We start from the raw sequence: 72089 nt of genomic DNA, 5'->3' as shown, positions 1-72089 counted from the left end.
CGCTGTCGGCCAGGAGATACGATCGGCAAGGGTTCGAGCCTTGGGCTTGCCTTAGGTGAAAATTCTCTTCCCTCTCAAAAAGTTCCTGTATGGTCGGGAACTGCTTAGCACGTGCAGATATAGGTAGTGTATGTTCGACATCCGTGATTCGGAAGTCACGTGAAGCCCTTGGTCCCGTGTATAGCAAACCATACGCTGGCGAAGTTACGTAATAAATCGGATTAACTACCATAGCAATAGGTGAAAACAATTTTGAACATATCGCGCTTCACTACAAGCAGGTTACACTCATCACCTGTGTATGTCTGCAATCATAGATTGAACACAATACTGGTCTTTTCAAAGATACTAATCTTACAGGTGCAAGTAACCAGCATGATATGGTTCAATGCATAAGTAAATGCGTGAACGTATCAGTGCAGCGCGGTATATTCAAAAATTGTTTTCACCTATTGCTATGGTAGTTAATCCGATTATTACGTAACTTCGCCAGCGTATTGGGCCCATTACGTATTGCGGCAACGCGTTGCTTTCAATAAGCAACGCGTTGTTAAGTCGGCCAATAGAAAGGGAGTTTTTGGCAACGCGTTGCCTTCGAAAACAACGCGTTGCTTCCAAAGCAATGCGTTGTTTACATTGCTCAACTCACTAGGTCGGCAACGCGTTGTTTAGGTTGGCCAATCATCTCAACGCTTTCCACTGTTGACTTCGATGTTTCTGATGATTAATAGTTGTGTGTAACATACATCGATCTGCATCATTTATCTGTAAGGCGACGAAAAAAAGAAAACATGTTCTACGGGCGGACGGACCTTCCAAATAGGGTCGGTCGGTCGTTTTTGTTTTTGTTTTTGTTTTTGGAAATAACCCAAAAAATCACCAAAATCTGTATATATTTATATTTGCAATTTGGGAAAATAGAAGAAAAAATGTTCTTAAAATTGTCGAAATTTTGGTCGGTATTCATTTGTACAGGAATTTTTTTTCCCAATTTGTTCAAAATCTTTCTACGGTCGGGCCCGTAGAAAAGGGTTTTCTGTTTTCGTCGCCTAAGCGGAGAGACTCTTTTAGGATCACTGCCTTCACTTTAATAACGGACATTTAATAAGTATACATGTTCAGTACGTGTGAAAAAATAAAGCCATAGTGCACATACGTCCACGGCAAATTCACCGTGACCTTTCCAGCCATAAACCCGCTTATTGAAGATATATGTAGGCCTAGTACTAAACCATTATATAGTAATCTATTGTCCAATGCAAATTTATTACCTCCTGATAATATTAATCCAATGAGCGACCGAATTGTCCGCTACGGACGACTAATCCAATCGATAATGACGCTATTGACATGTACGAGCGTAGCTCCACTGATCGAGTTTTGGGGTATTTTTCACTGAAAGGCAGCTGTTGCTTTGGCAAGCAACGCGTTGCCCAAAGCTATGTTCCTATTGACTGGTTTAACAACGCGTTGTTTATTGGAAGCAACGCGTTGTCGCAATACGTAATGGGCCCAATGGCTTGCTATACTAGTGTTCAGGAGGATTCATCCCTGCACAGTGTCATCGCCCCGATATCTTCATGGCAGAAATCGCCATGGTAGATTGAATCCACCGCCACACATGGCCATTATACATATCGACCTGTTAAATATAATAGGCCGAAGGACATCTGACTAAGGCTACTGACAATAGCCCCGATTAGCTCGGTGACTCACCTCGCTGTGTGTCAGTCAAGCATGGTATGCCATAGGTCATATTCTTTTAGAATGCCTTCACGATTTGCCTATACACTGCGCTGTATAATTCGGCACATATAAATCAGAATTATTGCGGAATTATTGTCAGTTTTTGACTCAAGACGCAAGCTACTGTCTCAAAGCGCAAGCTAACGACTATCATATCTGTTCAATATATATATATTCATGTGCATGGAACCACATCTGGTTTCTTTATACGAAATCATTTACGAAAGATATTCATCATTTTCTAACCCGGTATCCGAAGATTTTCGTCTGATATCAAAATCGTGCATAGCAATTCACGTACATCGATCCCGTGTGTTCATTTTAGTGTCTCTGCTGCACCAAATAATTGTTAGCCAGGTGATGTCGGTGTGCCCTGTACATGTTAAAGTGTCAGAGCTAGAAGAGGAACATCCCCGGTTCTGATATCTGCACTCAATCAACCCTCTAGGTTCATGAGGACAAGATGGGCGCGATACAACGTAAGTTGTCTACCCATAAATCCAGTAGAACTAGAACTAGAAGACGGACAGCGGTGCAATGGTGCAAAAAGTAGAAATTCAAACAAATTGAGGGCGTTGCTGTGGAGCAAATAACACATTATGGCCTTATGTGCTGATCGCCGTACGTAGTGCCCCGGCATAGTGCAGGTGAAATATTGATGCGCTGTTGTGATTGAGACATTGGGGGTTATAGTGGGCAGTATTTTATGTTGTTGGGATTTAAGCCTGGAAATAAGCAGACTGGAACCAAGAGCAATTTGTTCTTGAACATTGCTCCTGGTTCACTGGGACTTTTACAAGCACCAGGAGCAATATTTGAAGAAACAGGCTGCAATTTTCAAATAGTAAATCTTTTTCCACATATACAATAATATAGCATTACTGCATCAAGTGCAAAAATTCAAAAATAAATTGCTCCTTAATGTGAATTTTACAAGAATTAGGAGCAAAATTTGCTCCCTGTGCCTGCTTATTTCAAGGCTTGTTTGGGTTGTTTATTCAGTCTCAAGGAATCAATTTTATTGATCGTTTTGAATATATTCATTGACATTGTTGTTTTATATGTTTGTTTTTAGATGAAGGCGTTGTGGATAATATGTTTACTTTGTGGTGTGCAATACGCCTCGCCATTCTATGTACCAGGGGTGGCCCCAATAGTTGATATCAAGGTAAGCATGTTTAACCCCCTGAGCACTACCTGCCGATCTAACATTGCCTCTGATTGGTCAATTAGGTTAAAGTGGGGACCACCATTTTTAGTTTTCATCATACCTGACTTTTATTTAATACTTGTTTCTGTTTTTAATGGTTTCATTTGATAGACCTGTTATTCAGCTATGTACCGCAGGAAAATAAAATAAATTCCACAAGGGTCTATAGTAGGTCCTTTATTATAAATGATCTGCCTGATAGTGTTATATGTAAAACAGTAATGTATGCTGATGATACTTCATTGCTTGTTAGCTCATCAGATCCTTTATGTCTTCAAAACAGTCTCAATTTTAACATGTGTAAAATTGCCAGCTGGTTTAAAAAGAACCACCTCACTTTGAATATATCAGCAAAACTAAATTGATGCTGTTTGGTACCCCTCAAAATCTTAGTAAGTACCAAAACATTTCTTTAATTTATGAGGGTGATACTATTGAGAGAGTTGACAACTTCAAATATCTTGGAATTATTTTTGATAGTCACATGACTTGGTCACATTGTCACAGCAGAGTTTAGAATTTTTCCAGTGATTTTTAATTTAGAGATTTTCCCTGATCATGGGTTGCCAGTTCAAGTCTGTATTTCACACCTTTCCATATCCACAGAACTTTCTTGATTTTAATTACAATGGGATTCCCCCAGGGAGCCTATGTCAGTCCATTTAGTTCAAGTATATGGACTGTTCCATTTTCATTGTATTGCAGTTTTTCAACTTTGTGTAATAATAATAAAACATGCATAATTATTTAGGACTCTTGGTGCTACTAAGCAACCAAGATGCATTTTATTTTACTTGCATTTATGAGATCTTGGAGTGAAGGTGGAATTGAGTCCATCTCCAAAAAGCAATTCAATTTTTGCGATGCGTCAAATTTGTTTGTAGTTTAAATGATAGAAAGTATTGAGACTTTTATCTAGTTTTGCTTGTGAAGCAAATTGGCCAAAATTTTATTCTACAACACACCATCTGTGAGATGATCCAGAAGAGCTAGTGTAGCCTGGAGTTTGTGCAATGACGTCATCTGCAATTGCTGCAAGTCAACTGAGACATAATATGAAGTGAGTAAATTTATCTATATTTATTGAAGTGTTTATGCATGCTCTGTTTTAAGTAATTATTCATCCAAACATGATAGCTGGTGATTAAAAGTGAATATTTAACTTTATCTTGTGATAGTTATGCATAGTTGTGCACCTAAAATATTATCACATTTTCTATAAGAAATCATTTGAAGAAATGTTTGTTTTAATTTCACCTGAGAAATGAGAAATTTATTATAGAGACAATATTAAAAGTTGTTTGCGCTTATTCACATTATACAGGGTGAGTCAAAAAAATGCAATAGAGAAAAGAATCCATTTTTATTTAAGAACCGAGTTGAACCTTTTATGTTTTAAATCATTTCATAAATAACATATTCATTAGTGATCTTGTGTGAACAAATCAAGGAATTAGCATTTACCGTTTTGTTTTTATGACACATTTTATAGCGATACCCAATTTTAATGTTTGTCCAAGAGATACCTAAAATTTGAATGTCAGCCCACTCTGTGTAAGGTAGATTTGGAACAACTGCCAGTTTCTTAACCTCATTGGCATTGAAATAAAATGGAGCACCCAATGTGTTATTGCCCTTGGTCTGGTTTAAGGAGAAGAAACGTTATTTGTTGTTATTTTCATTTTCCCTTTATTTTAAAGATGTTTATTCTCTATCAAAACCATATAAATTTGTAGGCGGGTTTTTCAAATATCGAAATAAAATGCGCGCAAATTGGAGTGGAGTGAATTACAAAACATCCAGTAAGTTGGATACATTGGCATTAAAAAAACTGGAGTTGGAGTCTAGTGAGGTATGAAGGACTTGTAATGATAGAAAGTGTGTTTGAACAGAAAAAAAGAAATGAAAATAACGCAAAAATCAACCTTATTTAAGTTAAAGTCAGTTTCAGAGCTGGTGCATTTATCATGCATTGTATGCTCCCATTCAAAATACATGGTACCTCGTGGACAAATAATGAAACTGGGTATCGCAGCAAAATGACTCATAAAAATTAAACGGTAGAAGCGCGTCACTTCATTTTTTCACAGAAGGTGACTATTGAGTGTGGCATTTATAGTAACTTTCAATAATGGGAAAGTTCAACTTGGTTCTTACATAAATATCAATTCTTTGCTCTATTGCACTTTTTTTGACTCACCCTGTATAATCAGTACAAGAGAACTGTATGCTTGTACCAAATTTTATGATATAAATGTGAGTAATATTGTTTGAACATGTTGAGTTGAGAACTTATAGAAAACGTTTGTCAATCCCAAAATTGATATTCAACTTGATCAGAAAAGATGTTTCTGAATTTAAGTAATTTTGGACATTTTGTTTAATTTTGTGAAAGACAGTCACGTTTCCTTTTTATTTTTCATAAATGTATTTTGGACATTGCAAATTACAAACTTTTGGTTATTTTGTGAAATCTTTTTGCAGTTCTCGACCTTTTCGTCTTGGTTAAAGTAACACCACTATTGCGTGCATGTATACAATACTGATGTATCCATGGTAGTCCAGAGAGATGGTGGTTTTTCAAACTCATCCAAGAACATCCAGCTGAACCCGTTTAAAGACTGGAATGAAGAATACACACATTATATGAACTGAATTTGTGATGAATTTCATCCACCGCCAAACATTGTCGGTATCAACTTTATTGTACTTTGAAATTTAGAATTGTAAAGAATCATATAAATATACAAGAATTCAATATTATTTTGTTGGTTTGTGAAATTATATACTTGTGTTGAATATTAGTTATTCACTTATGAGATAACTGACTTGTGGAACCTTATTGAAACAATTTCATTCAAAGGAACGTCATGATTTACATATTTGTGAAATATTGTCAGTGAATCTGATAGCAAATCAATTTGTTCTTTGAACTTGTTCCAAAGATATAATTTTTGTATTTTATAATTCTTGAATCTTACATTTAATTGTGAGTATCACAATGAGGTTGTGATAACAAAACAATGTTGTTTTGATCTAGGTTTGAAAACTTATTTTTGGTATTTGGATAATCCTGCAATTAACTTTGTGTATTGTAATAATTTATGCTTGAATTCCAAATACACCAAAAAGGGTAATTTTGATTCAAATATTTATATTTGAGTATATATGACTTGATAGCATATTACTGGCAAGATTGAAGCCTACAATCATTAATTTTGTGTATTTAATTATTGATTTCTTTTGTTGAAACTTTTGTTTATTTAATGTGGACTAGTGCACGTCGAAAGTTCGTGTTACTAGTTAACATTAATAGTTTAAAACTTGATACAATTTGTACATGTTTTGAACATTTGTGGTTATTAAACATGTGATGTATTATTGACAATTCATGTTTTTGAACATTTGAGATTATTAAACATGTGATGTATTATTAGCAATTTGTACAGCAATTGAGCAATTGAATAATATATTGACGTTTTTCAAAGTTGAAAATCTTTTAAAAACCAGATTGTCTCAGCATCAGGGAAACTTGGGCATTCATGTGCAGCCAAATCTGGACAATTATCCTATCAGTTCCACTTGAGCCATATCAAGTCCTCTTGAAAGTTTATGATATTGATTTGGGTCATGGTATTGGAATGATGTAGGAGTTGTTGTGTTGTTATAGCAACAATCCCAGATTCTTGGCCATTCAGATGGCACTTTAGTGGGTGCAGCCAATCAGGTCTCTGCTTTAATTCCATTTCTTTTGTTGTGTTCACACCTTTCTTAGTAAGCCACTTGCATTTGCTCCTCCGATCAAACTGGAACAAAAAATCCCACCCACCCTCCCAGTAGCTGGAAGGGTAATTCAGTTATCTCATTTGTCCAAGATGCTTCAATAAAAGTATGTCAAATTATGCTACTCTCCGCTTTGTCTGGAGTTTTCTTCAAATCCTGAAGAATCTCGTCAGTAGATTGTCTCCACTTTCTACTACGCTTTGTGATGGCTTTATGAATGCTTTGTACGGAGTTCTTCAAATCCTGAAGAATCTCGTCTGTAGATTGTCTCCACTTTCTACTACGCTTTGTGTTGGCTTAATAAATGCTTTGTATGGAGTTTCTTCAAATCCTGAAGAATCTCGTCAGTAGATTGTCTCCACTTTCTACTACGCTTTGTGATGGCTTTATGAATGCTTTGTATGGAGTTCTTCAAATCCTGAAGAATCTTGTCTGTAGATTGTCTCCACTTTCTACTACGCTTTGTATGGAGTCTCGTCAATACCTGATGAAACTCGTCTGTAGATTGTCTCCACTTTCTACTACGCTTTGTATGGAGTCTCGTCAATACCTGATGAGACTCGTCTGTAGATTGTCTCCACTTTCTACTACGCTTTGTATGGAGTCTCGTCAATACCTGATGAAACTTGTCTGTAGATTGTCTCCACTTTCTACTACGCTATGTATGGAGTCTCGTCAATACCTGATGAGACTCGTCTGTAGATTGTCTCCACTTTCTACTACGCTTTGTATGGAGTCTCGTCAATACCTGATGAAACTTGTCTGTAGATTGTCTCCACTTTCTACTACGTTTTTAATGGGAAACGTATGCTTTTATGGATTTTCGTCAAATCCTGAAGAATCTCGTCTGTAGATTGTCTCCACTTTCTACTGCGCTTTGTATGGAATCTCGTCAATACCTGATGAGACTCGTCTGTAGATTGTCTCCACTTTCTACTACGCTTTGTATGGAGTCTCGTCAATACCTGATGAAACTTGTCTGTAGATTGTCTCCACTTTCTACTACGCTTTGTATGGAGTCTCGTCAATACCTGATGAGACTCGTCTGTAGATTGTCTCCACTTTCTACTACGCTTTGTATGGAGTCTCGTCAATACCTGATGAAACTTGTCTGTAGATTGTCTCCACTTTCTACTACGCTTTTAAAGGGAAATGTATGCTTTTTATGGATTTTCTTCAAATCCTGAAGAATCTCGTCTGTAGATTGTCTCCACTTTCTACTGCGCTTTGTATGGAGTCTCGTCAATACCTGATGAAACTTGTCTGTATATTGTCTCCACTTTCTACTACGCTTTGTATGGAGTCTCGTCAATACCTGATGAAACTTGTCTGTAGATTGTCTCCACTTTCTACTACGCTTTATGTAGAGTAATTTATGCTTATTTGAAGTATCTTTTTGGCTTGATTGTTTTTGTCAGTGGATTATTTCATTTATTAATATATTTTTTATAGTAAATTTTGGCGGACTTTTCAATAATTACCAGCTTATATAGGGATTTAAAGATTTAATTCATTGATAGAGTTGGCATTGTTTCTTCTTTTGGAGATTTCTGTTTATTTAATAATTGCGTTATAAATATTGTTTTCCAATTCAATCCTCTGTTTGATCCAAAGAGGTATCTGTATTTGCTTAAGATGAAATTTGGTTAAATGTGATACAGAAGTCAATTCTTGCATGTCCAGCCTATGTGGTTGGCTTGTTGTACACATTTTTCCAATAATTCTTGTATTGTGTTATTAATAATATTTATTGGAAGATAAATAACTATTTATATTATGTCTTAACTGCTATGAAAGTGCTATGATTATTATATTATTATTATATTATGAAATCTATCATTATTTATCATTATTTATCTCAATTATATTTATGTATATGAATATAAAATTGTTGAATGGTCATAAATAGCTTAATAAATGGTCCTCATGATCGGGAGGGCAATGCAGAGTCTAATTATTGCTTTGGTGTTGTGTTTTCCTGATGTCTCGAGACAATGAGTTTAAAGATATAATCTTATTTAATTGGATATTGATTATTATTTGTGGGATTGAAATATGAAGGTGAATATGGAATGTGAATAAGAATATAGAATGTAAATATTAAATTATTATTTGAATATATTTCATCATAGTAGAGTGTATCATTTTGTGTCTAGTATTCTACTGTTTCATTATATTGTGTTCTGAAGAACACTCTTAGTCCGTTTTGCACCCCGTGTATGTGACACACATCATATAAACTTTAGATTTAATTGCTTCCAACGTCTCTAAACGTTGTGGTGTTATTCGTCGCGTGAAATATTATCTTCCAAATTATTTTCTCAAAAAACTGATTCTCTTGTCATGCCACATTTTGATTATTGCAGTCATGTTTGGTCCAACTGTTCACTTACTCTGTCAAGTAAGTTACAAATTCTCTTGAACAACTTTGCCAGAATTATTCTTTCTGCTGATATCAGAACTAATATTGATTCAATGATGTCTTCTCTCAAGTGGATTAAACTAGATAAAAGGTGGAATAATCATATTCTTATTATGTTATTTAAATGCCTTACTGGCAGAGCTCCTGATTATCTTTGTTCCAAATTTTCATTTACCAAATCCACACATGATTATGACACAAGAGGTACTTCCTCCAATTCACTTGTTGTTCCTCAATTTAACAATAACTCTGGTAAGAGATTGTTTCAGGCGAGAGCAGCAAATCTGTGGAATAGTTCTGTTGATGTTGACACTCGCACTAATTATATTTCCTTGAGCCTCAAGCTAGCTTCAGACTCCGAGTATTGTACGTACAATATTGTATGTACAATATGTACGTTATTTAATCTATTGCCATTCTATTTCACTAATGTTTAAGTTCTAACGAATGTTTGATGACGAAAAATCGATAATATGTTACATACAATATCTAGCAGAAATATATTATCGATTTTACGTCATCAAACATTCGTTAGAACTTAAACATTACTGGAAATAGAATGGCAATAGATTAAATAACGTACATATTGTACATACAATATTGTACGTACAATAAAAAGTCTGTATACTGCTTAAGTGAATTTAAATCCAAGAGCTCTCACAATCCACACTGTTCATTGATTTTCATATTTTTCATGATTCTTGAAATTTCTTTATAATATGGTATTGCATATTTTTCTTTTAATATTTGTGTAATAAATTACACCTGTACATGACTGTATGTCACAGGGCCTCCAAGAATAGCAGTGCTTTTACACTGAAGGAGCTACCCTGTATAAAGAAAGTTGAAATAATAAATAACCTGCCGAAAATGCGTTAATTTTCAAACACCATTATTTACAGTGATGTCAAGTGGTCCTTATTGCCCCAATGATGGGGCATAATTAGGTACCATCAACTAGCACCATGTTTGTCAACCATTTTGAGACCTTTAATCGTTCTTACGAGTTTCTTATATCAGTATGGTGTTTATTTTATGTGAGTCCTGGTCTTTCCAGTCCTCTTCCGAGCCCACATCTTCTCCATGCCAAATGCCAGAAAAGTTTACAAAACATGCACTGGAGTCAACCACAACCAACATGACCAATGTCAGGCCCTATGTCACTTGATCGATAACGCAAAGTATCCTTAAAAAAGCAAATTATTTTAGAATATCTCCTGAAATTCAGTGTTACCTTAGAATATCTACTGATATTTTCCGTTGTTTTACAGAATGTTGTGAATATTTGTGGTTTTTTTACAATATTCTTGTCTTTTCTTAGGTTTTATTAAAATGTTTCGTTATTTTGCGTTATCGATCGTGTGACATAGGGCCTCATGTCCTCCAGTCCCCAATCAGGACATATTTTGTTAGGATCATCTTCATTGTCCACTTTTTGTTTATTTGTCTTCTTTTACTGGCTTGGTTTTAAGGTTCTTGTTATTTTTGTAGGTTGGTTTTGACTTCTTGTTCAGCTGCTGCTTCTTCTGGAGTGCAGCAGCATATTGTACACACGGAGCATTAAGGACTACTTCTAACTTCATTATATGGCTATGATTTGACCCTAAAATGTCATAGTTGGGTAATTTAACTTTCGACAAACCCATTATGACATAAAATAAGCACACATTTTAAAAGTTGTTGTTGGACAACCGATTCATAGATGGGGAAACCACCGATATTTCACTGAAAACGTAGTATGGGGCATTAGCATGATTAGGGACCACCAGATATCGCAAAAATCATAAAATTGCACAATTTTCGTTAAAAGTACATATAGGGTATATTTTCTGTTAATTATCTATTTTTACACTACTAATAAGCAAAATTAATGCAATTCATTATACAATTGTGGTCTTAGTGCAATCTAAAACAAACACACCATAATCTGTAATTTACTAAAGAGGCCTAGCAAAAGTGGTGACATCAGTCGGAAGTCTACTTTCAAAATGACATTTTTTCGCTTCAAATCATTTAATGAGACAAGTAAATCTTGATATATGCTTGCTAGTGTCTCCTCTTTCAGATGAAACTATCAAAAGTTGTTGATCTAATACCTCATGTGGGGAAAAAAGGATGTTAAATGATGTATTTTATTTAGTCCGAGATACTAAAAAGTTCAGCGTGTACTTTGAAGATGTCTGCCAAGATGATGATTGGGTCAAACTGTGATGAGCAACTATCATTTTAATGAGAAGCTATTACAAACAACTCTTGCAAGGCATATTTAAAATAATGGTCAGGATTCCCTAATATGCATAATAATTACTTGTTTATTGGGTGCAGGGCTTCAACCGGCCCAATATTTCCTATATCTCTGTCTCAAAAAATATTGTTCAGGTGAAAAGCGCCTTCTCTGGCAATTAGAAAACACCGTTGTGACATGATGCTTACATCAACGTCAAGGGCGTAATCTTAGCTCTCAAATGCCGTTTGTTCTGTTCAATTTGCTTGTTTTAATCTCGAGATATGTTTAGTTAAGGGGGTATTACACCCCTCGATAAATTTGTGTCTATTTTTGCATTTTTCTCAAGAACTAATAACACACTGGTAACAAAAGTTATGTATATTATTGGGGCAAGGAATCCAATTAATACACTGTGTGTTCGTAGTTTTTGAGAAAAATGCAAAAATAGTCACAAATTTACCACAGGGGTGTATAGTACCCCCTTAACAATGAAAGGGTAAAATCACAATTGTGCCACTTTTAGAGAAAGGCGCTATAACTGACAATAGCAATAATAGCACTCTTATTAACATATCTTGCGATAGGCTAAGTAACAAAGTTTTCCAAACAAGGATGCCAAATGAGGGGACTATTTAAGGCCTAATAAATGTGACAAAACCCCCGGGGGGGCACTTCCATAGTGGATACGCATCATGTGCCTCGGGAATGACCCCCTTTTTCAAACCGGCTTGTACCCAATGACCCCCTTTTTTGTGTTATGGTCCTACCTATTACCCAATGACCCCCTTTAAAAAAATTCATGTACTCAATGACCACCTTTTTCTATTTCCTGCTATACCCAATGACACCCCTTTTAATTCCCAAATTTAGGTGGTATTTGTGTTCTCCTCCAGAAATAATGAGATTTTTCACATTTCCAAGGTGGCCAAGTTGTTTTTACGCAGTTTGGCACTTATTTATGTGTACTTAATGATACTCTTTTGGCAATCCTGTACTCAATGACTCCCATTTTACTTTTTGTTACCCCAATGACCATCCTTTTTAAAGTTTCATACCGAATGACCCCATTTTTATTCAGGTTGTGTACTGAATGACCCCATATTTTTGTAATTGTACATTTGACCTGAATGCCCCCTACTTTTAACATGGCCGAGGCACATCCCTGCCATTTCAGATAGGGAGTGCCCCCCCCCCGGACAAAACCACATGTCACACATGCAAACTAAGGATGCGGTTCAGCAGCTTAGATGTGAACAGATTTGGTCAGATATAAGTTCATGTCCACATTTCCATCTGTGACATAAAAGGTGACCATGTTGGTGCACATCTGGTGGTGTCATGTTCCAAGTGACTGCAAATAGCCATTTTTTGTTGGCTCTGGTGTGGGTGTAGATAAGATGAAGTGAGATGTAGTTTTTTTTTAGTCTTGGTTTGGGTGATATGTTACTGGGTATGATGTCATGAGTCTCCTTTTAGATGGGACATAGGCAGGCTTTGGTGCATCTTGTTTCCAGTTACTCCCAATGAAGGCATCTCAACATGTCAGAAACACTTGATTGTCTTGGATAGCCATTGTTGACCAACAGGGCTGCACACCTCTGAATCTAATGTGAGGATCCCATTATTGTCTGAGAATATTCCAACAGTTGACAGACAAGTGCATTTTACACTTTGTCACAAGTGGGGAAGTCCCAAAGTTCTATTTGATTTTATGGTGATCTGATTTTTGTGTATAAGGTAATGATCAACTACGTCAAGCAGACCATCTTATACTTGTTGCTCTGGTTTACAATTTGCTTGTTTTATGAGTGAATCTCATTAAAAGGCATTTGGGGTGATTGAAACCCATTTTCGAATTGGTTGCAGACTGAGATGGTTTATGTCATTTTGAAGAATCCTTGAATCTTCAGCAGATCTGATTTCTTGATACACAATGCAGTCATCGGCAAATAATCTCTCTCTCTCTCTCTCTCTCTCTCTCTTCTCTCTCTCTCTCTCTCTCTCTCTCTTCTCTCTTCTCTCGATCTCTCTCTCTCTCGATCTCTCTCGATCTCTCTCTCGAAGACGGGTTGTCAGGCAGATCATTGCTAGATTAAAACAGCAAAGGCCCCAATCAGTATAATTTACTTGATAAAACCAAACTGTCCACTGCACTTCCATCATACATGATACATGTATATGTTTAATTTAGGGGTGGTGCAATAATTATGTACCCCGGGGTGAATTATAGGGGGGGCAAAGATTTTTGGCAGGCCAAAGGGGGGGCAAGCATTTTTGGCAGGTCAAAGGGGGTCAAGCGATTTTGGCAGGTCGAAAGGGGGGGGCAAGCAATTTTTGGCACAGATATTTTGGGTACCATTTTATATTACGCCCTAAAAAGGCGTAGGAAAACGTTAGGAACACGTTCAAATATGCAAAATTTCCTGCTCGCTGCGCTCGCATTATATGATAAGACAAGTTAAGGTTTTAAATTCGGGTTCCCCAAAATCTTGCATGTGTGAGGGGGGGGGGGCAAAGATTTTTTGGCACATCAAAAGGGGGCAAAGGTTTTTGGCACGTCGAAAGGGGGGCAGCGATTTTTGGCACGGCCAAAGGGGGGCAAGCGATTTTTGGCAGACCATTTTGAGAATTCACCCCCAGGGGTACACATAATTATTGCACCACCCTTATAACATTCCTGTAAAAATAGATTAGTATTTATTTTCCATAAAACGTTAGCTTTTACTGTCAGATATGTCCCCTTTTCATTTTCAGCCAAACAAGTGAGGTAAAGTATAGAAAATTGGAATTTTCTACTAACGCCAATGCATGTTATACCCGCGGTTGTAATACGGTACGATCCTCGGGGGGGGTATGCGTTTGTAAATGCCGTCTAACGAGGACCTACATATGGATACACACCGTAAAACGAGGACACACCTCCAAACGAGGACGTCCTCGGTTTGAAACTATGCCAAGGATGACGTAAATGATGCAAATATGCATATAAGATAGCATAAGATAGGTCCCCCATAGCGGATATAGGACGGGTCTCAGTTGGATAGTAAGTTGTTTGGTGTGTTTGCGTGAGGTCCACGGTGTGTCGATTAAAAACGGGGGTGTAAGTCCTCGGTTAGATCCTTCTAAAGTCGAGGTCCTCGTTTGAACGTATTTACAAACAGGCGAGTGTGTGTATGTGTATCCCAAACGCCGTGGATGTATTGTGCATGTCCGTGTTGGACTAATATTTCCATCGTAATAATAAAACGATGGTTCCTGCTTTTTATTCAAAATCTCGGATTTTGACAAAACTACAGCACCTAAAGTCTTGACTTTTGCAGAGAATTTAAAATAGTTTGAGGGCGTTCTCCTCAGCAAATTTTATAATATGGCTTTAAGGTATAATTAAAGATACTGTGCAGTAGGATATTACAAGAAATTCATGTATCATTCCATGCATCAATTTAAGTCATGTTTTTCTACATTTTTGTCCTATTGTCTGTTTTACATTTACGAGTGTTACACTATACGTCTTTGTGTGAAACAAAAACAATTTTATCAACATTTGAGCACGTAACACATTTATCTCCAATTCATTGCACATGATCATAGGCTTGACAAAAAGAATTTCATCAGATCAAGACCAATCAAGTCAACACTTCGTTTTCTGGACGTTTCAACGGTTTCATCAACCATCGGTTGACTTCATCAGCTGTGTTGCTGCTTCAACACAGGGGCTGATGATGCTCCAACTTGTCTGCTCAAATATCACTTCAAAACACCAATACTGCTGACGAAGTTAAACGATGATTGATGAAATGTCCAGAAAGTTTTGATTTGTCTTGATCTGATGAAGTTCTGTTAAGAATGTCATGGATAACCTACAGACCTGATGAATTTATCAAAGATGATCATACCCTTTTTTAAGTGGTGGATAGGAATGACTGAGGGGAATGGAGGAGGCCATTACCTGTGGAAGTTATGTCCGCACTCCGCACTAGTAAGAAGAGACTGTTAAATATATAAATATTGTACATTTTGGGTAAAATATGTCGATTAAAATCCTCTATTCTACAAACATCATTTGCCCTATATTTTAATTATATTTTTCCTAACATGTTCCTATATTATTATCCCTATATTTTCCGAAAATGGTTTTATATTATCCTTATATTTTTGTAAGAGTTGGGTTGAACATGTTGAAGCCCTGCATTATGATCTTCATCATATCACTTATAATCGGAGATGAACATTCACTATAGAATAAAATAGTCTACTGTAAATTTGGACATGCAGATTGTGAAGGGCATATCATTTTTTCGAAGTCGGTCAACGTACATTCATAAGCAAATATATTTTCGCAGCCGAGCTCTTTACATCAATCTTCATCCAACTGCACCAATCTATTTAATTCTTCTGCTTAAAATACATATGCTATATATATATATATAATAGGTATACGCTTTAAAATATCGTGCTCAAATCCGGCAGCAATTTTTTTGGAAAAACCTTCTGTAAAACTTAGTAAATATTACACTTAAATATTTGGTTGGTACGTCTGCGTCATTTGTGAGCTCGTTACTTTTGTGATGGCACGCCACTCCTGACGATCAGCAGCAATTAGTTTGTACACGAGTTGCCCAGCAAGTATCCTATCAATCCTAGTCTCCGAGCTAGAGCCCCCAATCTTCCCTTGCATTAGGAAGTAGCTTCTTCTTCAAACCATCTTGATTCAAAATACATTAGTTTTTTTGTAATCCAGTGAACTTAAAACAATCTGCGTCAGCACCAACATTCTACATTGATGAGGGTTCATGACTCACATCTATATGTGTGGAATAGGGAGAGACATGAAGTCCATGTACAAAACCAGAAATTACATTTCAAATGTACACCAAGGTATTCTTCCCTAACTATTTCACTTACCATGTCACTGTTGCCCTTTACATCTTTGAAGTAAGCTTCCTTGGTTGTATTATGTCTCTGGAAATTTATTGGTCCAAATTTGTAGTCAATATCCTGAAATTATGTGTCCTGCTTGTAAGCTACAACATGCTTCAAATGGTGTTGATCAAATCTAGCTCTCAAAATGTCTGACAAAACAATCCCTAACTTTTGACCTTTCATAAAGACATGTGTTATTCTACCAATACCCCACAGAACAGAGACTGTGACTATGAGGTTGATGACACATCACCAGTTGAAGCATGTGCTGACATGTGCAGGTCAATGAACACATGGACTCTCAACCAGTCTCTTGTTCAGTATGTTGGGCCATTGACTGCACATGGCAGTGCTATCAAGGCCTTGTGCATGTGTCTAAGGTCTGAAAGGTTATGATTTTGGGTCATGTTGTGAACATATACAATGGACATGTACAGCTGAATTTGTCATGTGGATATTTAGACTTTTATCAATAAAGTAAGTACAAATTGGGGATCATATTTTTCAGATATGGAATAAGGACTTTGAGTGCATTTTATAAGTGGTATGTGTGTGGGAATTTTTATAACTGGTGCAGTTATCATGTTTTGAAATATACACTCTTTGACAGCTCTCTCCGTGGCTGTTTGAATGCCTGGTTATACCATGTACCCATACACTAGGTATGGGTACATGGGACCAGGTATAACTCACATCTAGCCATGCATGCATATGTTGCGATGGGTAATACATGTACAAGTGCCTGAAAAAACCCTGTCTTTGTAGCTTTGGTAACACCAGGTTTGGGAAAGATTAGGCCTACTACCTTTTTCTGCTGAGCATGAGGCTGAACCACGGTTAGAGCGGATTTGATTTGATTTTTTTTTTATGAGGAGGGGGTCCTGCAGAGATTTTGAACCTGATTTACCGCACAAGAAGTCAGCATAAAAGCCATAATATTTGCTGACATGGCTGAGGAGGGCGCCCATAATATTTACACAAATGTAGTGTACTTTATTAAACTAAAATAGCCTGCAAAATCAAGACTTTATGTGCTGTCAAAATCCGAGATTTTGTATGTGCTGTCAAAATCCGAGATTTTGAATGAAGCCCCCCCCCCGTTTAATTACAATATGGCTTTAACATAACTTTATCTTTCTTATACAGGCAGTTCAGTTTTTGCAGCAGTTGCTGAGTGAGCGTTCTGGCAAAGCTGGTTCAGAGGTATTGGATGCCCCCATCTCGTCCGGTCACTTCTTCATGAAGAAGGACAGTTATCAACCATCCATACATAGGTAAGTATGCATATTATTTTCTTTCCGCGGGAGGGGTGGGGAAATAGAGTGTATTCAATAAACCCAAGCGGAACTGGAGTTGTTATAAGTAACCGCTTCCCACGTTGCACACACGTCAGTCGAATTTGGCGGTTGGTATCTTTGCCCTCCAAGTTATAGAATCACCCACTTTGTGTTGAACTTATATGAGGGCCTTACTGTTTTAACATAAATATTGCTGTGATATAATTTCAAGAGAGGTCACTTTCCAGAAACACCGTATGTGGAAGAATTTCATGCATGAGCAATCATTTCATTGACGTAGTAATGAATAACCACTATACGGGGAATAAAATGGGCGTGGGGAGGGGGGGTCGGATAATTTCCCAAACTGGCAAATGCCCCCGTGCCCCACCCCCTTTGTTTCGCCGCCACTGGTGAGTAAACAGAATTCCAAGGGGCTCATACCCGGGGCTCATATAACCCGTTGAAACCATCATTTGTGTAACTGTAATTTACCTTTTTTTTCCTTTCTGATTATACACAAAATATATTTTCCGAGGTGACAGACTTACTCTTCAGCTACCCCTATATACGTCACGCCCATCAGCGCCCTGCACTGGAAAGGGAGGTAGAAAACAATATGCCCAAATGCATGTCTGTGTTGTATGAAAAAACGCTGTGCACGCCTCGCGCCCATAGGACATTTATAGTTAAAATTATTTCAACAAGGTAGATTTAGTTTCAAAAAACTTGTTATTAAGATCATTTAGAAAATAAATGGATGGCGGGACCATTTGCTAAAACAATTGATGTCCTAATAGTGATCCTGTATCAAGAACTGAACCACGTTTCTTGATAGGCCTATGTGGTCTGTAAGTGAATGTTTGGATTGCTCTAGTCTTTGTTAAAGACTGACTCGCGATAATGTCGGACTTGCGATCAAGGGGGGGGGGGTGAGCGGCGAATTCGAGCCGCGAGCCGCGAAGCGGTCGCGGCGAGTCATAGTGTGCCCACTATGGTTTCCGAGAGGGTGTGGTTCCCAGTAGTTTATCTCCCTATGGATAATATAGGTACACGGTCTGTAACACAGCTAGGATTGATCAGACTTATAGGTCTAATCATGGTGTCCCTTTTGGGGCACTAGATACTTATTCTTCCCGTGTATTTTCATTTGATTGTAGAATCAGTGATGCGTCAGGGCGGATGAAGTTCACCACCGTTTCAGAAGGCAGCGTATCAAAGAGCAAGCTCGACACAAATGTGAGTATACTATTATGTCAAACTAAACCAGGCAATGCGTGTGCGTGTCATGCTCTGAAGTTTTCATCAGTGTAATTTTCATAATATAATGACAATAAGACCCGCCAATAAGATCATTTTTACAAAAAGTTCAGAACAAGGGAAGTCTACTTGTGATCGTATTTGCATGGTGTGCTCTGGTGTGAAGGGGAATTATCGGTGATTTTTTCCCTAAAATTTATAAAATTCCGTTTTTTGCATTTCTTTAGAATTAAAGCATAGATGTACTAATAATTGAACTGATTAAAGGCTTAATGCACGATTTCCTTCAAATTTTAAATTTGTCATTATATACTCAAAATGCTGATGATCGGGAATGGTTTCTGTCCATTTTGAGCTGAAATAACGAGGTAACGTGAAAGAAACACTGCTTGTTATTTTGGCCATTTAACACGCAGTTCTATGGGCGGACATAAAGTCATAATTTCTTGAAATGACTTTATTATGTCGAACTTTGCTCTGTTTACCTACAAACACAACAAATTTGACTGATTCCATTTAGGTGCAAGTTGTGACATGTGTAAACATTACAAATATGCAAAAAATCAGGTTTGAAAAAAAATAACCAAATTCATATTATAAGATCGTACATTATGACTTTAACGAATGACAAAGGTGAACGCAAACGGATAAAGATAAAATCTGACATTTAAAACGAGGATGTGCATGGTACAAGTATGTAGGCCTACGTACTTATGTTGTCTGGTGAGTGAACTGTCGAATTCAGAAAAACATGGCTACGCACGCAAGCAGTCGACGCTAGTATGGACAGTAATTATTACTTGTGATCACTATTTAATTTGATCGTTGGTGGAGTTAGGCCTATATTAATTTTATTCGGAACAGAAAATATCTAATAAAAAATGATGACTACATTAAGGGATCTAGAATGAGCGTTTATGGCGTTTCGACAGTATTTTTTGTGGGACATGAGAGCACCTCAGACGTATCGAATTGCATTCTGAATACGAAGCATGTCTTTCTGATATCAAATAATTTTTGAAATTCACGATATAGGCCTAATACAAATTTTATGACAAATTATTAAAATTTGATATTTTTCAAATTTTTGCTATATAACAGTCCTCGAAATAAATTTTATAAATCTAAATGATATATTCTTAAAGTGTATGTAGCTGGGAGGAAAAGCCGACGAGGCCGACGATCCATTGCAAATTTTGACCTTTTATATTGACGATATGGATTTTTTTTCCCAAAAGACCTATTTTTTTTGGTGTTTTGGGGAAAAATCTCTATCTTCAATACGAAAGGTCAAAATTTTCAATTGATCGTCGGCTTTTCATCCCACCTACATACACTTTAAGTATAAATCATCAGATTTATAAAGTTTACTTCAAGTACTGTTAAATATCAAAAATATCAATATTAAATGATTTGCCATAAAATGTGAATTACATTGCGAATTTCAAAAAATCAAAATTATTTGATATCAGAAGGACATTCTTCCTATTCAGAATGCAATTCGATATGTCTAATGTGCTCTAATGTCCCACAATAAATACTGTCCAAACGTTCATACCCCTTCCCTTAATTATGTGTTACTTCATTTTACATTATATCATACAGGACGTGTTTGTGGTCGATACTGTCAAGGAGGTCTTTGTATGGTTTGGTGAGAATGCAAGTGAGGGTGAACGTCGCAATGCTTTGGAATATGCTCATGTAAGTCTCCTCACAAGACCTCTATCAGAACTGTGTATAGAATTTTAGCAGGATTTAAATTTACAAGACAAATTTTGTCTGGAACGGGATGGGGGTGGATCTAGTCGTTCATGATCATATAATTTTATAGGCAGTATGGTTGCCATCTTAAAATAAACCTCATCCAGTGGGCACATCAGAAAATTGATGTTAATACAACGTCGGAACGTTGCAGTATAATGGTTGTAGGACGAAAGTTCTTTTGACGTAAATTGGTTGGTTTAACGTTGCAAAAACATAATTTTAGAACCGTGGGCAAGTTTTGTTACTACAACGTTAAACCAACCAAAATTTGCCCACGGTCGTAAAATTATGTTATAACAACGTTAAACCAACCAATTTACGTCAAAAAACTGTCATGCCTACAGTCATCCTACAACCATTATACAACGTTCCGACGTTGTATTGGCATCAATTTTCTGATGTACCCACTATTCAAATTAATTCAAGCCTATAGTTTATGTGTCTACACCATCTCTACCAGTAAAGTTGCCAAAAAGCAACTGACTGAGAATAGGATAGTCATACACCACTCAGTAGACACGGATCAGAAACAGACAGATTTACACTTAAAGCTACTTAAACTTACAAAAAGAACCACGCTATAGGCCTATTTATAAGTACTTATGTTTTTAAGACCAGATGCAACTGATTCTTTGCATTCCAGTCCATATAATTGTGGTCAATATAGTGCCGAATCCCAACTTGGGCATTTGTATTCTGGACATTAAGGTGTGACAGTGACGTAGCCAGCATTTTTCAGAGGGGGGGTCAAAAGCAGTAATTGGTACAAATGCGCTCAAAGCGCGCGAAAATGTTTGCCATATTGAAGCAAAACTGGTGAAATATGGTACAAAAGAGGAATAAATTCGCGCGAAGCGTTTAAAAATTGGCACTTTTTAGGCTAAAATGGCAAAATATGAGGGTAATTTGGTCAGAAATACGAATAGAATCTTACATATCGGGCGGTCACCATCCCGGGGGCAAGAGGTGGGGAAAGACTTTTCACAGGGGGCAGCTGCCCCCTTGGCTACGCCACTGAGGTGTGACATTAATTGTCTTTATTACAAATCCATTGCAGACTTGCGACTTGCCCATTATGATGGTAAGAACGCAAATCTACAATGTTGCACCTTTCTGGATGCGGATTTTCCTTTGGGGATTTGATACAACATAATAGAGTTTATTAAAGTTTTTGTTTTCTATCTTTTCTCATATTTTCTGTAGCAATACCTGATGTCGACACCCTATCCGTTTCTCTCGGTCATCTTGGTCAAAGAAGGAAACGAATCGGCTGCTTTCAACGCGGCTTTCTAAACAATCAATGGAAAAACAGTGACCAAATGAAAAAATGAACCTCAGAAAAGATTATTTTAAAATTATTCAAAACATTTGTTTCTCCATTCCAGAGATTAACTACTGTCTGATATTTCGGTTTTCTAATTTTTTTAATATGACTAGTGGACTAGTGAAGTTGGAGCTTATAGTTTGCTGTAAACATAACGTTTATAAACATTATATCAAAAGTCCCATGTAAAGGTTTTAAATAAAAAGTAATGTTTTTCTTATATTTTAAGGATAAAGAGTAAGCCTCGCCAGAGCAGTTCTTCTGGGGTGAACCAAACCTGCCTGGTTATCAAATTAATCAGGTACAGAGTTATCTCTGGTGCTAATTGCAATAACATTAAAACCTTGTCACTGATTAAATTGATAGATAACCAGGCAGGTTTGGTTCACCCCAGAAGAACGCTGGCGGGGCTTCCTCTTTAAGCACAATAAGCGAATAGTACAGAGCCGTATAGGTAGCCGAGTCGGTGTTTTATAAAACATAAAAACACGAAATCAAACAAAATTGACCGGGGGAGGAATTTACGGCTCATTCGCCGTGAACGGTCACAAATGTGATGAATGAGCCATGGCTATTATGTCTTTGGCACTCCGATAAAAGACGGGAGAGGAGTCACAAAATAATATCAGAATATGGGAAAGAGGTCTGGGATGGGAAGAAATCGCGGCTTCTATGATATTGAGTCGTTTCGTTACCATGGTTACCCACAATCTTGTGCGAAAATCGTTGGGACAGATGATGTTTTATAGATCAAATTCCTGTGAATTGAAGCTAAAAATACATGATACGTTTCATAGCTCGCGTTATGTACTTGCTTACTCCCACCTCCCCTCCCCCTGGAAACAATGTTGGAGCAGACATTGAGCGCAACCACTTTTTACTATTTTTCAGCATTTAAAATTGAATAAGGGGAGCGGGGATGTGTAAAACAAACAAACTGTCCCAAACATTTCGCGCCAGATTGTCTGAGAGAAGCGAAAAAATAATCTATTAATATTAATAAAATCGCTGTAACTCTTGAACGCGTTGTTCGATTTTCATGATTTTTTTAGTGATATTAAGAAAGTGACATCATGCATAACTCAATTAGCACAATTGTTATTTATTTTGAATATAAATATATTTAAAATGTCAATACCCCTAGAATATACGCATTTTATTGATCACCAATTATATATGTTGCTCTTAACTGCGACAAAAATATATAAATCCTATTCTCCACTATCGTAGGTGGATCAATTTTCTGTCAATGACAACAACTTCAATTTACACCCAAATTTTGTTATCAATGATAATATCATCCATTCTTTCAAAAACATGTGTCTGAAATTCCCTGAATGTCACTTGAGCATGGAGCCAACTCATGAACTAGTTCCAATAATTGGAACTCACAGCTCCAACCGTGAGTTCCAAGGAACTATGTGTATGTGTCTCCACGATTTAGCATGCATTCATCACCATATTCACATGTTCAGGGAATATTCATGTTCAGTTCAGATGACATCCATTGCCAGTGATCAGGGTTCGGTTTTTGCCGGCAAAAACCTGTTTTTGCTGGAAAACTGGCAAAAACCTGTTTTTGCCTGGTTTAAACCGGCAAAAACCTCACATATAGTAGGTATGCTAGGTGAATTCAAATTTCCCATTAAACTGCATCATTTTATATATTAAATTAAAGCCCTTGAGTAAACAAAGCCAAAACTGAAAACCTTTTTTTCATAGCACTTTCCGTAGCAAAGTTACATCTTGTCAAAGATTGACTTTCATCAAAAAGATTCAGCTAGCAAAGTTCCCTAAAATCGGCATTTCGGGGGTGTTTCTAGATCTTACTCTCATTATGATAGCAGCTTTTTTTAATGGAACTGCTATCAAAATCCCTCTAAAATTCCATGTGCGATTGTCTTATCACCATAAAAAATCATATTTTAGTCAAGTGAAGTATAGAAAACATATTTATGTAGGTTTCCTTCTTCGGCCAGTTGTTTTAAATTTCTATGTAAATATGCATTGACATTGTCGGCGAATTTGGCTGACTAGCAAATGTGTTAACTAAGGTTTGCCTGGCATACCTACATATCGCTCATTCTACAAAGTCCGGTGCCAATCCACTATAAAATTGAAAAAATAAAAGTTGTTCAAAAAGACATGCTTTTTGTGTTTTTTAAGAGTAAATGTATCACTACTTTCAGATGTAAAAAATTGCCAACACCACTTGCATATTTTTCTTTCAGGAAGTCATGATGTTTTTAACACTAAAACTCAATGTAATGTGAGCTACGTTACCGACTACAAAATGGGCTGGTTTTACTCAATCCAAGGTCATAAAAAGCAAACTAAAGATCACTTGAGTGAAATGTAAAACCGATTTCACCATTTCATAGAAGTTTTGAAGATGCGTAAATGAGCGTAACGTAGCTCACAGTAACGTTGTTCACTGGTTTTTAATGTTTTTAATGTGATTTGCGAACGATAGAACGTTATGTTGGTTAATTCTAATATAAATGGGGTTCGACCACATATTATTAGGAAGTACATGTATAAGTGCATACTATAGAATCCTGGTAACGTAGCTCACCAATCTTAACATGGTCGGTCGAAATTTCAATGTTTACAACATTTCTATGCCAAAAATGCTACACGATTTTTACTGTGATTTTTAAAAACCTATGAGTGTTTCCTTTCAAAACCGCAAATTACATTGATACCTCTGTTTTACTTCTTTCCATAACGCGTGTTAAAAAGGGGTAACGTAGCTCACGGCGTTTTGGTGGAAAGTGCGATTTATTTTAGAATTACACAAAGACGTTTTAATCACTAAAAAAATAATGTTGATAAACAATATGATGGTGCGTTATCTAATTAAAAAACAACAAATATGTAAAGAAAGCGCATTTATTCAAAGAAAATATTCAGGGTCAGATGTGACACCTGAGCAGTGGAAACGCATTTTTAGCGATTTTTGAGCCTTTGCAAGGGTTAATCAGGCTGAAGAAAGCATTTAAAGTATGGACAACTATATATATGTCCGTGTAGATCTCGTTGAGTTCTACCAGAAAAACAACATATTTGATGCCCTAAATGCTCGACAAAGTGTTTGTGGACCAAAGAATGGAAAAAAAGGCTATTGACACCGGATTTGTAGAATGAGCGATATAGTCAGTCAAGTATTAAAAAGTAATGCAGAAAGCTCATAAACAGTAACAGTAATCATTTAAAACATATTTTTGGTCTTATCAAGTTCTTAAAACGAAAACATTTTGCACTAGTGAGCAATGAAAATCCAAACATTTAATTTCTTAAAATGTTACTTTAATTACGAAATCTTGCTGTATTAAATCTAGGAAATTATTTTTGTGACTTAATAATTTGTTTTGAGATGAAAAAAAAGTGAAACATTTATCAGTTTTTTAGTTTTTGCCATTTTTGCCGGCAAAAACTGTTTTTGCCAAGTTTTTCCACCTGCGGCAAAAACCTGCGAACCCTGCCAGTGATGCAGGTTTCTAAATCGAGTATTTCACTAGACATGCTAGATATACTATAAATGCAAACTTGCCAAAATAAAACCCTGGTTGGACAGTAGAGTCCCAACCCCAAAAATAAATTGGCGAATTCACCCAATAGTGCGAATTCGCCAAATAGTGAGAAATGGTATTGCCCATCCATCTCTACACCAACTGTCAGTGCTTTGCTACAATTGGTAGTGATAGGTTGACTTCCGCTTCCGATACAAGCGCTGCGCCGGCGCTGTGGAAGAGATGGTACATGGATTTCTTATATGACCACCGCTCAAAATCCATTAAAAGAGTATTTCGTGATACTAGCATCCTCTATTTATGTCATTTTTCATTAGATATCCACGAAAAAAACCTATTCCCAAAATTTCAGTTGATTCCGATTTTGCGTTCGCATGATTATGTGTATTATACTGCTCCATAGACAATGCGTTCAAAATTCATGATCGCATTCCGAAATGAGTCACTTGTCGGTAAAATCATGTATCGTATCCTTAAGCTAAATAATATCCAAGCTTCGCTCTTCGTTGATTTGACACATGACATGGTGCCCACCAGTAGAAAAGCCAAGCATTGCCAAGCTGAGTTAATAGTAGTAGCTACTTTTGAACACCCAGTTTTAATTAAAAATTCAAGCCGTCAATATAATGAGATAATGACATGAATGATAGTAGCATGAAAGTTCATCTGTGTTGGTAGACTTCATAATTGTAAATTTAAACTTATGATCTCAACACAAAACAAGAAGAGTCTTTCAAAAAGACACAGTTCACGGATCAGGTGTATAGAAATTTGTTCTTCCATTTTCATATCTAACCTACTCTGCACTGATCTTACAATAAATTAGTGATTTGAGGCATAATGACTCCTACATCCCGACTCTGGCTTATATAACTCTCCATCCAGTAAGAAACTCATTATCACTATCATAGGCTTATTGAAATTCAATTAATATACCATGCAGATAATAACCTTGGCCCAATAATTATTTGGAATCCAATTAAGATAAGCAAACATTACTGGGTAGATAACAGGAATTAAGTTTTGTCAGTTGGAAGGAATTGAGTAAATCGCCTGTATCAAAATAGCAGTGTATTTTTCATATATATGCAGTAATACGCTCAGCCTTATCACAAAATAAACAATAGCATTGACCTTACCCACCAATCAGTAAAGCCTATTATAATCATGTGATGGCTCAATCCAATAGTAAACATGCTTAGAAAAAAGGCAAAAAAATAGTCCTGGCTGCCATTGTCTCAATACAAGATAAGATGTGCTAAAAAGTCCTTCTCATGTGGGGCAGGATTAGATAAAGGGATACAAACCTGGGTATGAGGCATTAGGAATTATTTCCTAGCCTCATAATCACAGGTTGATGGGCTACAATAGTTATTCAAGACACAGTGTATGTAAGGGATAAACTGTGCATATGAGATATGGGTTCAAGTGGGGGAAATGTTCACTGCCGTGAACAATTAAGACGTACCTCAAATTTTCCGTCACAACTTTGACCTTCATCTGGAGACTGGCAACCCAAGTTTGGGATCAGTGACCTTTTGGACACTTGACCCCAGAACCCGGTCGTACACTTGTATCGGCCCCCGTCGCGGTTGAGAGATGGTTGGTTGACTCTGATGTAAATTGACTCCTTCACACCCCTTTCAAAGTATCTAGCGTCCCGGTCGAGGATTTTGACCTCATCCAAATCAACTTGGTGGCCGGGGATTCAATGTGGATGTGCTGGGAGACTTCCGACGAGGTAGTACTCGGACGACGGTGTTCTGAGAATCTGGTTTTCAAAGATCTTTCAGTCTCACCAATGTAAGATTCTGAACACTGGCCCCGCAGGGTTTTCCCCTGACAGAGGATGTAATAAATTGGTCCGGTAATGTCTTTCTTCTCAGTTTTGTCTTTAGGTGAGACAAGTAGCTGTCTCAGAGTTTGAGTGGGTTTAAAACAAACTCTGATGCCGTAGGTGCCGAAGATTCTTCGTAGGGCTTCGGAAGTTCCTTTAACGTAGGGCAAAACTACTTGTCCTTTTGTCTCAACGTTTGTATTTTTCGGGTTACTGTTCTTAGATTTCCCTTCTTTTGCTTTCTTAGCTTTGTCAAAGGACCAGTTCGGATAACCGCACTTCTTTAATGCACTGTTAATGTGCGATTTCTCCTCCGCTATGTCCTCTTGCTCAGATATGATTCTGTCCGCTCTGTGGTGAAGAGTCTGGATTACACCAAGTTTATGCTGGACAGGATGATTTGAATCAAAAGTTCAAGTATTGATCCGTGTGGGTCGGTTTCCTATAGATTTTGATTTTTAGCGTACCGTCCTCTTGGATGACTGTATGAGTGTCGAGGAATGCGAGTGACCTATTTTCCTCGCCTTCTGTCGTGAACTTGATGTCCGGATCGATTGAGTTCAAGTGATTCGTAAACTCCTCCGCGTATTGTTTCTTTAACTTTGTATGAGTATCGTCGACATAACGGAACCACCACAAAGGGGGGGGGGCTGATCTTATCGCTTCCTGTTCTAATTGTTCCATATATAAGTTACAGACGATCGGGGATACAGGTGACCCCATAGCCGCGCCATGGATTTGCTGTCCAGCATAAACTGGGTGTAATCCAGACTCTTCACCACAGAGCGGATAGTATCATATCTGAGCAAGAGGACATAGCGGAGGAGAAATCGCACATTAACAGTGCATTAAAGAAGTGCGGTTATCCGAACTGGTCCTTTGACAAAGCTAAAGGCCCGGTCACACCATGACGAATAGGGGTGAACGGCAAGCGACGTTAAGCTGCGAATTGCAATTTTGAATTTACCGTCACTCACCGTGTGCTGCCGTTTGTCGCTGACGAATCCGTTAGCGACCGCAAACGGCCGCAATTATTCGTCGCGTTCGTCGGCAAATTTTCAACATGTTGAAAATTTTGTGACGGCAAAAGAATCAGTTGTGATTCCGTTCAGATTTCATTGGAGACCGCAACCCTCATTTCTTTTCCTCATTACTACTTGCCATGAGTGCAAAGTCATGACGGACATTATCGAATGCTTCTTTGATATCCAGGGCAGCCAGACGCAGGTCGTTGCCTCTGTCCAGGAAGTTGGACCACTCTTGTGTCAGAATGGTAAAGATATCAGTTATATTGTGGTATGGCCTAAATCCAAACTGTCTATCTGATATCAGTTGGTTTCCAAGTAGGTACTTCTGAAGTTCTGTACAACAGCCTCCATGCTCTTGCTGATGGTGCAGAACAGAGAGATGGGCGGTTTATAGATGAATTAGACTTCGCATCTCTTGTAAATAGGGATGAAAAATGCAGTCTTCCATTGGCTTTGAAAAACTTCCTTGGAGAAGCAAAGCTCAAACAGCAGACTGAGTGGTCTTGCCAGTTCTGCGCTGTATTCCTTCAGGACGCTTGCAATGATTTCATCAGGACCAGTAGCTTTATCTGGTTGTATCCAGAAGATAAAGACGCTGTAAATAAACAATACGTTGATAAATTAATAGAAGGTGAACATGAAGTTAGTCCATGCGACTTAGGAAGATACATTGTTTTCCCGCATAAAGATGGGAGTAAGACATACTTTTCTGTTAGAGCTAGGAAGAGAATTGATTTAACTGATGCAATCCAGGTTGAAATTAAGAATAACATTGCAGATAGTGCTGAAAATGAATTTAACAATCGACCAAATATTATAACAATAACTAAAGACATTACTCTGCTGCCAAATCCTGATAAATGGAAATGGCGATGACAAACCTACAGAATATAATGAAACATACAGGGACAACGACAAACACAGATTCAGTGTAAAATTAGTATGTTGTTCTTATAATAATTTGGAAATAAATTAAGTTGAACAAAAATATATTTTTATATATAAAAATTCAAAGAACAGACCTTCCAGAATAGGTAGTCGTCTACCTATAGGTAACGACTACCTATTCTGGAAGGTCTGTTCTTTGAATTTTTATATGCTCTCCCTTTTGGGATTGAGCACTTTATTCAAAAGATAGTCTAACTATGAGTAAATGTTGTTATTCTTATATATACTCATGGCAAACATTTCAGTCGAGCAATTTGATCAAAAACTTCAAGGACAAAAAGACTCATTTGATGCTATCAAATGGCGAGAAATTGAAGAAGGCCAAATTTATACACTTACAATATTTTGATACACAGTACGGAGAGGCGTGTGTTATAGTACTTGATGGTGATAAGGTTTGGGCACGCACCTTCTGGTTTAGCTAAAAGACTAAAAATAGATGTCAAACCTTTTCCCCGTTTTGTTAGATCAACAGGTTTAATACTAGGCATATCACCCCAAAAATAAGCGCAGCAGAAACACGTTATTTAATGTTTCTACATGAATGAGCTTTATTAAAGAATCAAAAATCAAAAAACGGAATTGAAATCGGTCAATGCATTGTGATGTAGTGTCAATTTTAAGATGCTCGTAAATGGAATTAAAACCTGCCACAAATGGCTATAATGACAAAATTGGCACATTTCGAGATTTTGAAGGTTTATTTGGACCCTTGCTTGAAAAAGCAGCGTTAATTTAAGTATCACAGGTTAAATGCCTATCTTTCCGTACTTCGTTAAAGAAAACAAAATTTAAAAATCTATCATTGAATAATTATAAAAAATTAACCAAATATGCTATTTTAGCCAATCTGCAGAAGGTGAAAAAATGACTAAGTTCAGCTAATTAATATGCAAAATTGATGCCAATAGAAAACCGTACATGATATCAGAGTGCGGTTTTTTTGCACACATATGTATACAAAGTTATTTCAATTGATAACAAAAAATACACAAAAAGTAATTAATTATGCAAATTAGCTAATTACAGCTAATTATGTATTCATGATATTATTATGTAAATTAGGCATGAGTAGTTTTGGGTTTTTTCAATATTTAATGAAAGTCTATCCATTCACCATAAATTTTTTAAGTATGAACCTGTTATGATGTTGAATAAAGAAACTACAGTTAATTACTTAAATATAATACAAAAAATACAAAGTTTGACATTTTGACGATGTCTGGAATAGAATTTTCATTTTTTTCTTTTTTTTTGGTATGTGTCACCATTGCTCAAAGCTAAATCCGAAAAGTAAAAATAAAAATTCATTTTCAATGAGACTTTAAATTAACATTTTGTTATCTGGATTAACACGGGAAGACAAATGGTAAAAAGAACAGCCATTCTACTGTATCGCTTATACAAAAATAGTATGGCCTTGGATTGGACACACACAATGGCTTAGAGCTATTGTGGTTTGGAAAATTACTCCCTAAAAATGTCTTTGATAATGTTTTGTTTTTAATTAGTTTTACTCAAGGCAAGGGAAGTGTATCATTCGTTGTCGACGGAAATAATTTACATGCTAAGAAAGATTAATATTTCAGCTAAATGGTGGTAGGTCCCTTTATTTCAATAGGCCTATATTTACTGATTTATGAGCGATCTTCAAAAATCCATAAAAACAGGCAGTAGCTCTTAAACAAAACAATATTTAATTTTTGCGGACCCGATGGTTATGGGGTTATATCAGATGAGAAATTGTTTTTAGGTACCGCACCGCTCCCCGCAGCCCCGCTATAATATATCAGATGAGAAATTGCTTTTACGTACCGCACCGCTCCCCGCAGCCCCGCACCGCAGCCCCGCACCGCTAAAAGTTATATACACCCCAGTCAAGGTCATCGTAGAGCTATTTTTGACACTACATAATGTATTCATTATTCTGGGAGTGTGGAATTCGGAAGAGGGAGAGGTTGAAAAAAGGAGGTTTTTAAAAATCCCACAAAAAATACGCCATGGTTAAACTATGGTTTTGAATAGCTAAATGGTTGAAATGGCAAGCCCTTTGTGTAGATTTTCATGTTGGACCCTCATCCTGCATACACTTCACAGTTGAGGTACTGCGTTTATCATTAATATTTAAAGCAATTTCATTTGAGACCAAGGAAAAGGCATATGTGACGTGTCATGTCAAAAGGAGACACTTTTGGGCAGGATCGTAAATGGAGAAACAGCCAAAAATCTGGCCAGGGGTGGTTTTTTCACAATTTGCGTTTGTTGCGAATTTGTGATGTTATTAATGCTAAAAATATTGTCTGATAATTTCAGACCGGAATATAACTGGCATCTTGTATTTTATGAGACATTTTTCAAGGTAATTCCTACTCTCAACATTGTCAATAATATTTTTAAAGGCCGATATCTCAATTTCCAATTTTATAATACCATAACTTACAAACTCAATATCTTCGCTTAGGAATGTCCGATTTCATTGGGGAAAACGGCGTTGTAGAGCAAAATATCTCTTTATTTAAGATATATAAAAACCTCAAAATTGATAACCTGCCCAAAAGTGTCTCCTTTTGACATGATACGTCACATATAATAATTTATTAAAGTAAATGATTTAATTTTACTCATGATATGATGTGTTTTTCCCTGCAATGCAAAGCTGCTCTGTTAAGGTTACACGAAGAAACGGATAAAAAACGTATAAAAGACGTATAAAGTTGTTCTCTTAAACAGAGTTTTCTCAGTAATCAAATATCGCAGCGAGTGAAATGTTGGTGCATTGGATGTAGCTTAACATTTGTGTGTGTGTTATATACAAATTTTTAGAATAAGTTTGAAAATCCTTCGTTTAAAGCACCATGTTCACAAGATCAAAAACACGTTCCATGACCTTTTTTTCAAATGTGCGCCCCGTATAAATCCACGCCTAGTGATTGTTTTCTTCTTTTTCGTATTGTACTACAAATCGATCAAAGAAATAATGTTGCCATGGGGAAGAACCAAATACAGTATCGATTAAATTTTAAAAGCCCGTTTTTGGGGAACATTTTGGAGAATTTTCTTGAGAAAAAGCTGGTTTGTGAAATTATCGATATCTTGATAACGGACGTTAATTTAGACATCTGAATACCTACATTATTTCTCAACATTCTGCCAATTGCTATTCCATTTGATTTTCACTCCAAATTGAAGCTAGTTTTGCAAAAAATGAGGTTTTTCTCCATCGGGTTCGTCCAAAATTTCAGCGCCGACATGCGTGTTTATTCTAAGAGCCATTATGCGGACGCAATTGTAATCACGTCATTGCGTCAAATTATAATTATATATCCCCTTCGAGGACAATCAATTGCGTAAGGTGTGTGGCCGAGCGGATAGAGCGTTGGACTTTGATCTATTATGATTTATTTTTGTGGGTTCGAGTCCCCGTGTGGCTGAAATTTCGGGTTTTTTTTCCTCTTTTCTCATTTTTACTTCTGTTCTTCCCTCTTTTCTTTCTCCTTTTCTTTTTTCATTTCTTTTTTTTCTTTCTTTCTTTCTTTCTTTTTATTCACTATTTCTTTATTCTTTCTTGCTCCTTTCTTGTGTAGTTCAGTTTTGTATATTTGATTGATTCGCTGACTAGAGTGATTGATTGTTTTTCACTTAATATAATTCAGAAATTTGTAGGCCTGCTAAGTCTGTCTTGTTGAATATTCCTAAATTCAATTTACAAATAATTGCTTTGTGATGTTGTTGTTGATGTTATTTATTTATTTCATCAAAGATATCAAGGCTCTATAAATTTAATATCAACACATTTTCTAGACGGTGGCGTATCTTCATGGGGCGGGCATAGGGGCCAGAGGAAGTGCCCCCAATCGATTTTAAAATTTATAAAATCCTCATGAAAGTTGCCGAAAACGGCTTGTGCCCCCCCCCCCCGGCCGCATCACGAGCTCCGGGCACGAGCTGAGCCAAGTTTCATGTCTTGACCGTGGATCGATATTCTATTATAATTATTAAAGTAGGCTTACCTCCCGTTACGCTTGTTCATTTTCTGCATGGCTGTTTCTGTTATGAACTTACGCCCCTCTGAAATCAAGCGCATGAAAAACCTTTCGACTAACCTTAATTTATACAATCTTGAACTTCAGCAGCGATAGAAACACCAACCAATGATTGCCATCTTGAAATTAGGAAAAGGTGTCGATATCGTAAAGCATTTTTAAACATTGTAGGCCTATGCATCGTTTTGTGATAAACACTGTTAAAACACAGTCTATTAAAAAACATTACACGTGATTTGATATGCTTCAACATTCACAAGGAAACTGGTCAAGTAAAGGTATCAAAGCAATTGTTCAAGTTTCCTCTTTGCACGAATCCATCCATATAATGATAATTTGTAGAAGAGATCACTTTAATGGTAAAGGAATTTTTGGGACACCCTGTACTTATAAATATTCATAATAAACACTACCTTTAACCATAACCCTAACCCAATGGGCTTCTATATTTAAAAAAATTCAAATTTCAAAATTAGCCAATGGACGACTATTATAGCCAAGCCTCTGCTGTGCGGGACTGCAGGTGCAGGGGAGCGGTGCGGGGCTGCAGGGGAGCAGTGCGGGGCTGCAGGGAGCAGTGCGGGGCTGCGGGGAGCAGTGCGGTACCTAAAAACAATTTCTCATCTGATATAACCCCATAGATGGTAGCCTCGGAAAGTCTTCACACACCATATATTAAAAATCCAAACATTTTGGATAAATGAAGCATTATGAGGAAATTCATTTTTTGACATGATGTTTTCTAAAATTGGTCAACTTTGAAGCGCGCGCTTTTCAATTCACTGTTATGCTTGCATGCACAGTGTGGCAGAATTATTGTGCAGCCACTGTGACATACCTATTAATACAAAGTAAAAAGAATCCCGCACGTACGTACAATGGTTTTGATTTAGTGTAAATAAAGCAATTAATTTGCTATTGTTAAATTTAGAAAAAAAATAAAACGTTCTTTAAAAAAAAAAATCCTATAATATAACATGTCAACTGAATACGGCCACAAAAAAATTACCGCAAACTTCGCAAACCAAAAGGCGTTAATGGCATAAGACGTACTCTGTACAACACCCACGTGCCAAGCACAATTGACCAAGGTGGTATTTTAACTGGAAGATTTTCTGATCTTGGCAAAGATGATGTTACATCAAAATTGTCTTTTAAAATAACTCTTAATAAATCTTAAATAGATCAATTGTAAAAATCTTGTCCGAGCAATTGTAAGCAAACTTGAAGTAAAACTAGAAGGCCAAAGCGTTTTTGTTTTAAATGATAGTGATATATTTTTCTGTTATCAAAACTCCAGAAGAACGTGAAAATGCTGTTTATCAAGGAATTCAGTCAGAAGCAGTTAGAAAAATTAGAATCAATGCTGGGTATAAGGGCGCTAATGCTAAGGATGTTGCAGTTGGAATGTTTTTAGTATTCCTTTAGACTTTGAGCTACTTGAATCACACATGCCATTTTTTCAAAGCGAACTTAAGAGCAAATTATTTTTTCTACATTGACAAACTCTTGGACACGTCATCTCTTGGATTTTGCTCCAAGTCTGGGAGGTAGAAGCTATTGGGCCCCAATGCAAAAAAAGATATATTAAAAATTCAGCATCCCTTTGTTGCCATGGTAACAGGCCTACCTTGTTTTTGTTGATTTTAGGTTAAAAACACCTGATTTCTGATTTCACTCGTGAAAAAGTACAAATTTTGCACAAACAGTACATAAAGGTGGTAGATTTTTGGCCCAAACAGACTTCACAGTTGGGTAACACTAGCAATTGTCTCACAATTACCCAATTTTAATGAGTCAGTGTTGCCAGATTGATACCCTGTTGCCACGTTGAAATTTCACATTTTCATAAGTTGAAAAAACAAGAATTTTCATGGTCAACTTTAAGTTCTTACACACGCCCTCGAGGTGAATTATTTTTCTTCATTCTTGGTAAATATAACAATGACATTATGCCCTTTCAGGAGATAGAAGAAAAACTTTGGGCATATACAGAATTTGGGCGTCACGTGACGTATAAATAAGGCGATTTGATTCAGTAGAAAAAACATGCTAAATACATCTCCCTGAAAATGTTAACGGTGTTGCATTAGACCGGTTAAAAATGAGGGAAACCCCACTAAGAAAAAGAGAGATTCTCATATGGTCTTTCTGGACCAACTTTGTATGGGGAACAAGTATGAGGAAAGAGTCTGTAACCTGAGATTTTTAATGTGAGGGCACTTTTTTCAAAATGGCCACCAAAATCCAATGTAAAGCAATTATACGGTCAAAATAGACGGGTAATAGATATAATTAACCACAATTTGGATTAGTATTGATGGCAGTAATGTATAACTACAAGGAATTAATTGGAATGTGCCAAGAGGTCACAGTTGAGGGCGCTTTTCAAAATGGCTGCCAAAATCCAATGAAAATCATATGCATACGCTTAAAATGATCACTTATGAGGTATAAATTACCAGATTTTGAATTAGTATTGTTGGCAGTAAGTATAAATAAGTCACAGTATTATTAGGAAGGTATCAGAAGGTCACAGCTGAGGGCGCTTTTCAAAATGGCCGCCAAAATTTTATGAAAAGCACATGTATGCACATGTACGGTCACTTATGATATATAATTTACCAGATTTTGAAGAGTATTGCTGGCAGTAAAGTATAAATAAGTCAGGGTATTAATAAGAAGATACCACGGTCACAGTTGAGGGCGCTTTCAAAATAGCCGGCAAAATCCTATGAAGTATGTTTTGGGGTCACCTCAGGAACCTAAAAAAGTTAGTTTGGTTCGGTTGTGGGGTTGCAAAGGAGGCTTCCTGGTATATTTCTCTTGTTTTGGATCAAACCTTTTGAAAAATAATTGAATTTTGCCTAGCAATAAAATTATATTCTAATGGCTTATCATGTACTGGTCACCGAGATAGTTATCATTCATTAATAAATTACTTTGAAGCCCAGTCTTGGTCTCGGTCTAGGTCTCGGACCTGCCTGTTTCGGTCTTGTTCTCGGTCTCGAACCAGCCAGTCTCGGATAGGCCTGTCTCGACTGCAACACTGACACTACCTTTAACTTTGTGCGCAGTGTTGTGTTATTTACATGAGATTACATGATGTGGTAATTGTACAACAGTGTTGTAGTCGAGACCGGCTTATTGAGACTGAGACTGGGACCAGGGAGTCCGAGTCCGAGACTGAGACCAAGACCGGCTGACAGTAATATCATTATTGAATGACAACTATCTCGGTGACTGATAGATGATGAGCCACACAATCCAATTTTAGTGCTAGCTTTTTTAAAAACAAGGATACCAAAATTCAATTATTTTTCAAAACAATTGATCCAAAACAAGAGAAATGTACTAGGGGAGCTGGGACCACTTCCTTTGCACCCCCTCCCCCCGAACCGAACCAAACCAACTTTTTTAGGTTCCTGAGGTGACCCCAAAACATACTTCATTTTGACGGCTATTTTGAAAGCGCCTTCAACTGTGATCTCTTGGTATCTTCCTATTAATTAATACCTTGACTTATTTATACTTTACTACCAGCAATCCTCATCCAAAATCTGGTAAATTATATATACATCATAAGTGACCATTAAGTGTTTTTCATAAACTTTTGGCGGCCATTTTGAAAAGCGCCCCCAGCTGTGATCTTCTGATACCTTCTCAATAATGACTTGTTTTAATATACTTACTGCCAACAATACTAATTCAAAATCGGAAAAATTATACCTCATATAAGTGATCATTTTAAGCGTACATGTATATGGTTTTCATATGAATTCTATATGCTCAAATTAGGAAGCTAAGAAATACAATTAATTCCCCATTTCATGCACAGCGCGTGTAGTATTACAGCTTTAACAGAGCAGCAGTGAACTGGATAAGAGCATGGCATTTATCCCAGCGGGTCATTCCATTTAGTGTGAGAGGGGTGCGGATCACACGGAACTATGTATACACAAAATGTACAGTATAACAGACTCCTCATTCAATTGCCGTTCTTTCAAATTGTTGAAAAGTTTATTATAAAAGTCAAATGACACACACTGATCAATATAAAAACAATATTACTGGCTTAAAGTTAGTGCTCAATACATGATGCACACAACCATTTACCCATCACAAAATGGAATATTCCACAACATGTTCAGCCGACTGCAGCGCTGTTGACCGTAAAGCGTACAGTCATGGAATAATTGATAGGAAAAGGCACTATCTCATTAGCATGAGCTGCATTGTTATTTAAATAGCGCATTGTTATTTAAATTTGGCCTCAGCTCGTATAGATGGCGCTAGTCATGGCATGCAGACGGCGCCTGTTCGAAACTGACTTTCGAACCAGTGGAAGTGTACAGGCATGTTTAATTAATGCATAAATCACCGTTCTGTATATAGGTATAAGCTGGTATATTTTATGCACGATTTCTTTATACAGCAATAGGGGTGATATTAAATGTATTAAGTTTATAAAATGTGACATTTACGTGCCTTTTTATTATCTGTAGTACAAACGGCTCCGCCGACTGAAGCAGCTTGAAGCTATAGATGGTGCAGCGTGGCCGTCCCTGGCTGCATGTAGAATTCAATTCCAATAATATTGAATTATATCAGATTCATTTCAAGAAAACACCATTGGTCTGCTTTTGAAAAGAAATGTTAATTCCCAAAGATATATAATCGAGTATCACAATGCCATTATATTATGTCAAAACAGCCGTAGATCTTAAAATGTTCAAGGACATTGGTTACGTAATTTCCACAACGGTGTTTGGTGATAGACCTATGAATAAGGGATGAAGTGGTCTTAATTTCTGATCGGTCAGATGTGGTGTAAAAGATTTTGACTTGAAATACTACTTGTATTTCATACCTTCTCGAATTTCAATCGCATTATTGATAGCAAGTCCTAATTTCGACATTGCTATTGTAAAAAGTCATTCTCTTCTCAAATTAGCAGACTTTCAGTAAAAAACATATCTCTGGTGCCTAATGGAAATACCAGTCCGCCATTACGGGTGCAGAGGTCAGTGGTCTCAGCTCTCATAGCGGGCGCACTTTCAAGCTTGGTACTCGCATTGAACAGACAAAGTTCGCATACTGAATGGCGGCTTTATTTGTCAACCGTAATTAACATGATCAAAGGGTCGAACATGAATATTCATAACCGATCAATAACTGGACTCATTTTCTACCAAGCAAACCAGCGGGATTTGTCATTGCTTTGCGTGTTCAATAGAACAACCGTGAGTTCAGTGTCACCCCCTTGGTACAGTTGACACATGAATTTGAACAATATTTCTCTCGTCCTCTCTCAACTATTTGGATTCCAAAAATGCTAAAAATTAGATCCTATTAATCCACGAACATTTCTGTTTCTAACCATATAAATAAGTCTACATTTGATGTAGAATAAGAGGGTACACTTTCCGAAATAGGAAGAGTTGTTTCACGACTCAAGTTGCACTCGGTAAGCAGCAGCAAAACCATGTGTTTTCAATGCAGCCGAACAGATTTGTTACGGCTATTCTGATTGGGCAAGACGTTTAGGAATTCCCGATGCCGCCTGTTAACTTTACCCAATCAAGATCATTGTTAGAGGACTGTTACAGAACATCCAGTATTTTAATTTATCGTGCGAACGAAAGAGATCGGTGGTGGGGTTGTTGAGTTTCAAGATGAAAACAAAAACATTTGCCGAGGAAATGCTAAATTTCTTGGGAAAATCGTTATTACGCACAGAGAAAAGTCAGAAACTAATAGATTTTAGTGCAAAATGCCGCTGATAAACATTTTTTTTTAAATATAATATTTTAATAATAAAATAGAATAAAGAATATATTTTGCCACAAAGCTTAAACGAAAAAATACAATTGAGCAGTTACCGAGTTACGATTTTTTTTCGCCGAGAAATGGTTTATTTTTTTGATCTTTGAGCCGTTCTGGCATTAGCAGAGGCGCTGGTTCTTGAGTTCCGCCTTGGATTTCATATGATTGGGTTTTGGCGGCCATTTTGAAAAGCGCCCTCAACTGCGACCTCTTGGCACCTTCCAATTAATTCCTTGACATAGTTATACATTACTGCCATCAATCCTAATACAAATTATGGTCAATTATATCTATTATCTGACTATTTTAACCGTATAATTGCTTTACATTGGATTTTGGTGGCCATTTTGAAAAAAGCGCCCTCACATTAAAATTCTTAGGTTACAGGCTTTTTACCTCATAAATTCTTGTTCCCCATGAAGAACTGATCCAGAAAAACTACATGAGAATTTATCATTCACTTAGTGGGGTTTCCCTCATTTTTAACCAGTCTAATGCAACACCATTAACATTTTCAGCCAAGTGTGCAAGATGGGGCTTTTATGACCAGGAGTATATACCTTGAAAGTCCTCCATTTTGTTTTGATAGACATGGGTGGGTTTTAAAAGTATCTCGGATGTAATTTGGGAAACAAAATTCTTCAATTAAATGCCAACATTACTACGATTGCATCAGGGAAATATATTTAACATGTTTTTTCCATTGAATCGGATCGCATTATTTATACGTCACGTGACGCCCAAATTCTGTATATGCCCAAAGTTTTTCTTCTATCTCCTGAAAGGGCATAATGTCATTGTTATATTTACCAAGAATGAAGAAAAATAATTCACCTCGAGGGCGTGTGTAAGAACTTAAAGTTGACCATGAAAATTCTTGTTTTTTCAACTTATGAGAATGTGAAATTTCAACGTGGCAACAGGGTATCAATCTGGCAACACTGAACTGTGAAGTCCGTTTGGGCAAAAAATCTACCACCTCTATGTGCGGTTTTTGCAAAGTTTGTACTTTTTCACGAGTGAAATCAGAGAAATTATGGTGTTTTTTAACCTAAAATCAACAAAAACAAGGTAAGCCTGTTACCATGGCAACAAAGGGATGCTGAATTTTTTATATAAATCTTTTTTTGCATTGGGGCCCAATAGCTTCTATCTCCTAGACTTGGAGCAAAATCCAAGAGATGACGTGTCCAAGAGTTTGTCAATGTAGAAAAAATTTGCTCTTAAAGACCGCTTATCATACGAACTTACATTTAATAATAATTATGGCAAGGTTGTAGTAAGCACAGATGCAAATGCAACTTATACTAAACTGAGCTCAAAAAGAAACTTATAATTTTTCACAAGGTCATATCTTGAAATCCTGTCCATCAAATTGAACCAAAATTACACGTTTAGTGAAATATACCAAATAACAGGCATCATTGCTAATATTTGTATTATAGCAAGTGTATTTTTTTTAGTTATTAAGGTGTCTCAAATAAAATAAAAATTTCATTTAGCCTATACATGGACATTTATATTATTTAAGCTACTAGAACAAAGTTTAATAAACAACCTGCTACACTATTACCCCACCGTCCATTTGAGTCCAAGGCCTAGGTTTATAGACAAATGACAGCAAATAGACACCCTAGAGAATGATCTCATTTCGTACCACATGAGCTCACATGACCCCCTTGCAACGTTTGGCGATTTACCATGGGCGATTTAAGAAAGAGAAACAATCTGGCAACTCATTGCACTCCCAAACCATCCTGCAACCCTGGTGAACGTGAATTTGCTTCAATTCATCATGGCGACCTCCATGGGTAAGTTTGATCAACTGCTGTATCATGTCTATCAGTATTTTAAAATGCAAAAATCTTTAAAAGTATGATAGTGTCGATTATTTACTTAAATAGTTGAGCTTAATATGTTCAGATCTAATTCAGATCTTAAGAAAATACACCTGTCTCATCTAATAATTGAGTTAAGAAGGATTCAGTGCGTCGTCGATTTCATGCGTGAGCTGCGTTGAAATTACACGTTACGCTATTCTGTCGGTCGGACATCCGGGCTATCTCTAGTCTCGGGCCCAAACTGCATGTGGCTCACGGTTTGTTATGAACAACAGAAACCGACTGTGAAGGAGGCTACATAGCGATGTTGTTGGAGTGATATTCAATTTCGGAAAAACGACACTCGACCATGGAATTTAATTTTAAGTTTGTCAGTATATAAGCGGTAAATCAAGTAAGTTTCTTTCACTCTGAAGACTTAGAAGCGGTTGTTTGATTCCACTGACTATTTGCGATCGAAATTTACATTACACCAATGACAGAAATCATCAACAAAAATCGAATCACGGACTTGTTTTCACTCGAACATCATCAACCGGAAGTGACGTGACACGGACCGACAGAATATTTCTGTTGTTGACTCAGTGAGTCAGTATAAAGGGCAGAATTTACCTTAGCCAGGATTTTTTTGTGTGTGAATGAATGTAAAAAAAAAGTTTGGTACAAAATGGGTACATCATGCTAATCATCATGATCATGCATTTTATAGGCAAAATAAAAAAATATTAAAACATGTTTCACGTCCCCTCCCGTTTCCTTATTTGAGGTTTCCTCAAATATATTTTTATTTTTTGAAATTCAGTTATAAATATAACTTTTCAAAAAATATGTCCATAGGAAGTTGGAATGCTTTATATACTAGCCTTGTTAAGATACAAGAAACATTTTAGGAAGGTTTTGTGATCATTGGAGGGGGTGTAACTCTCAGAACAACAAATAAAAAAGGGCCTCCTTCTTTTTCCAGGCATTATTGTATACGCTAAAACAGCTTTAAGTATGGGTATTTACACCAATTTTGCGATAAAAATAGAAAATAAAAAGCCCTCCTCCTCCTTTTTTTCGAAAACCCGGACGTGAAACATGTTTTATTTTTTACTTGGCCTTAGTTCCAATAATTGGAACTCACGGCTCCGACCGTGAGTTCCAAGGAGCTATGTGTATGTGCCGCCGCGATTTAGCGTGCATTCATCACCATTCACATGTACATAGTCGTGGAGTGAACTTTTCACTGCTCATAATTAGACATAAAAATCGTCTTTTTAAATATTTCTTTGGACAAAAGCTGATGCAAAGAATAAGTTTAGCAATCACAGATCATGACATATTTTGATGAGTCAATAATCAACTTGCCTTAAGTTGTTGTACTATTTGACATAATTTGAGCACCACTTATGCGATCACCCATTGTGATCAGCTGTGTTTACTTATGAACTTCCATTGCTTCATCGATTTTGATAGCTCAGGACTCTGGCCGCAAATGCGAAGCTATCACAGCAAATTCAAAGCTAGACTTCTCGAGCAAGTGAGGAGTAGCAGTACCGTATTCATTCCAATAAGCGCCCACCCAGGGTATTTTCAATTTGCTAAAGGGTACCATCAATGTTGAAGTGACAGATAGACGTCGATACAGTGAAATAGCTGGAGGATTACAAGTCCTGTGTAAACTTGAAATACATTTTCTACATCAGAAATCCTACTAGAATGTCTCAGGACCCTTTTATAACATATGTACCCGGTACATTAATTTGTCTAACACACCCCTTACGAAACATTGGGTATTAAAACCAGGTAAAAAATAAGCACCCACCCAAAATGATTTTGTTAAGCGCCCTGGGCGCTTATTGGAATGAATACGGTACCGGTACATTAAATTAACAAGATTCACAAACAATTTGAGACCATCTTCTTTGAAATTGAAACACTTTTAGTATCTGGCCCCTTTGTGGCCACTGGCTAAAAGAATGACCACCCCCTGGTTTTACTCTTTTGCTTATCTCATTCAAGAACGGTGTGATGTATAATAGGTCAAGCTATCCTTTTTCTGAATCCTTGAGATGAGAGGAATACTTTGGTGGTATGGTTTTAAACCAAACTTTTTAATTTTGGGAACATCTTGAATGTTTTTGGGACCATCTAAGGAATCTAAAAAGTTGGTTTGGGTTAGTCCTGGAGCGTCAACAGGGTATTAGCCATGATTTGAAAGTAGGGCATCCAACCCAGTCTGGGATTCTGGAAGAGCACCGCCAATGGCCGAAATCTGGCTATTCACCAAACCAGGGGGTAAACAAGCTTAAACAAAATGGCGCCAATTGAAGGTCCTACTTGCAAAAACACATCAAATGTGCCTTATAGACATTTAGAGGCTCCTAATCAGAGGTTTGTGTTCTTTCAACATGATTGTATATCGCAAAAGGCTTTTTTTGGATGGCATCGTGGACGGCTTTAGCATTTTGTAGGCCGTCCATTCTCGTGACAGACTGACAGGCTGTCCAAGTGACGGGCGGACGGGTCTCTAGCTATTTAAAAGGCAGCTTTGTGGGGCGATGCAGAGGCAGTGCCATGCTAGGCTGCTTGCTCTTCATCTACTTTATTGTAAGGCTCAACAGAGCTTATAGATCAATTTTTAACTTTTGAAGAATAAGTTCAAGGGTGATAGAGATACATTTTTGAATGGGATTCTTGAAGCCAGAGTTCTAAGTACATCTTGCAAATTACAGAATTGACATGCCACTGATATTTGAATGTATGGATTATTTGTTGCACAGAGACTACCAAGTACACCTCATTGAAGCAGCAGTTACAGGTTGATGAGGACAGCTTCCAGTACTATAATCTCCTTGCCTTGAAAGATGAAAGATATGGTGAGTAGTAGTAGTCATACAACAAATTATGACAAATAAATGACTGTTATTGGAAAGAAGGGTTTTGGAAAACATCATGGAGCAAGATGAAAACTGACATAAAGTATGCCTGAGAAGTGTAACTTGATGTGTAAATTTTTCAGCATCAGGGCAAAATATAACCATCGCATTTTGCTACACAATTTAGCCAAATTGCTATGCAATCACACATACCGTATTTCAGTCAAATAGTCGCCCCCCTCTCAAATAAACGCCCCCACCACTTTTTTCAACCAAGATGTTTCAAAAATTCCGATATTTCCATGCTTTCTTGTGTAGTAAGCTTACCAAGTTGCTCACATGGTCGCGAGTAGCAGCAATAAATGGCGAAAATCGGCATCCGAACCCGGAAGTGAACCAAAAGTCAGTGTCAAAAGGTCATAGTTCGTCATTTTAGCGTGACTTTTAAGCTTACCTAATGATTTTTACGGGAATTTTCGTGCTACAAATGACCTCTAATAAACGCCCCCCCTTGGGAAAATGTAACGCCCCCGGGGGCGTTTATTCGACGAAATACGGTATGCCATTGCTATATATATTTATTGCTATACAAATAAAACTTTGTCACAATTTTGCTATGCAAAATTCTGACACTAAATGAATTATGAGCATTATAATGAGCACCATCAGAATTGGATATAAAGTAAGCACCTGTCACTGAGTGAGTGAATATTTTCATTATATTTTAATTGGATAAGTTTCATGGCTAAAATAAGTCAGATGGTGAGAATACCACTTGGTGAATTTGCTGCTAATTAGCCAATTAGTGGATAATGAAGCAATTAAAAAACACGGATCTCAAACAAAAGCATAATTTGTGAAATCTATATCAATGCTATGTCAGTTATTCTTTTGAATTAAAACCATTGCTTGAGCTTGCCACCCGCACTGGTTGTTTTATTAACATTATGTAATTCATATCTGGCCGTATAAAGCCTGAATAATAAGGGCGTTGAAGATTATTCAAGAATGGGATTTTCAAAATTATTAGATGTGAAACAAAACTGCAATATTTGGTTCTATATAAATGAACAATTGAACATGATGCAATAATGTGCCATGCTCATAGAGTAGTATTGTTTTACATGTTTGCCATTTGATATGGGAGATAGCCTTCAAACCTTTGAGACTCAAATTGAATCAAATCTAAACAAATATTTAAAACCTGTTATTCTGTTGAAGTCATGACCATGCATTTTGATAAAAGAAGACATAAGGTCAAGATGTTGCAGCAATATTATATATTACACTAAAATAAATTTAAAATGACTCTTGAAGATTATGGGTTATTGAAATTGATAAGAAAGTTGTGGGTGCCAGTATTCTAACCTTCTTATCTCATCATGAATGCCATTGTATAGTATTTGTGTTACTATTAGTAAGTGTGAGATAAGACAGAGAGGTCATTGGCTTAGGAATGACAAGAAACAATAATTATAGTAAATTATATCATGCAAAGGAAAAAGGTTTGGCACTAGTTTGATGACATGAGTAAACAAAATTGTGGAAAATTGAATTTTCATATACTCCTAGATAGTGAACAACCAATCAGAGCAAACATTAATAAATTACTAGCTGTGCCTAATTATTGTATAATCGCACGGGCGCATTCCGCGTAGTGCTTTCGGACGCGTCCATTTTTCTTGCAGGTTGATGCATTCATATTTGCTTGTTGTATTTTCCAACAATTTTAATGACAATTTTGTTATAAAAATGTCAAAATTTATGGGATTTTTTTCTTGTGTATGAAATAGGTTAATAAATTTGTATAACCTTTTGCTTGAGAAATTGTACAAAATAATGCACTTGTGCTAGCAATGTTGATGCGTCTAATGCACTCCCCCTGCGGGGCTTGTGCATTAGATGCATCAACATCTCAGTATTTTTGTATTATTTTGTACAATTTCACTCCCAAAAAGTGGTACTGTCATCATCATCCCAAGTCATCGTCGACCCACTGCAGGGTGAAGGCCTCTCCAAGGTGACGCCACTCTGATTTATTCCACATCTTTCTCATCCAGGTTACATCAAGAAATTTTGTAATTTCATCCCTCCATCTAACTTCCTGTCTTCCTGGGTGCCAAGTACCATTTGTAGGTATCCATTCTGTTACCAGTTTGGTCCATTGTCCATCTGATGTTTTAGCTAGGTGACCAGCCCAAGACCACTTCTTTTGTTTCACAGTCAGGATGACACTGGTGACCTGTGTCATGCTTCTGATCCACTCATTTGTTTTTCTGTCTCTTTTTGTGATCCCAAGTATGTTCCATTCCATACTGTGTTGAGCCCCTCTCAACTTCTGCACCATTCTGTGAGTCATTTGCTTAATCTATAATCATTTGTATCTTTTCTTTTTTGTTCAAATTGACAGAAAAGTTGCCGTTCTCCATCCGTGTGTTGCTGGAGTCAGCAGTAAGGAATTGTGACAACTTCCACATCAAAGAGAAAGATGTAGAAAATATATTAAACTGGAAGGAGAATCAGAATGCCAGCGTGGAAGTACCATTCAAACCATCAAGGGTTATCCTGCAAGATTTCACGTAAGTAACGATATGCCTAGCTTCCCAGGCAACAGTATTGTCAGTCAAACAAATAAATCCCTGATATCATCAAAGAAGAAAGAACTGTGGCAAACAAATAGATATATAAAGTAAAGCATTTCTTAATTATTATTCCCTTCTTACATTAATAACCATACAGTTTGTAAATCTACACTATTAATCAGCTGACCAGAGGTCTTCACAAAGACTTTCTTGATCTTATGATTAATTGATCCACATTAAATTACGGTACTACAATTTCGATGATAATATGTGATCCAGTCCAATCAGGCAGTCATTTGGTTGCAAAGTTACACATCTTTACATGTTCATATATGACTTGCTACAACCCTAACCTATTTCTAGCTATATCTCAGTTTTGTATTTGCCAACATTAGCCTGAGTGGACTAAATCAGGTAAGTCCAACTGGAGTTGTTTGCATGTTGCAGCATTACTGAAGTTATTCAAGTTAAGTTGACTCATTTCTACTTTGCCTGTATTATTTCAGAGGTGTACCTGCTGTTGTAGATTTTGCTGCTATGCGGGATGCCGTGAAGCGTCTTGGAGGTGATCCAGAAAAAATCAATCCAGTGTGTCCATCAGACCTTGTCATTGACCATTCCGTCCAAGTGGATGTGTCTAGAAGGTTAGTCTGGGCTAGGACCATACATAGTATTCATTTTTACATCTCATAAATATTCATGAGTTCTTGTCATTGACCATTCTGTCCAGGTGGATGTATCTAAAAGGTTGATCTGGGCTTGGACCATACAAAATTGATTATATCTTATAAATATTCATAAGTTCTTGTCATTGGCCATTCTGTCCAGGTGGATGTATCTAAAAGATTGATCTGGGCTTGGACCATACAAAATTGATTATATCTCATAAATATTCATGAGTTCTTGTCATTGTATTGGCCATTCTGGATGTATCTAAAAGGTTGATCTGGGATTGGACCAATCAAAATTTATTATATCTCATAAATATTCATGAGTTACTCATGCCAATAGAGGCTGTCAGCGTTGTTCAAGCGTGAATCATGACAATTATGTTTACATGATTCGTTCCCACAAGCTCCTCATTCAGTTGCTTGATATGATTGACCTCTATATAGATTGACTGACTGCTAGTATTGCTCTATACCTAATTCACATATTGTTCATGCCCTTAAACTTTGATGCCCTTAAACTTTAAACAGAGTTTACTAGTACCCACAAGATGGCCACTGTGACGTCACACTGACAGCCTCTATTCATTGGTCAATCACAAACAATACAGACAATTTCTCTGTGTGTTATTTTTGACTATTTTAATACAGCCTTTGTCAGCCTCATCCCCATAGTCAAAGTACGGTGTAATATAAACCTAGTACTACCGGTACATTGTTTATATGGGAGAAATAGGGCAACTGTTTTTGCCTCAGTACTGGCTACGGACTCCTCACCTCACTCTCCGGGTCCGGGCGATAGGCCTGTAGCCAGTACCTCTGGAAAATAGTTTGCCCTGTTTCCCCTTACTAGCCATGTAGGATTTTATGCTGTGTTGTAATCGTTTCAGTCCCAATAATTAAATTAATTTGCCCAACTATTGACACCTAAAAAGATCAGATCTATGCATTTTGGGAACAATTCTACAAACGTGTGCTAATAAATTGTACAGTATACAAAGGGCAATGTAATTAAGCAATAACATTTGGTCAAATAATGTACTTGTATTGTACTTTCCAATTGGAAGTCAGTCAAGTAAAAGAAAAATATTTCGTATTTGGTATGCACTTTTAATGCGATACAGAAGTTAAAAAAAAGTGTATTTTCTCAACAGAATGATATGTTTTTAAATGTATTTAGTTAGTAATACATTCAGTGTTGATTTTTTGATTGATTTATTCTTCAGACCTGTAAGGGTTGTTCCAAATGCACCTGATCCTGGCGGTGGCATACGGGGTGCCAGTAGTGATCGTTGCCAGTCATGCTATTGTATAGAATCTGGATCGCGTCTTCCGGTCCTTGACCAGAGTTGTCCCTTTCATCACCAGGCCACTGATTGGTTAGTAGTAGCTCATGTTGTAATCAATGTGTCCTAATTTGTGATAACAATTGTTTAAAATAAATATGCAAAAAAAAAAATACATTGCACTGTAGAATTTAGAAAATTTTCGCATGCTCTTTTTCACTTTCATTTTGTACATATAAAAAGGTGTTCTTTGGGCTTAAATTGCAAAAATTAATAAACAAATCAAATGATTAAATAAATGATTGAGACCTCAGAATACTGCCATCAATTTCTGTGATGTGTTTGATAAAGCATGTATTGAGTGTTTTGTACAAAGCCTTGAGCATACCTTGCTTGATATATTGCCAAAAGTTTTGCTATTAAATATTTAATGCATTGTTTGCACTTCATCAGCCTTTAGTATGTTCACTATACCTTGCTTGATGTGTTGCCTCATCCACAATTACAAAAATCACTGTTAAAAATGTTGTAGGAATTTAGACATTTTTATTTGAGGCTTCTTCCTCCTAGTATTGACTGTGGACAGCTCATGTCTTGTTCAGATTTCCTTTGTGTTATTGTCTTGCCTGTTGCTTTTGTTGTTCATTGTAATTTGCTTGCTTTTATTTAAAAACCTATTAAAATCAGGAGCTGTTGTTTTTTGGTAGAATTCTCACATTAATATAATTAATGTTGATTGTTCTGGCAGAATTTTTTTCAATTATCAAAATCATGTTACAGTTGTCCGTGTTACTAAACAATTTGCATTTAAGTTGGTCTAAAATGAAGAAAGATATGCATTAAATATGTGAGGTGACAGTCACCTGTGTTTGCTATTACTGTTAAAGAAAGCTGAACTTGTGTCTAATCTAGATATTGGTTGAGGGTTTCATTTTAAGGCATTCAATGATTTCTAATGAATTGTGTCATGGTCATTTCAACCAGGGCTGCTTGCATACAGGTGGGTCTGTTTGTTGATTTATTACTTTACTGCTGCTGATTAGATATTTCCAGTTTATTGAATAAGGTTGATACATTGGGACAAGGTCACAGAAAATAATTATATTGATAGACTAAAAAGAGTAAATCAAATTAAAGATGCCCGTATTCAAGTTAATTAGCTTACGTATAAATTATTACTTAGGTCACACAGATGAATTCTGTAACAAGATTAACCCCATGAGAACTACCTGCCGATTGGCCAAAAATAAGTTTTCATTATCGATTGAACCAATCAGCAACATTGTTAGAATAATTTCACCAAACAAAAAAATTGGGGTGAATTATTTGCAAAGCTCCATTCTGATTGGTGATTAAAGTGAAGATATCACATAATTGACCAATCAGAGGGAATGTTACATCGGCAGGTAGTGCTCAGGGGGTTAAGAAAGATTAATTTGCTCTTATTGCCATGACAGAGAACTTAATCAATTTACAAAATATGAATTTTTAACTTAAAAATTAAACCAAAAATTAACAAATTCATAGAAGAATGGCATGCCAGCTGCAAGCAAATAAAATAAATTGACATAACACCAGTGAGAGGCCTACTGATGAAATCCACAAGGGGGAACTGTTGGTGTACCTGACACCAGCATTGTCTATACACCAAGTTTTTCCTGTTTTTACAGAATGTTCTATTTTTCATTGAAGTTTATTCTCATGCCTGATGTTGAAGGATTGTAACAGGCCTGTAGGGCTGAAGCCTGATATATGTGCAGGCTCGTAGCCACGGTGATTGGTGCTGGTCGGCAGTAATCAGTACTCAGCCTGACCGACCGGCACTGAAGGGAATTATAGGTCATGCCGACCAGCACTAAAATGATAAATTGTCCTCAAAACAGAGTCAATGCCATTACTGTTAAGAAATTGGAATTCTGATTCAATGTTCTCTTTCATTTTAGCCGGCACTAAAATTTAGCTAGCTGCAACCCTGGTCATGTGTGTGTGTATTTCTGTATTATGCTCTGTTCTATGTTGCTGCTTTTGCTTTCTCAATTTGCCAGCGAAGTGTTACATGTAATCTGATTATCACCATGTCAACTGGATCATGCTTTTGAGTTCTACACCAAGATCGAAATGATCGCAACACAAAGTCTATGGCATGTACTACCAAGACCAAAAGTGCATGATCCAGTTACCAGGGAGTTGCGTAACCACTTTGCTGGCGAATCCTGTCTGAAATCATGAAATGTTTGTATGTCATTCCCATTGTGTTAAATCTTTCCAATTGCATTTCTATTTCTATTGCTTTTCAATGATTGTGGATACCATTCAACAATAAAAATAATAAAAATACCATCTGGTACAGTTTCCTGTTAAGTTTTAGACTCAATAACAAAATGTGTGTTCATTTCCTCATACACTTAAATTGCACTGTATTTAATTGTTTTAGTGTTGTGTATTGTGTTCAGATTCAGATGTCAAAAAAACCATTGTCTCATCTGTTTCTTCCCTTTCACTACTTTGATTCTTGGTAAAGAGGAAACTTTCATGTGACATTAACATTTCACATCCGTACATGGGGCAAAAGTAACTCAAATTTTTAATAATTATTTGGCTGCATTAAAAACAATAATTAAAGAGTATTTTTTTGTGATTATTAAATTTGTAAAACTAAAATGCAACTTTCACTTTATGTTATCAGCAAATAATGTTATCAGCAAATATGATCCTATTCATCAAAAAACATGACCTGTACTCCAAACAATATTGAATTTCATAAAAATGAAAAATGTGACAGGTATTTGTTCATGCCTTTTATAAAAATACAAGGAAAGATTTTTATTGATTACTGCAAATGGCAATAACAAACGCCATCTGTGCCTATTATTATTTAGTAATATTATTTACCAGGCACTTTTAAAGTGCTTTTAATCCAAAATACATGTGCCAAACCACATAAAAATTAAAATAGAATGAAGCATGTATTATGATGGAGATCAAGAAATTAAAAATAAAAAACCTTGCAATGTGACCTTACAGCTGAAGGTGTAATAACTACAACATCTCGAAATCTACAGACTTAAAAACTACAGCAAAGGTAAAAATTAGGCCTGCAAAAACTAGAAAAGCAAGATCTATGAGCTTTGTATGCTCCAGAGGAAAGTGGGAAGCCAAATACATTTAAATTTTGGGAGTTCATAACAATTAGCAAGTTTTCATAATAAGCTCAACCTGAGGTTATTGACGGGCATGTTGATACTAGGCTTTATGCTGTACAGTATGCATATTGTTATAGAGGGCCATACTACAGGTTGTAAGTATTATAATGTACAAAAAGCAGCCTGGGTTCAGAACAGTAACCTCAGATTGTTAAAAACATTTAATTTGGAAATGATGATTCTTGAGCTGTTTCATGACAAGTGTGGTTGATGTTGATTTACTTAAATATACCCCATGTCAGACCTGCTACAAGTCCTTCATGTACTATGTTCTATCATATAACATCAAAACTACCCCCAAGACTGAATTCATGCATTTGCACATCCTTAACCATTCCACCCTTTCTATTTTCAATTTAATTCATGATGTAATGTCATTGTACCCCTTTGTTATTTTCCCTGTGTGCAAAAAGCAAAGCATTGTTGTCAACTTGTCATACAGGAAACCAATGGAATCATGCATAAATTATAATTAAAAAAACACGTTTTTAATATATGTCTGGTCTGTTCAAATGTTAATTATGCAAGTTTCTGTTTGCATTTTTATTGTAGCCCAATTTTAAATAATAATTAAAACTCACGTCAAGAAATAAATATTTTTGACATAATGTTTATTAAATTGATTTTGTTTGACAGAAGTTAGGCCTAGAAAATTGAAAAGGCAGAAAATCAGGCTAAATTTGATAATATATTTTGATAAATTTTTTGTGGTAATTGGCAAACAAGCAATGTTTTTATGCTAATAAGGTGATCTTTTTGAAACTAATGCATTAACATGCTTCTACTAATTCTTAGTTTACAAAGGTTTTAGTGTCTATAAATACCAAAAAGAATAATAATCAGTTATATACTTAACAAAATCAGAGTGTGAGTGAAAGGGATAAACTGGTGAAACTGGTATCACAACTGCCCCATCTTGATTGCATTTAAGAAAGCGTTAATTGCATGTATATAATGCTATTAGATATGAGTGATTTGTACATTCTATCGTTCATTGACAAAAACAGGAAAATATTCATTTGAATATTATGTTTTAATGTGGCATTATTTTGTTTTCATTATGTCAGTGCTGATGCATTGCAAAAGAATCAGGATATCGAGTTTGAGCGCAACAAGGAGCGATTCCTCTTCCTCAAGGTAAGCGCCTAATAAAGGTCTCCCCATACCAAATCATGGCCAAATGTCTGCATTTATCTGTAATCAAAAATCCACCCAAATTCATCAAGTTCTACAAAAAGGTTTACAATGGTCCTATTCCAAAAATTTATACACCCATATGGAAAACATGACCTTTATCTTCCACACAGTGGGTGTATATTTCAATAACCCGATTTCACTCTGCTGTGTGCAATATTAAGGTCATGTCTTTCACAGGGGGTATGGTTTTCAAGTGGAATAGCCTGATCTATCTGGATTGTAAGAGCTTCACAACAGAAACATATTAATGCTCTGCAACTCTGAAATGATTTAATTTTTATTTGCAGTTTTGAAATAAATTGCCTTTTGTGTGCTTTTGTAAAAGTAACATTGTTTGGGTCAATGTTAATTGTGTCTTCCACTTTTCTTTTGTTGCAGTGGGGTGCACGAGCATTGAAGAACATGTTGATCGTTCCTCCTGGTTCTGGCATAGTCCATCAGGTCAACTTGGAGTATCTTGGTCGAGTAGTGTTCAACAGTGACAATGTTCTGTATCCTGACAGCTTAGTGGGAACAGACTCACATACAACCATGATAAATGGTTTGGGAATTGTTGGATGGGGTGAGTGTCCTGGGTGAGGGGGGGGGGGAACAGACTCGCATACAACCATGATAAATGGTTTGGGAATTGTTGGATGGGGTGAGTGTCGTGGGTGGGGGGAACAGACTCGCATACAACCATGATAAATGGTTTGGGAATTGTTGGATGGGGTGAGTGTCCTGGGTGGGGGGCGGGGGTACATATTCGCATACAACCATGATAAATGGTTTGGGAATTGTTGGATGGGGTGAGTGTATGGCTGACAGCTCGCAACCACATAAATAGATTGGCTGTCAGCAAGATCAAAGTTTAACAATATTCATGCACCTAATTAGAGCCCAGTATTGTCGATATTCTACCAATATTGGGTGTCGAATGGATGCAACATTAATGTACAATCCATATTTTGTCAATTCGGCAGACAAGTTTTATCCATTTGAATGTGACGACAAAATCTGGACACAATTATGTAGCCCATTTTTTATGTGTTTAAATAAATAACCCCAATGTGTGTTTCGGTTAATGAACTTGGAAAATTTTTAAAAAATAAAAAGACAAAAATTTCAATACAAGTCTATCTGTGAATTTGTAAAACAAGATGTGTAAGCCTTGCAACTATATAGTATAACATTGCGGAGGGCATTGTAGGGCATTGTGGGCAGAACATCAATTCCCCAAACACACAGATCAGTCTAAAAGATCATATGGGACTAAAAAGTGAGCCCAGCTGTATGGTGTGATACAGGCCTCAAGGGCACTCATTCTTCAAGGCCAGTGAACGAAGGCCACTGTATACTGAAAATTTAAAAATGCTTTGAAATGGAGGGAAAGTCTAAGGGCAACAAAGGCTGTGGCCTTCGTAAATTTCAAGGCATGGTGGGATATGGACCCATCACAATCATCAGCTCTCATCTTTGCTCCTCAAAGTATTGTAGGTCAGAATCTAATGATTATTTTATTTAATGTGTTGTTCTCAGGTGTTGGTGGTATTGAAGCAGAGGCTGTCATGTTAGGTCAAGCCATCAGTATGGTGCTACCTAAGGTAGTTGGTTATAAACTCACTGGTAAAATGGATCCACTAGCTACCTCTACTGATGTGGTACTCACTATAACAAAGGTTCGTATCAGTCTTGACATTGTATAGCAGGTGATATTCAAGCCGAGGTTTTTTTAAATTCAGGGCATGTTTAGTCATGATCATGTTCAACGATAAAAATTTCTGGAAGTAACCAGTACCATAGTACTTTGTAAGTGAAATTGAATGGCATAGTTACCCTTTCCTTTTGATACTACTTAATTGATTTACTGCACAGTTTCATCTGTGGGATTGGTTTGTTATCGAAATACTATTAGTTATCAAATCCAGTGAATATACTCAAAGCTTAAGCTTTTGCCATCTTGGATGATGGCTTTCTGAAAAGTAACTTGGTTCACAAAAAACCTGCCAAAATCAAATCAACCATAACATACCTTTCACCATAGAAAACCATATAATAGACTAGGATGGAATAACCATTATTGATAAGGAGACTAATCAGTTCTAAAGTTATTGAATTGTGTTTTTCCTTATAGCATCTGCGTCAAATTGGAGTGGTTGGCAAGTTTGTTGAGTTCTTTGGTCCTGGTGTAGCCCAGCTATCCATAGCAGACAGAGCAACTATTGCTAACATGTGTCCTGAGTATGGAGCTACTGTTGGATTCTTCCCTGTAGATAAAAACAGCTTGGCATATCTGAGGCAAACAGGTAATGGGATATTCCAGGTGAAATCCATACACCCCCGTGGAAGACATGACCTTAATCTCCCACACAGGGTGTGTAGAATTCAAATGGAGTCATCCATTCAGGTAACCCAATTGGAACTTCACACTCCTTGTGTGGAAGATTAAGGTCATGTCTTCAATAGGGAGTGTATGGATTGCAGATGGAATAGTCCAATGGTGTAATGATTAAGTTGAATTACAGCTGTTGAGCATGTAAATATGGGACAGGAGTTCTGATTGATTGATTCAATGGATTGAAAAAATATTGATGTGTGATTGGTTCAAAGATATGCTTCACTTTTTTATGCCTCCACCGGAGGTATTATGTTTCCTGGTTGTCCGTCCATCCGTCCGTCCATCTGTCCGTCCGAGCTTGCGGGTGCAATTTCTCGTAACTGGTAAGATGTACAGTGATGCAATTTGGTGGGGGGGATGGTCGTTGGCGGTCTTCAAATTCCAGTAGGTTTGGTTAGTGGGTCAAGGTCACCCAAGGTCATCTAGGGGTCATCTAAGGTCAAATTAGCAAAACCGTCGAATGAGCATGAACCTTGGTGGGTACTGTAAACCGTCCATCCGTCCGTCCATCTGTCCGTCCGAGCTTGCGGGTGCAATTTCTCATAACTGGTAAGATGTACAGTGATGCAATTTGGTGGGGGGATGGTCGTTGGCGGTCTTCAAATTCCAGTAGGTTTGGTTAGTGGGTCAAGGTCACCCAAGGTCATCTAGGGGTCATCTGAGGTCAAATTAGCAAAACCGTCAGTATGGGCATGAACCTTGGTGTACAGTGATGCAATTTGGTGGAGGGATGGTCGTTGGCGGTCTTCAAATTCCAGTAGGTTTGGTTAGTGGGTCAAGGTCACCCAAGGTCATCTAGGGGTCATCTAAGGTCAAATTAGCAAAAACCGTCGTATGGGCATGAACCTTGGTGGGTACTGTAAACATTTAGAACCAAATTTTTTTGAAGGTCATTTTGGGGTCACACGGAGGTCATCTGAGGTCAAATAACTTTAAACTGTTGTATGGGCATGAAACTTGGTGGGTACAGTCAACATTTAGAGTCAAATTCTTGGACGGTCATTTTGGGGTCATCCGGGGTCATCTGAGGTCAAATAACTTAAAACTGTCATATGGGCATGAAACTTGGTGGATACAGTCAACATTTAAAGTTAAATTTTTGGATGGACATTTTGGGGTCAGCTAGGTTCACACAGGGGTCATCTGAGGTCAAATTACTAAAAACCGTCGTATGGGCATGTACATTCAACATGATACACCTCAAGGTGGAGGCATTGCGGCCGACGCTTTGCGTCGAGAACCGCGCAAGCCGAGAACCGCTCTAGTTCTTTACTGGTTTAGGGATGTATAGCCCAAATTCACATGCTTTTTCCTGCAAAGTCACTTCAGGCACTTACATCTCAGCAGGTAATGCATAACTGCTTACTTTTTTATGTTTCACATTCTGGACTGGTACAGCACAGCAAAAGTTAACATAGTTGCCCACAACATAGCCAATTACACATCTTGAATCTTTGATACTTAAGCAATTTTTCTATTCCATAAGCGGTGTATCAATGGTGTTTTATTGGTAGTTCTTGATAGTAAAATTAAAGAAATAGATCAGAAGTGTAGAGCCTTAGATACTATATGTAATAAAGAAGTTTTATGTTCTTTATCATTGTGTTAGTTTATAATTTTATGTATATTTTACAATCATATTATTAATTTTTTATTAATAAATACTTGCAGCTCGTGAAGAAGACAAGGTGAAGTACATAGAAGCTTATCTTAAAGCCAACCATATGTTCAGAGATTTCACCAATGCTAATGAGGACCCAATCTTCTCTGAGGTAAGGGGTCAAACTTATTACAAAGTGCCATATGTTCAGAGATTTCACCAATGCTAATGAGGACCCAATCTTCTCTGAGGTAAGGGGTCAAACTTATTACAAAGTGCCATATGTTCAGAGATTTCACCAATGCTAACGAGGACCCAATCTTCTCTGAGGTAAGGGGTCAAACTTATTACAAAGTGCCATATGTTCAGAGATTTCACCAATGCTAACGAGGACCCAATCTTCTCTGAGGTAAGGGGTAAAACTTATTATGTTCAGAGATTTCACCAATGCTAATGAGGACCCAATCTTCTCTGAGGTAAGGGGTAAAACTTATTATGTTCAGAGATTTCACCAATGCTAATGAGGACCCAATCTTCTCTGAGGTAAGGGGTAAAACTTATTATGTTCAGAGATTTCACCAATGCTAACGAGGACCCAATCTGAGGTAAGGGAAAAGTTTTTCATTACAAAGTGTATACCGTAACCACTCGGGTATAAGCCCACCCCCTAAGGGCAGATTTCACTTCAAAAATGGGGGTGGGCTTATAACCGAGGAAGGGCTAGTGCTTGAATTTAAAAATAAGAACAATCACCCCCATTTGTATATGCCCAATGTACCAGTAATTTCTATCTTTTATGTCAATTTCTTAAAATTATAAGTGTGGAATGTTAATTATCAACTGATATTTTTTATATTTGTTCTTAAATATGAGAGCAAAGTATTGATTTGATTTAAGAACTTGGTCAAAATTTAGTACTGGGCTTATACCTGAGTGCACCCTTGTTCCCAGAATGTTTTGAAAAATAGGGGGTGGGCTTATAGACGAAGATGGGCTTATACCCGGGTGGTTACGGTAATAGAAATGTGATTTGCATTTTAGCAAGTTTTATTTGCAAGTTTATGCTCTGTGTGCTGGCCATAGGCTTTAACATTTACAATTCTCAAAAAAGTTGAAACTTGTCGTCTGCAATCGGCATTCGCTCGCGGGGAGAGAGTTAAGTATATTCATGCAGTGGGTAGATGTCATAGCAATGCAGAACATTTAACAGTATTCATAGTGTGCTTAACAGAACCAAATGAAATGGAACAACAAACATTTGTTTAGAATGGCTGATAACAAGATCAAAGTTTAACAATATTCATGCACCTAATTAGAGCCCAGTATTGCAGATATCCTACCAATATTGGGTGTCGAATGGATGCAAAATTAATATAAAATCCATATTTTGTCAGTTCCGCAGACAAGTTTTATCCATTTGAATGTGACAACAAAATTTGGACACAATCTTGTTAGCCATGTATCACATGTTTATTGAAATAACCCAACATGTCTCTGTACTTGGTGAAACTGAAAAAAAGGATGTAAGTGCTTTTAGATGTTTCTTTTTCTCATGTCTACAAAGGTTTTCATTCTGAGGCTCACTAATAATGTGTATTTAAATCAAATGTGGGATTTTACAAAAGAGTGAATAAAAAAAACCACATTGTAATGCAGGGTTGTAGCTAGGATAATTTTAGTGGTGGGTGGCATATAAAAAATGAAAATTTTGCATATTTGGCCATTCTTCGTCAAAATGGACCAAATTTTTTACTAATTCAATAAAATTGTGCAATGGTCTCTGAGTGGTGGGCTCCAGTGCTAAAATTGCAGCTGAGTAGTGGGCTCCAAAACTGAGTGGTGGGCTCTGCAGCCCACCACCGCCCACTGTAGCTACATCCCTGTTATAATGCAATACAAGCAATTTGAAGCTACCCAATGATTACTAATTTCCTCAATAAATCCCTACAATAACTACAATGATAACAATGACTACAATGTTTACTTTTTTTTTCTGTTCAAATGTCCATGTAATATATTAGGTGGTAGAATTGGATCTAGGGAGTGTCACAACTTGCATGAGTGGTCCAAAGCGCCCTCACGACAAGGTTCTCGTCTCTGACATGAAGGATGATTTCCAGAAATGTCTGAACAACAAAGTCGGCTTCAAAGGATATGACATCCCAGAAGATAAACAGAGCACTACCATCCCCTTTGTATTGGATAATCAGGAGTACACATTGAAGCATGGGTCAGTGGTGATTGCTGCTATTACTAGTTGTACCAATACAAGTAATCCCTCTGTCATGCTTGGAGCAGGTGAGTTCTAGCTACTAAATCAATTTGTTTTTTCTTCTTGATTTCTTTGTATATGTTCTAATAAGTTATGTAAATATACAAACCAATATTCTCAAATAATTGTTTTCTTAAATGATGTCATATTGTCATGGTAGGGTTTGTATGTCATTGTGTAATAACTGATAATCAGTAGATTCAGATGCATTGATACACAGAAATATTATGTGTTTGCTCAAAACAAGCTTTTAGGGCATATACATTTTCTAAACACTGCCCTTGTGATGAAGTTATCAAGTTTTCAGTTCTGTAAGTTTAGTGTGGTGTAATGATACTGTACATGAACATTTTTCAAGTTACTTATTTTTAGTATGAAATATTTTGTTTTTCCTGCAGGCATACTAGCCAAGAAAGCAGTAGAAGCAGGTTTGTCTGTGGCGACCTACATCAAGACTAGTTTAAGCCCTGGTAGTGGCGTGGTCACATATTATCTACAGGAGAGTGGTGTTATCCCATACTTGGAAAACCTTGGGTAAGATCAATTGAACACACATACCCCACCCCCACTCATATACACCCACAAACATGGACATCTGCATTTGACACTGGCAACAGAGGATATATGTAAATTGATATTTCACTATTGAAATTTTTGAACATAAATCTGACAATTAATTGCCAAACCTTTGACCTGATCTCAAATGGGGGTAAATCTATCTAAATGTGTGTTGCACCCTCTGGAATAAATCTTGTGACCGTGAATGACCATGTTGCATTTGTCCATGTTTTATGAGCTTAAATTCATAGAATAGTCCATGGTTGCGGGTGATAATAGATGCACACACAAATCATCACACAAACGCACACACACCTGCACCTAATTAGAGCCCAGTATTGCTGATATCCACCAGTGTTGGGTGTCGAATGGATGCTATATTAAAGATTACACTCCAGATTTGTCAAATGCACAAGCAAATCATATTCTTTGTTTTGTGATAACAGATTTGGAAACAATTTATCCTTTCTGTAGTGTACCTTTCACTTAGCCATTTTTGCAAAATTTACTGTCACAATTACAAGAACTTCCCCAAACAATCTAGTTCCAGGCATTCGTAGACGTAGATTTCAAAACTATAGCAAAAATGCACATTTTCAGGCATTCTGTCCCTTGCTTTCATCCCTAATGAGCTATGCCGTTCGGATGACATGACCTAAATCTCCTACACAGGGAGTGTGAATTTTAAATGAGGTTACCTGAATCCGACTCTTATTTGAAATCTACACCCTGTGTGAGAGATTTTAATCTCCAACACATGACCTTGAAAGGTTATGTCTTCCTTATTTAAATATTTGAACTAATACAAAAAAAAATTGTTTTAAATCTTGAAAGCAGACACCAATCAACAAAGAACATAAATATGGCAGTAAAAAAGTGATGAGATATATGCTCATTGTGCAATGTTACCAAAGTGTTAGTGTTCAGGTGTGTTTGAATGCTATGTTCTTTTCCAGATTTTCAATAGTAGGCTATGGGTGCATGACTTGCATTGGAAACAGTGGACCATTACCAGAGCCAGTAGGACAGGCCATAGAAAAGGTAGGCATTATTGTTATTGAAGATAATTTCAGATAGAAAATTAAGTAATACCAAATATTTTTCAAAAACAATTTTTAAAATATACAAGTGCAAAATGTACCAAAGTAGTAAATGTACCCATGAGAAAAAGTACAGTGACCTACTAAATTTGAAATGCGCTATTCCATTTGAAATCCACACTTCCCCTGTGGAAGGTTAAGACTCTGCTAAAATATTCCACAGAGAGATTATGTTTTTCAAATGGAATTGGCTAGGGGTAATTCAATCAAAACCCATACTCCCTCTGTATATGATTATAAATTTCACTATCAATATCTTCCACAACTGGATGGAGAGAGTATTTCAAATGGAAGATATTGTCTATTCCATTTTAAAAATATCCCTCCGTGGAATACTAGCTAAATTTTCCACAGGGAAGTGTAGATTTACAGCCCAGTGTTCTCTAGTTTCACATACTAACCTTGTTTTTCTGTATTTTAATTTTCAGGGTGATTTAGTGGCATGTGGTGTACTTTCAGGGAATCGTAATTTTGAAGGGCGTATTCACCCTCTGACCAGGGCCAATTATCTGGCATCACCACCACTGGTCATAGCCTATGCAATTGCTGGGACAGTCTCAATTGACTTTGAGAAGGAGCCACTTGGTAAGAAAGTGTAATATACTGTGTAGGCTGAATAAGTAGATCTGACGGATGCTATTAATGCTAACTTGTGTCTTTTATGTAACAGATGTTATGCAAATGAGTAGTGGTTGCATAAGGTAATGTCCAACTGGAAATAACAGAGCCAGGTGTTAGGGTTACAAATGCGCCAAAGGCACAAGCCCACGGCGGCCATATGCGAGTGAGGGAAAACATACTATAGTTCATAAACATTTCAAATGATCATTACTCATAAGCAAGCCATGGCAGCCTTCTTGGATGCACATTGAAGTGAATATTGCCATGGGCTGTGAGCTGGAAGTGTTAGCAGAACAGACAGAAGATTAACACTATGCTTAACAGAAACAGAACAACAAAAACATTTGTTTAGATTGAGTGTCAGCAAGATCAAAGTTTCACAATATTCATGCACCTAATTAGAGCCCAGTATTGCAGATATCCTACCAATATTGGGTGTCGAATGGATGCAAAATTAATGTTAAATCCATATTTTGTCAATTCCACAAACAAGTTTTACCCATTTGAATGTGACAACAAAATTTGGACACAATTGTCAAAAGAAATGAATATTAAGAGGAGGAGAGAGAAAATGGAGCAAGTTGAGATGTCAAAAAATGAATGATATCATTCTTATTTCCTTAGGTTTGAATAATGAAGGCAAGGAAGTGTTCCTCTCGCGAGATATTTGGCCGACTAGAGAGGAGATTCAAGAAGTAGAGAAACAATTTGTCATTCCAGCCATGTTCAAAGATGTCTATAGCAAAATACAGGTGAGATTGATTGAAGTCATTACCTGTCCTCTCTGGCAATTTGAGATTGATTAAACTGCTTACATTTGAAGTTAGATTAGGTTATAAATCTTTTCAACTGGACTTCCAGAGCCAATTCACATCACTAGGCCTGATGAAGCATCAGAAATATGACATGATACTGTAGTCAACAAAAGTCCAGTTGAAAAGATTTATAACCTAATCTAACTTTTTCAACTATCTGGATGATTGAGAATATTCATAGATATATTGCTTACATCTGAAGTCATAACTAGGTATCCCATCTGTTAAATGGAGAGTGTAAAGCTATAAACTTTCACATGTAATTTGTTTTGTTATACACCAGGCACAAAAAGAAACTCGTCAGTTATATTCATCCTTGCTGTTCAATAACTTGATAATTTTGGATTATTCTGAAATATACATTTTGTTAATTTGACTTTTCTTTCTCATTTGACACCCTGTTCGTGAACATTGAGCAAGAATTGACCAAGATATGCGCCTCCAAACTCTCAAACCCCAAAATGAAAAGTTGCAATTTTAACGAATCAATTGTGCCTGTTACACTGTGTGCTTTATTGATTGGCCCTTGGTGCTTGTGTGCAATACAACGATGCGTTCTCATTGAAAATCGTTGAAAATGCAACTTTTGATTTTGGGGTTTGAGGCTTTGGAGGTGCATATCTTGGTCAATTCTTGTTCGTTTTTCACAAACAGGGTGTCAAATGAGAAAGCAAAGTCCAATTAACAAAATGTATATTTCAGAATAATCCAAAATTATCAAGTTATTAAACAGCAAGGATGAATATAACTGACGAGTTTCTTTTTGTGCCTGGTGTAGTTCAATTAATGTGCAGAGATGTGCTATGTATACAAGTCATTACTGATAAAAGTGCTTGTAGCTATCCATTAACATGAAATTACAAAATCACTATAAAATGTTGGGTGGGAAATCCTTCTTGAAACAGCAAATCTTGTGCAATATCATAGTATTTTGTTATGAAAATAAAATGCCTAGTAAACTTTCATATTAAGTTGGAAAAATACATAAATTTTGAATGTATACATTTCCTGTATCTGTTCAGTATATTTCTGGATTCATACTGAACATTTCAATTTTCTATTTTGTTGTAACAGAAGGGAAATACTCAGTGGAACTCATTAGATGCACCAGAGAGTATGCTGTACCCATGGGATCCAAAGTCTACCTACATCAAATCTCCTCCATTCTTTGAAACTATGGTAAGTAGAACAACTGAGTCAAGTACTGATGCAGTACTACAATTCATTGTTAGGCAAAAAAAAAAGATTGTTTGCTTGTCCTCCACTAACCGACCCTAATCTGAGAAATCTGGAAAAAAGGGTTTTTTTGTTTTACTGTCCAAATGAATACCAACACTAATTTTGGAAATTCCAGATAAAGTTTTTTTTCTTTCAACAATTTTGACATCCTGAAAAGTTTTTTTTTTACAGTTTCTACACACTTCTAAACTGTTTTAAAAATATTCATGAAGTGGTATACAGAGAGAATAGCACAATTCACAACTATTTGGGCAATTTATTAAGCTGATTAAAGGCATACAGTCATGTTTTGGCTATGACCTTTAAAAAAAATTTTTAATCCCCACCGACCGACCAATTCTGAAAAAGTTGTGGAGGACAAGCAAACAATCTTTTTTTGGGGGGGCCTTATAAGTCTTGCACTTCTAATTTCGAAGTCAAAATGTCTGGAAATAAAGAAAAGGTATGTGCAAATTAGTTCCACATATTAAATCTTTAAATTTTAATTTGTGTTAATTTCAGACCAAAGATGTATCACCTCCTGCAGCCATCACAAATGCACATGCCTTGCTCAATGTCGCTGACTCCGTCACAACAGACCACATCTCTCCTGCTGGCAGCATAGCACGTACCAGTCCAGCCGCACGCTACCTTGCTGCCCGAGGCCTGACACCTAGGGAGTTCAACTCATATGGCAGTCGACGTGGAAATGACGCTGTCATGGCAAGGGGTACTTTTGCTAACATTCGATTGGTGAATAAATTCATTGGTAAAGCAGCTCCTAAGACGGTGCATGTACCGTCAGGAGATGTAATGGATGTATTTGATGCAGCAGAGAGATACAGGGGAGAAGGGACGTCGCTCATCATATTGGCAGGCAAAGACTACGGGTGTGGCTCTTCAAGAGATTGGGCTGCTAAAGGACCTTGGATGCAGGTACTTACATGATTAATTTGAACAAGTTTGTCTAAAATTAAGGGGAATATATTAGTGTGTGGGTCATTTCAAATTTTCCATCTATTGGGCTATTCAGGTTGAAAACCATACACCCCTAATCCCCCTAGACATGGCTTTAATCTTCCACATAGAGAGTGCAAATTTCAAATGTGGTAACCTGAATGAGTGACTCCATTTGAAATCGACACCCCCCCCTGTGTGGAAGATTAAAGTCATGTCTTCTATAGGGGTGTGTGGATATTGTCCTGCTTGAACATCTCAATCAGTACTTCATATTTATTTCTGTGATTTGCAAAAATTCCTGGACAAAATTCCAGAAATTATTGGGTACAAAGTGATACCTCAGTGACAGTTTCATACTACATTGTAGTATTGAATGAAGATCTGGTAGGGTTTGTCTATCAAATCTTGGACTTAAATGGACCACCCACTCCGCCAGTTCACCACATAGAAACTGACTTGCACCTATTACTTTGATGACAGACAAAACAGAATTTTATGTGTAAAAATTTTAATTTCCGACTAATGCCCCAAGGAACTTGAACCAAAAGTAGGGTGATATCTTAAACAGCAGTATAATTGAAGACCGAATTAAAAAGACTAGTTTGCATCTGAAGTTAGGGCAAAGGCGCGGCACGACATGATTGGTTGCTGACCTGCGCAATACAGCATTTTTTGGTCTGGTTGACAGGACGTCATACGCATAGTCTTTATATTTCGGTCTTCAATTATAACATATTGACTTTGATGCTGAAGTGTTTATGCACATTAATCATTTCTACGGATGATTACAAGTATATCTCCATTATTATTCAGGGTATCCGTGCTGTGATAGCTGAGAGTTATGAACGTATCCATCGTAGCAACCTGGTTGGCATGGGTATAGTACCGCTTCAGTATTTGGAAGGAGAGAATGCCAATTCTCTGGGTCTGACAGGCAAGGAGAAATTCACTATAGAAATACCACAAGGTATACAGGCCAGGCAGCAGATACCAGTGAAGGTAAGGAAAAAATTAATGATATGACTATAGAAATACCACAAGGTATACAGGCCAGGCAGCAGATACCGGTGAAGGTAAGGAAAAAAACTAATGATATGACTATAGAAATACCACAAGGCATACAGGCCAGGCAGCAGATACCAGTGAAGGTAAGGAATTAATGATGTGACTATAGAAATACCACAAGGCATACAGGCCAGGCAGCAGATACCAGTGAAGGTAAGGAATTAATGATGTGACTATAGAAATACCACAAGGCATACAGGCCAGGCAGCAGATACCAGTGAAGGTAAGGAATTAATGATATGACTATAGAAATACCACAAGGCATACAGGCCAGGCAGCAGATACCAGTGAAGGTAAGGAATTAATGATGTGACTATAGAAATACCACAAGGCATACAGGCCAGGCAGCAGATACCAGTGAAGGTAAGGAATTAATGATGTGACTATAGAAATACCACAAGGCATACAGGCCAGGCAGCAGATACCAGTGAAGGTAAGGAATTAATGATATGACTATAGAAATACCACAAGGCATACAGGCCAGGCAGCAGATACCACCAGTGAAGGTAAGGAATTAATGATGTGACTATAGAAATACCACAAGGCATACAGGCCAGGCAGCAGATACCAGTGAAGGTAAGGAATTAATGATGTGACTATAGAAATACCACAAGGCATACAGGCCAGGCAGCAGATACCAGTGAAGGTAAGGAATTAATGATGTGACTATAGAAATACCACAAGGTATACAGGCCAGGCAGCAGATACCAGTGAAGGTAAGGAATTAATGATATGACTATAGAAATACCACAAGGCATACAGGCCAGGCAGCAGATACCAGTGAAGGTAAGGAATTAATTATGTGACTATAGAAATACCACAAGGCATACAGGCCAGGCAGCAGATACCAGTGAAGGTAAGGAATTAATGATATGACTATAGAAATACCACAAGGCATACAGGCCAGGCAGCAGATACCAGAGAAGGTAAGGAATTAATGATGTGACTATAGAAATACCACAAGGCATACAGGCCAGGCAGCAGATACCAGTGAAGGTAAGGAATTAATGATGTGACTATAGAAATACCACAAGGCATACAGGCCAGGCAGCAGATACCAGTGAAGGTAAGGAATTAATGATATGACTATAGAAATACCACAAGGCATACAGGCCAGGCAGCAGATACCAGTGAAGGTAAGGAATTAATGATGTGACTATAGAAATACCACAAGGCATACAGGCCAGGCAGCAGATACCAGTGAAGGTAAGGAATTAATGATATGACTATAGAAATACCACAAGGCATACAGGCCAGGCAGCAGATACCAGTGAAGGTAAGGAATTAATGATGTGACTATAGAAATACCACAAGGCATACAGGCCAGGCAGCAGATACCAGTGAAGGTAAGGAATTAATGATGTGACTATAGAAATACCACAAGGTATACAGGCCAGGCAGCAGATACCAGTGAAGGTAAGGAATTAATGATATGACTATAGAAATACCACAAGGCATACAGGCCAGGCAGCAGATACCAGTGAAGGTAAGGAATTAATGATGTGACTATAGAAATACCACAAGGCATACACGCCAGGCAGCAGATACCAGTGAAGGTAAGGAATTAATGATATGACTATAGAAATACCACAAGGCATACAGGCCAGGCAGCAGATACCAGTGAAGGTAAGGAAAAAAATGAATGATGCAACTATAGAACTACCACAAAGATATACAGGCCAGATAGCAGATACTAGTCAGGGTAAAAACAAAATGAAATTGATAATGTGACTATAGAAATACCACAAGGGCATTTTAAATGGAATAACCCAATTTCAATAACAGTGATGTTGGTCCATCTTAATGTGATAGCTATTGATTTCTGAGGGAAAATTGGAATACGAGTACCAGTTAGTTTCTGTAAATATATGCACCTAATTAGAGCCCAGTATTGCTGATATACCACCAGTATTGGGTGTCGAATGGATGCTAAATTAATATCAATACCAACCTTTGTCAACTACACAAGCAAATAATTTGATTGTGATTTCAAAATTGGACACAATTATTTACCCAAATGTGTAATTTCATCTACACTATTCTCAGTAAACCTTGTTTTGGGGGCATTTTTGATTATTATGTTAACTCTCTCCACACGGGTGTCGACTGCAGATGACAAGTTTCAAAAAATTGTTTAAAAATCCAAACATTTCAGAAATGTAAATTTGCATGACCATATTTGGAATCAGCATGAAAAATGCATTAAAATGAGTACAAACAAGCCTAGTATTGGTTCAGTACTTAAGATAGCTCTTGATATTTTGAGAAATTATCTCAAATCTTAGGACTTTTGAAGCCCATATGGCTAGCACACAGAGCATAATACAAATTAACAAGACCAACTTGATTTGTTTTATTCCTACTTACAGGTTAGCGATGGCCGTTCTTTCAATGTTGTTGTGCGATTTGACACTGATGTGGAACTCACATACTTCAAACATGGCGGCATTTTGAACTACATGATACGCACCATGTTGTAAAGGAAGATACCATCAACGAAACACTCATGTCATAATCGCACAAAAAACGTGGTTGCCAGACCAAGAAATTCATTGTTGTGTTGCCTGTGAGGCAATTTAATTTGATTTGTTCAAGTGTAGTGAATTATTATATGTATAACAGAAGAAACGACTAATAAATGGTGCAATTGAAAATAATTTTTTTATGTGCTGCCATGTGTAATGGGTGGAAATCTTTTATTAATTAGTTGGACACAAATGAATTTCTAAAGGTTTTTACTCATCAGGTGTAGGTCATAACAACAAATTGCAATCTTGCAAATGATTACTTAACATGTTGAAATTAAACTGCTGCAAAACCTATTTATTGTATGCTGTGGTAAAGGCCATGCTAATAATACAGCACATAACTAATGCTACTTGTAATTGAGTGACTGGATTTTAATATCTGCTGCATGTCACTTTGTTTTTTATCAAAAAAAAACAAAATTTATAAAAAAAAACCACAAATGTAAAGCGAGGTGGTTAAAAATATGCACACACATGTTTAAAGACACCGCATAGATGTGCATGCATAAGGGTGAAAAATATTATAGCAGTTTTGACATGAGAAGAAAACACAATAGCAACAATATGGGTGGTAACCAATATGGGGTTAATAAAAATATGAGCTTTCTACTGATGCCAAAATATCTACTCTATCTAGTTGCACATTACTGTGTGTGTGCCATTGTTTGAAAGCCCAATTTATTCAACTTTTTACTGGTATGATGTTCTAAAGGAAATCAAAAAACAAAAAAGATGCCCGAAAACGAACCTGTAGCGTAGGGCAACAAAAAGCCTGAAATGCATTGCACACAGTTCTTTGCTGTTATAACTTATATTATAACCATGTATATAATATGGCTACAATATAGATCTGATAATTACAAAATACACCCGTTTTGTTTATTTGCTATGCTTGGCATATTATTTATATTGTTTACCAATCATGTTCATTATACACCTTGTATTCTTGATTATGTTTGAGAAGTATAAACCTTGTTAATTTGTAGTTGATTTCATTATGGTAAATTTGTAAGAAAGTGTAAAATGTAGAATTCAAAAACAACTATATCAGATATGTCTAATTCATGTAAAAGATAATATTTTTGTTTGCAAATGTGAATTATTATGAAGTTTAAAGAATGTTGGATAGAACGTTCATTTAATGTATATATTTTGCAGCAAAGCTGAAGGTATCAATGAAATTTGAGGAAAGTCTTGAATTTAAGCTTTGTTTATATTGTCCATATGCAGACAATGTTTTCAAAGTATTGGGGGAAGGGGAGCAAAATGTTATGAAGCTGCTGGTGTGGGTTATTCTGCAGCTTGGAGATATTTTGCCTTTTTGGAAGTAAGTAAAAACAAATAAAAACGGGTTATTTTTTTAAAATAGTTTTAGGTAAGCCACATGATCTCTTTCATACCGTATTTACATACTTGTCATACACGGACTGCAATTATGAAAACTAGCATGTTGCAATACTGCTAAACTTTCAATATTTTTGCAATAATCTTGCGATTGAAACAGTTTACCCAAATTCCATTGATGATTGTAGCTATTCTGGAAGCCAGTTTATATCAAATAAGTTTGCTTTTGAATGTCACGATTCTAAAAATTTAATCAAATGTTCAAAAATGCAGACTATTTTGTACATTCAGATTAGCAGACTATAATTTGTGTTAGGAAAGTGCTGTGTTTACATTGATCACCATTTTACCCAACTCCTATTCATTCAAAGGTCGCAAATATTGACTGCTTGGTGCCAGAAGTGGGGTATGTGCAATATCTGCCATTTGTAGATGAGTACTATATGCTGTGTAAATTGCCAAATATTCACATGGCAGCTATTGTACTTACCCACTTCTAGCACTGAGCAGTCGTATTATGACAAGAGGAATATAACCACAAGTCCCATTTTATTGGATTTGGACCATGCTTCATCATTTGTAAGTGTGAATTCAGAATGAAAAAAAAAATCTTGTCTACATTAGACTATTGATCATGTCAAATTTAAAGTAGATGATGAGAGTCAATGTGAATGCTGAAGGCCTACTTGACTTGGTAATAGTAATTACATAGCTGATCCATAACACCTGGTGGAAAACATCCTTATGACACAAGTTGATAGGGCGAAGTCATGTAACAAAGGGTGCCCATCTTTCTAGAACTTAGAAGTAGAATACAGTGAGCTTATTATATTGTAGTATACCTTTGGTGAAGTGAACTCTGATGAATTGTATTCTATTGAGTACCCACCCTATTTATATGTGGTTGTCAGCCATTATACTGTATGTTCAGTATAGCTTTTCTATGACAGATATCAGTACATCTCACATGTTATTGTATGATCAAATGAAATAAATCATGTCAATATTATGTTTATTTTGTCGTCTTTTTTGATTTTATATGAGTGGTTGTATTAATCTTATTAATATCAAGTAGGTCTTTCTGCCCTGCCTTCGTGTAAACTACAGGGTGAGTCAAATAACAAGTGCAATACTCTTAAGAAGCCATATTTATTTTAGAATCAAGGTTTTAACATTTTATATGAATGCCATATTCATTGGTAAGTGTGAAAATATGAGTAAGTATTTTATGAATAATTTAGTGATGCCCTATTTTAATTTTCAGAGGCATTGGGAGTTTTGAATGAGACTACATAATGTAGAGTTTGGAATACCTTCCATTTTCTTTACTTGGCCCTTATGCAGTAAAGGATAGATTGTCACCGCCGACTGGAGTCCGAATACATCCCCTATTGAAGACATTACCTTAATCTTCCACACAGCGTGTGAATTTCAAATGGGGTCACCCGAGTAGGTGACTCCATTTGAAAACTACACCCCCTGTGTGGGATATAAAGTTATGTCTTTCATAGGGGGTGTATTAACTGGAATAACCCAATAATAGAAAGGGATACGCACACAAACGGTTTATTACTGTTGGGTACTGTTCGGTAACAAGCGGTGATCACAACTATATCATAACACAAAGAACCGAACCTTCTTATATTTAACCAGGGACCATGTATAAAGGGACTCACTGGAAAGTGCTTCCACTCATTGTACCATGCGACTTGCTAGTTTACAAATTATCCTTAATTGGCAAGCACTCATAATAAACTCCCCAAAAAAAGTTTGGAAACTTTCAAAAACGGTTGTATATCAGAAAATTTTGAAATCTATCTCCATATTGTTTCATACCAGCGAAAACATTGTTCTTTTCTGTCAACAATGATACCTCATTTGTGACGATAGCTTATTCCACGGCTGAGTAACTTGCTTTGAAAGACAGAGAGGTCTCAAAGAAAATGTCCGAAACTGACCATTATCTGCGCTCATCTTATTGCTCTGAATGAATGAACGAGTGGTTTAATGCATGAATAAAAGAATGAAAGAAAAGTTGTTTGCAGTACATCATGTTGAATGAAAAGTGCTAGGATGGGATTAGCAGTTCTACTACTTGTGGATTCAAACAGATCAACGCAAGTCAACCTATCTTGCTGGTCACTTCTTCATAGTGGTCATTTGCAAGAAATTTCTAAGCAAACATGGTTCGATTACCAGACCTGGATAAGGCTCGCGCTATTGGTCAGCTTGAGGCTGGCATACCTCAGAATCACGGCAACATTTGGATTTTCCTGCAGTATGATCTCCAAGCTAAAAGTCAAGTTTCGTCAGACCTGAGATGTGAAAGACAGACCCAGAAGTGGCCATCCAAGAAAAACAACGGCTGCAGAAGACCGGTACGTGAGACTGCCAGTACAAAAACCGTTTTTAATGAAACAGTGTGGTATTCCTTATTCATGTTTACTGATGCAAATGGCGCAGACAATGGCAGATTTGGCACATTTTGTTTGAGACCTCCTTGTCTTTCAAAGACAGTTACTCAACAATAAAATAAGTTATGGTCACAAATTTGGTGTCATTTTTGACAGGAAAGAACAACGCTTGTATTGATATGAAATAATATGGAAATAGATTTCACATTTTTCTGATATAAAGCCGTTTTGGTAAGTTTCCAAACTTTTTTGAGGAGTTTATGTTGATCAATAAACCCTGGTATGAACCCCAGCACAGTTACAACGTGGTGCGTAGCTTGCCTACATGTTTACCTATATAATGATAGACTCTAGAAATGCCAACATCATCAAAGAACATTATTTCATGAATTATTTCAATGCCAAAGTAAAGGATATATTGTCACCGC

At 36.8% G+C, this 72089-nt stretch overlaps 2 protein-coding genes across 5 annotated transcripts in view; both read left to right on the top strand.

The window, feature by feature from the left end:
• Positions 1-24352, top strand: part of LOC140160966 (gelsolin-like protein 2) — a 25601-nt gene extending 1249 nt beyond the window's left edge. Inside the window, exons 2-6 of the mRNA XM_072184324.1 lie at positions 2822-2914; positions 17458-17585; positions 18749-18827; positions 20454-20549; positions 21816-24352. Coding sequence (XP_072040425.1) covers positions 2822-2914; positions 17458-17585; positions 18749-18827; positions 20454-20549; positions 21816-21905 — 486 coding nt within the window. The 3' untranslated portion in view covers positions 21906-24352. The remainder of the gene's footprint in view (positions 1-2821; positions 2915-17457; positions 17586-18748; positions 18828-20453; positions 20550-21815) is intronic.
• Positions 24353-40873: 16521 nt separating this feature from the next.
• On the top strand, positions 40874-70262 carry LOC140160821 (cytoplasmic aconitate hydratase-like). 4 transcript variants are annotated; one of them, XM_072184142.1, is made up of 20 exons: positions 40874-40962; positions 43758-43853; positions 46264-46432; positions 46942-47079; positions 48330-48482; positions 52660-52729; positions 53168-53351; positions 54308-54447; positions 54903-55074; positions 56838-56938; positions 58788-59064; positions 59437-59572; positions 60553-60637; positions 61125-61281; positions 61942-62069; positions 63207-63311; positions 63873-64286; positions 65124-65277; positions 66970-67001; positions 67745-70262. In XM_072184142.1, the coding sequence occupies exons 1-20, from the start codon at positions 40947-40949 to the stop codon at positions 67853-67855; spliced, it is 2838 nt and encodes a 945-aa protein (XP_072040243.1). In that variant the 5' UTR covers positions 40874-40946; the 3' UTR covers positions 67856-70262. The 4 variants fall into 4 exon arrangements, with proteins under 4 accessions (XP_072040243.1, XP_072040252.1, XP_072040236.1 ...); XM_072184151.1 differs by lacking the exon at positions 66970-67001 and adding an exon at positions 66200-66231; XM_072184135.1 differs by lacking the exon at positions 66970-67001 and having other exon boundaries at positions 65124-65309.
• Positions 70263-72089: the final 1827 nt, after the last annotated feature.

The sequence above is a fragment of the Amphiura filiformis genome, chromosome 1 (genome assembly GCF_039555335.1).
Source record: "Amphiura filiformis chromosome 1, Afil_fr2py, whole genome shotgun sequence".
In the NCBI taxonomy this organism is placed as follows: domain Eukaryota; kingdom Metazoa; phylum Echinodermata; class Ophiuroidea; order Amphilepidida; family Amphiuridae; genus Amphiura; species Amphiura filiformis.
This window is presented reverse-complemented; position numbering and strand designations above follow the sequence as displayed.

What these genes read in the sequence shown, in the direction of transcription:
- LOC140160821 (XM_072184142.1), top strand. An exon ending in AGCGATTCCTCTTCCTCAAG is followed by an intron (nt 52,730 to 53,167) that starts GTAAGCGCCTAA and finishes CTTTTGTTGCAG; the next exon opens with TGGGGTGCACGAGCATTGAA. An exon ending in CTAAAGGACCTTGGATGCAG is followed by an intron (nt 64,287 to 65,123) that starts GTACTTACATGA and finishes ATTATTATTCAG; the next exon opens with GGTATCCGTGCTGTGATAGC.